The sequence below is a fragment of the Akebia trifoliata genome, chromosome 3 (genome assembly GCF_017979445.1).
Source record: "Akebia trifoliata isolate Shusen 1 chromosome 3, ASM1797944v1, whole genome shotgun sequence".
In the NCBI taxonomy this organism is placed as follows: domain Eukaryota; kingdom Viridiplantae; phylum Streptophyta; class Magnoliopsida; order Ranunculales; family Lardizabalaceae; genus Akebia; species Akebia trifoliata.
Window position 1 is genome coordinate 56531811 of NC_141377.1, and position 72089 is coordinate 56603899.

The 72089-nt window shown below is 33.5% G+C and overlaps 6 protein-coding genes and 1 long non-coding RNA gene across 11 annotated transcripts in view; 3 read left to right on the forward strand and 4 right to left on the reverse strand.

Annotated features, from left to right (window-relative positions):
- Positions 1-3140: 3140 nt before the first annotated feature.
- Positions 3141-8694, reverse strand: LOC147408223 (protein neprosin-like). Its single transcript, XM_086437129.1, has 7 exons — positions 8480-8694; positions 5984-6070; positions 5681-5890; positions 5334-5501; positions 4552-4605; positions 4316-4459; positions 3141-3689 (listed from the first exon to the last, which is right to left on the reverse strand). Exons 1-7 carry the CDS (start codon positions 8639-8641, stop codon positions 3312-3314), a joined length of 1203 nt encoding a protein of 400 aa, XP_086293255.1. The 5' UTR covers positions 8642-8694; the 3' UTR covers positions 3141-3311.
- Positions 8695-12977: 4283 nt separating this feature from the next.
- LOC147408224 (uncharacterized) lies at positions 12978-18223 on the forward strand. The gene is made up of 11 exons (XM_086432675.1): positions 12978-13337; positions 13706-13892; positions 14640-14773; positions 14883-14995; positions 15103-15260; positions 16589-16674; positions 16771-16926; positions 17591-17670; positions 17751-17800; positions 17871-17999; positions 18135-18223. Exons 1-11 carry the CDS (start codon positions 12978-12980, stop codon positions 18221-18223), a joined length of 1542 nt encoding a protein of 513 aa, XP_086288801.1.
- A 3239-nt stretch (positions 18224-21462) lies between these two features.
- On the forward strand, positions 21463-26835 carry LOC147408225 (uncharacterized). Its single transcript, XM_086432889.1, has 11 exons — positions 21463-21832; positions 24117-24294; positions 24377-24495; positions 24592-24704; positions 24831-24988; positions 25091-25182; positions 25270-25413; positions 25996-26075; positions 26162-26211; positions 26413-26541; positions 26663-26835. The coding sequence occupies exons 1-11, from the start codon at positions 21506-21508 to the stop codon at positions 26677-26679; spliced, it is 1407 nt and encodes a 468-aa protein (XP_086289015.1). The 5' UTR covers positions 21463-21505; the 3' UTR covers positions 26680-26835.
- Positions 26836-28995: 2160 nt separating this feature from the next.
- On the reverse strand, positions 28996-39611 carry LOC147408226 (uncharacterized). Of its 5 annotated transcripts, XM_086437134.1 has the most exons (13): positions 39238-39376; positions 38356-38533; positions 38157-38275; positions 37948-38060; positions 36903-37060; positions 36717-36808; positions 36481-36624; positions 35849-35928; positions 33689-33738; positions 33364-33492; positions 33226-33239; positions 32869-32911; positions 29001-30036 (listed from the first exon to the last, which is right to left on the reverse strand). In XM_086437134.1, the coding sequence occupies exons 2-13, from the start codon at positions 38423-38425 to the stop codon at positions 29942-29944; spliced, it is 1107 nt and encodes a 368-aa protein (XP_086293260.1). In that variant the 5' UTR covers positions 38426-38533; positions 39238-39376; the 3' UTR covers positions 29001-29941. The 5 variants fall into 5 exon arrangements, with proteins under 5 accessions (XP_086293258.1, XP_086293257.1, XP_086293260.1 ...); XM_086437135.1 differs by lacking the exon at positions 39238-39376 and having other exon boundaries at positions 38356-39225; XM_086437131.1 differs by lacking the exons at positions 38157-38275; positions 38356-38533 and having other exon boundaries at positions 28997-30036; positions 39238-39611.
- A 2296-nt stretch (positions 39612-41907) lies between these two features.
- Positions 41908-44485, reverse strand: LOC147408227 (uncharacterized). Its single transcript, XR_015177008.1, has 2 exons — positions 43850-44485; positions 41908-42208 (listed from the first exon to the last, which is right to left on the reverse strand). It is a non-coding gene; the product is annotated as an uncharacterized LOC147408227 (long non-coding RNA).
- A 628-nt stretch (positions 44486-45113) lies between these two features.
- Positions 45114-51154, reverse strand: LOC147408228 (protein NRT1/ PTR FAMILY 7.3-like). Its single transcript, XM_086437136.1, has 5 exons — positions 51002-51154; positions 50598-50736; positions 47339-47556; positions 46399-46961; positions 45114-46188 (listed from the first exon to the last, which is right to left on the reverse strand). The coding sequence occupies exons 1-5, from the start codon at positions 51023-51025 to the stop codon at positions 45312-45314; spliced, it is 1821 nt and encodes a 606-aa protein (XP_086293262.1). The 5' UTR covers positions 51026-51154; the 3' UTR covers positions 45114-45311.
- Positions 51155-68104: 16950 nt separating this feature from the next.
- BSK2 (BR-signaling kinase 2) overlaps positions 68105-72089 on the forward strand; it is a 7898-nt gene continuing 3913 nt past the window's right edge. The window contains exons 1-4 of the mRNA XM_086437137.1: positions 68105-68703; positions 68796-68931; positions 69597-69730; positions 70927-71032. Coding sequence (XP_086293263.1) covers positions 68404-68703; positions 68796-68931; positions 69597-69730; positions 70927-71032 — 676 coding nt within the window. The 5' untranslated portion in view covers positions 68105-68403. The remainder of the gene's footprint in view (positions 68704-68795; positions 68932-69596; positions 69731-70926; positions 71033-72089) is intronic.

A 72089-nucleotide genomic window follows, 5' to 3' on the forward strand; every position in this document is an offset into this window, starting at 1 on the left:
CTCCACCACTTTTTGCTACGGGTGTCAATGGGTATCCATTTACTCGAAACTAAACCAGAACCGCAATCTAAAATCTTGGTTTCGATTCCCTTTTTATTGGAACCGAACTGATAAGAGTTGGAATCATTAGGTTCTATTTGATGGGTACCCGCAAGTACCCGGAACCGATTTATTTTGTCATTTATTTTTACATTATTCATGATTCAAGGTAATCCTATATTTTAAAATTAACATGTTTGATATAAAGTTCTTCAAATTTCATATAAACTAAATATTTGAACTTCAGATGAGTCGTTTCTTTTTAAATTTATTACTTGTAAAAAAAATAGATTTTAATATTTGAAAATAAAAGTTATTAAATCATCTTTTTAAATTGATATTTTACAAATAATATATTATTTTTAGAAGGAATTTTTTTATTATAATGATTTTGAAATAATTTTTCTTATTCGATTCTTGAGAATTGAAACCGATAGGGACCCGTGATTTTTTATGATTCCGGTTCCACTTATTTAAAATTGGAATCGAAACCAATAAAATATAAAGGTTATGGTTCCAATATTCATAAGAACCGGCTCAATACTTTTGCAATGTGACACACTCTCTTAATGACCTTTTTTTTTTTTTTTTGTTTTTTTACTTTTAATTTGATTTGTTTTACCGCAAGAATCCTCCTATTTATTTAAAAAAACTAAACTTATTATTCACACAGTAAACTTGGACATTTACATATTTCGAATTTAGTGAAACCTAGACCGAACCCAAAAATTCAATCCAGTTCGGTTCGGGTTCACCCGAATGTACATCCCTAATCACAGGGCTTTAGACTTAAATACTCTCTTAATGGCCCACAATTTTTTTTTTTTTTAATCGCGTTAGAGTAACATTGAAATATACATCGTGAGGGACATTTTTTATCATAGATGCTTTCATCGAGAAACGAGTTTTACTTCAGTATTATCCTTTTTTTTAACTTTTAAATTGATTTATTTAACCTCAAGAGTCCTATTTATTTCAAAAAAATTAAAGTTATTATTCACAAAATAAACTTGGTACATCTACATATTTCCACCTCTTTTCCATGGAAATTGTGCGTCCTCAAATGCTTCATACAATACTTAATTTGTAATGTAAAGGTATAACCTAATAGTAATATTTGAACATTTTAATCATAAAATCAAATCAAGCATTAATTTCTTGCCTAAAGCGTGCAAGCTGTGTGTTAGTCTAAGGTTTAAAATTTTAAATTTGATTTTATCCAGACCCAACCTATTATTATTTTAGTACGAACCAGCCTGGCCTGAACCAAGCCCAACCCAATGTAGGCTCCGCCCAATTTGGTCCGTTCAACACAAATTTAGTAGGATCTAGTGTGTCCTCGATGGGTCAGTTCCAATTAGTCTCAAAAGAAGACTTATATCATATGACATATCTAAGTCATCCTCTTTTTTTTTTTTTTTTCGTGAAAGTTAAAAGATAATTTTTTTTTTTTTTTGCAAACATACCCCGTCACAGGGCTCTCCACTGTGTGACTAACGACGGTAGCTTTGTTAATTAGGAATGCCCTCGATACACACTAATGTGAATCGGTTCATCTCGAATCTGTGAGGCCTGTGATGAGAAAATCTGTTAGAATTTTGTTTTTCATTGAGATAGGTGGAAAACCACACATTTTCTAGGGATTTGTTTACAAGGGATGTCTTAAAAAGATCTTTGCATCTCTACCTTATGTTTATTGTTTTAGCCTAAGCCTTGTATTTCCCTTAACTTGGTCATAGGATATATGAACATCATATGGTAGTATGCCTTAATTTAATTAGGGAGGTAAGAAAAAAGGCCTATGGACCCATGGCCTGACTTGGCTATCAACGTGGATGGGTTCGTTCTGATTCTAGAGTTCTTGCGAAAAGAAATACACATCAAACCCAAACAGCTCTAAATTGGATAAACTAATTGGGTGAATCTAAGAGCACTATGTTTTAATCAATTTCAGAGATACCTTTGTGTTTTTTAACAGACGGCGTGCCTCTTGACTTATGTTATTGTTTTTTCATTTTTTATTTATATATTTATGATTGGGTATCTTTGTAGACTATGGATCGGTCCGAATCTGGGTTTTGCCCAATCTATAGACGATGGTCTTGTCCAAGGACTAGTCGCAGGCACGTACAACGCTCGCACATCACACATACCAGGTGGGTTTTTTTCCGAAACACATGTTGCAGGATAATTCTGCTGTAAGTATTAGAATATGCATAATACTTGATTTCTCAATTGTTCTGTCCTAATTGGTGATGTTAATTGCTTGAAACATTCAATTTTTTTTATAGGTGCTTATTGGTTTTTAGGATTTAGATTGCATAGTTTGAAATTATTTAGGTTATATTTCTGGAATTTTAAATGATTAGAGTCTGAAATTGGGATTGAATTATTCATCAACAGTAACTCAATTTAAAAAAAATTCTGCATAAACGTGCTCACTAAATCGATATTTTCGTTTTTATGTACAGAATCGATAATCTCTTAAATTCCATAATTGATATATCAATCTTCAAAACCCTTAAGAATATCTTTTTTTTTATATAAAAAGAAAATAAGTTAATAAAAAGACCCCTAAGAGTATCTATTTTGAATGATTATCTAGGTTAGATTTCTGGACTTTCGAGTGATTAGAGCCTAAATTGGGATTTAATCATTCATCAACAGTAACTGTGTTGATATATCAATCTTCAACTAAAATGAAGGTATTCCCTGCTAGGGGAACTTTTGTTAAATCTGGAGAATTTTATAGGACAAGTTAGTTGGGTCAAAAACTGATTTTTTGCGAAAGGTAAAGGCATTGGGAGCCAATGAATGGAGTTGAAGTGTCGTCCTAAATGGGTTAGAAGTTTCGAAATGGACTGATTTTTGTAAGATTTCGTCACCATAGAGATCATTCTCACAAAAAATCAGTCAATTCCAAAACTTCTAACCTCATCAAATGTGGTTTACAAGTTGAAGAATATAGACCGTCATTCTTACTATTAACTAATACACTAATTTTGATGAGGTTAGAAGATTCAGAATAGACTGACGAGAACATCCTCACAAAAAATAACACATTCTAAAACTTCTAAACCATATTAGAAGATGGCCCTTGTTAGATTCAATCATAATTTGAAAGAAATGAAGAAAGAACTGATTATTGAACTCATAGAATCAAAGGAAAAAAAAGAAAAGAAAAAAGGCATTAACTAATTTAACATTACACGGTGAGATACTTCATTTGCTTCTTATAAAATTTATTTTTCTTGAAAATTATTATCTTCATCTTACAACCCACAAATTCCTCCTGGACCTCCAAACATTAATGTACGTCCCAACATTTCTCCTCGATATCCATTATCTTTCAAGCCATAGGCTTCAGGGCAGTCTACATATATTTCAAAGGGATTATTTCGAGGATTTTTCACCCAGTGAAAAGATGCATTAACGACTTCAATTTGTTTAAACCAAGCTGAATGATCATAGTGATCATCAGGGAAGTATCCATTCCCCATTGGTGGACTAATTCCAATTGGAGGGCCCTTAATTGACCCTCCCAAAGAAACACGAGAAGCACCTCCACCTAAATTTGGGAGTAATGCCATCGGCCAATAACCCAAATGTGTTTCTTGAATGGTGAACCACCAATTACCATTAGATTCATCCTGCACAATGATAAAATAAATGTTACATTATAAGTCAATAAGATGGATTCAATTTAGTTCCAATAGGAGATAAAATAAGAAAAAATCGATTAAAATGGTTTAGACACATGCAAAGTAACCAATATAACAAGAAAAATGAACATTTTGCTGCAAAGTAGATGGTCCTCAAAGGGGAAGATCGAATAAAATGATGATGGAGACAAGAATGCTTTGACTGAAGATAAAACTTATGATAGAGCTAACTAGAGAAATAAGTCTCATGTTGTTAACTCAATCCATAGTTGGAATAAGGTATACTATTAGAAAAAAGACTTTAGACATCACTTTTTTTATAATAATAATAAAAATTCAAAATTTAAATCTAAAGTGCATTTTTTGCGAGTGGAGGGATCGTGAAAAAAATGCGGAACTCTATACATCGGTTTATGTTTGATCATAAAACATTGCTTTTGAAAAAAATCGAGTTCTAAAAACCGTTTTCTATGCGCACTTTTTCATCTGAAGAATAGACATCATTTCTTTTTTCTTATAAACATCATTAAAAAGTGATGTACCTAAAGTCTTTTTTTTTTTTTTTTCTAGTAGATAGATGACAAATAGAAAAATTAAGAACATAATGCTTTTACTCGAAATATGCTCATTCGAAGTTCAAATTGTTCTCCACCATATCGGGAGATCGGGCTTATAACGCCTCCAATCATATGGTCTTTGCTAGTTTGTATAAAGCCATTGCAAAGTAAGTTGTAGCACCCCGTCTTCCCGCCGTTCAGCTATTGATATGCAAAACAAATAATGGGTAAATCAATAAAAAAAAATTATAAAGTTGATCAAAAACATAAAAAATAAAACCTTCGAAACTTACAGTCCAAAATATAAATAATCGAGTGTTGTAGTCACCAAATAATTTGTGTGCCACCTATTAAATTACATCATGTTAGACTTTCTAATGGATACGATTACATTAGTGATGAAGAACATGTAATGTCCAATACAATGATTTAAAACTCAAATATGTTTTTAAATTAAATTTCATCTCGAAGACTCCGAATTACACTTATGGAATAAGTCCATAAAATTGAAGTTTCTCACTCATTACTTAAAAATGAGAGATGAGAAATAGAGTCCTGATAATATGACTTGCCAGGCAGCATACTTAATCGACTCCCTGACATGAACAAGTTCGAGTCCAGTCGATCTGTATGCCTTGAGATACATTTTTATATGGAAGTGCAGTCGTGTATCCCGAGGCATACAGATCTATGATTCTTGAACATGTCACGTCAGGGAGTCGATTGAGTTTGTCACCTGGTGAGTCATATTTTTACGACTGAGAAATAATATTTTTAACAAGAATAATGCTGAAGTGACCTCAAGATTGGACATCACGTCGCACACCCTGACGTGAAAGTGTATGGGAATCATAGATACTTTTCCTTGAGATAGGAGTGAAAAAGCATCTATGGTCCCTATCCACTTTCAGGATAAGATGTGCGATATGAGGTCCAATCTTGAGGTCACTTAGCACGACTCTTTTTAAAATTGATTAATTAATATCATCAAAGCAGATCCAAAATTTATAAAAATGAAATAAAGTATATGAAACAGAAAAAGTAGATCAATTTCTAGGAATAGTAGATTACATACCATCCATCCAGCTTGTAATCGATTGAGTTGATCAGCTGGACCATTTTCAATCGAGATTTCAGCTGAACTACTTTCATTTGCTCCCAATCTTGGATTATTTATGCTGACTCTTCCTTCTACTCCCTTATATCTAATTGCTGCGTCATCTTTCGATCTAAGAATTGCTATCTGAGTGACAAATAAATTTCATGAATCGGATACCTGACCAAAATGGACCTAAAGGAGGCCAAAAGATAATCGAAGAATTTTAAATTTTCACAACATTCATGGCCGGGAACATAAGAGAGAGAGAGAGAAGAATTGTAATCATATATGAATGAGCACTGATTTGATAGATGAACACTTACATGTTGACCTGGAAAATCTTTTGAATGTGGATGAATATCAGACGCATATGAGTTTGAGAAAGATTTTGCTCTTATTAGATCTTCTTTTCGAGTTCTTCTTATGGGTACCGTTCCTTGTGGACAACCATTATTTCTTTGAGGAAACCTTGAATGTTTATTAATCGATAAAGTTCCATCAATTGACCCTTGAGGACGACTAGTAGGTCTTATCTATGTACAAAATATATGGATGAAACAAATTAAGTACATAATAAATCAAACTCGCTTAATTGACAACCAAGACAAAAAGGGTAGATAAGATACCTGAATTTTGTGATTTTTGAGCAAAGGATGATCAAATGCAGGTTGTTTGTGGATGTCAATGCAGTCAACTATATCCCCTACTTCAGTCTGTGAAGCATCAAATAATGAGGACTGTCATGTCAATTTTCTGTTAAGCCATCATTTTCCATGTTCTAAACGCCAAGCCATATCCACAGTCCAACCATTTTGTAATTAAAGTAGTTCAACTAATAATGAGCTGTTTTATGTGAGAATTATCTTTTTATAAATTTAAATAAAGGTATTTTAGGAAAAATGCATACGTATTTATAGTTTTTAAAAAAACATCTCTACGTGAAAAAATGGGTAAATTCAACACCAAAATCCATTGAATTTGCTTGGATTTAGCCAATTCAATAGATTTTGGTATTGAATTTACCCCTTTTTTCATATAGTGCATGCACCTGTCCAACCAAATTAAATCGGGGTCCAACCATGGTCTGACCAATTTGACAAATTTTCGATTTGATTAATTTCCAACCCAAAAGTCATATGTAAGATAAATTTGCACCCAATTATTCCTCAAGCCAAGCCGTTGACCCATGTATGCTTAACATCCCATTTAAATTCTTCATGTGAGATGCAAGTGGTCAAAAACGTGATAAACATCATATTCTAGAGTGATGACTCACAAAACCCATAAGGCCAATGAAACCATCCTTCGACAAAAAGAAGAATAAGATTGATTGATTATGTTAGATGATTACAATGAACCTTAATAGGATTTATATAAAACATAGGATAATTATATTCATATGTAATAAGATCTAGTTATATTTAGGTTTTATCCAAATCTGGAGATGATCTGATGCATCAAGATACACCTTATTACAATGCTTTGTATCTAACACTTAACTCATGATGATTGAAATCAATGTAAATTTGACAAAATCTAAACCCTTGAAATATTTTTGTCTTCTTCATGTAAGATTAGAATCTCCTTTGCCAAATTTGTTGCGTTGAACCAAAGGGATTGTTGAAAACGCAAGAGATGATGTATAACATGCCTATTAAGTGTGGAAGAGGAGTAGATACCTCAACTCAAATGGGTCATGTGCGGTTTAAGCTAGACCGAAACCTATCTAATTATAATATATATGAAAATGAAGAGGGCTTTTATGGCCAAGATGAGCTTGATCATGTAAGATTAGAGGCTCAAAATGGATAGGGAACTTAGTCATTGGAGATTCAGGTGCTCTTGGGGCCAATAAGAGCATGATCACCGGGATTTAGGGGCTCTTGAGCAAATGAAACTTTGGATTATATAAATGACATAAGTCTTTGTATTATTTAATATAAATCAAGATTGGATTAAACTGGCTTTTGTTCAGCAGCAGATCATGACATCGTAAGCTTACATACACAATTTGAACCAAGTGATGGAGCCAGGAAGAGAATAACTAGTTTGGGCTTTAATCTAAACTTGGGTTTACAAATCACTAATGGGTTTATTAAATGCTGGAGGTGTGGGTTGGTTATGTCATAATCCAATGGGTAATGTGATGACATACAACTCACTCCCATTAGCGGTCTTCAACCAAACGAGGTAGCAGAGATGGGTTGCTTTGAAGATGGTTTTTATTGTGTGACTCATCGACGATGTTTCACTTCCAGTAGAATGTAGCGGATGTAACAAGATTGGTGTTTCAATGGAGACCTGGCTCTGCTATGACAAAGAAGAATGAGATTTGATTGATTTTGTTTGATGATTACAATAAACTCTAATTTGATTTACATATATATATATGACAAGAGAATCAGATTCATGACTAATCAAATCTAGTTAGATCTATCAAGATTTTATCTTAATCAAAGCCTAATCGTTATCATAATTTGCAAATGATACGTGGTATCAAAATACATCTTCACTATGCTCCATATGTAGCACTCGAGTACTACCTAATCATCCAAAGGTCATCTCATATTTAATTGAATCAAACTAGCCAACATGAGTGACTTGGTAAGATTTCTTTTTTGAGTCGTTGGGCCCACATGGACAATCTAACACTACAACCTACTATATTTCATGGAAAAAAATTCCGAAAAAAAACAAACAAATTTTATTAAGCTTGGTCCAAGGTGTTGAAAATGGATTACTACCAAACTCCCTAATTCACAATTAAAAATAATTTTTTTCAAAGTTTTTAGAATTTTGTTTTTTCTAAGACCCCACGACATCGGTCATATTTTTGGACGGTGTAAGGCGATGTGCTCAAGAAACTTTCCTTACCAACTTTGTTAGGATGGGAGTTTAAGGTCAACTCTGTCATACTTGAAGGGCACAATGATGGAATAGAGGAACCTTTGTGCTTCGACCCAACAAGCATAGGCCCCTGTCCAAAGGAATAAATTTCCTTCAAGCATTTTCTGTCAATTTAATTGTCTAGATTGCCCAAATATATCACTACATTATAAGAAATACATTGCAAATTTATTAAAAGAATAAATCTAGAGAGAATAAACAGAACATAATAATACCTGAAACGTCTTGACAGGGGGTTTATTGAGACTTTTAAGTTGTCTCTCAAACTCTAAATCTTCTTCTTTTGATATAACCCTCATTCCTCCTTCCACCCCATAATAGCTCAAACTCAAGTACAACGCTACTACCAACAACTTGATAGAACCTATGAAAGACATGGCTGGACTGAACTTCCTTTTTCTTTTCTTAATTGTCTTCTATTTTGGATTGAAGTAACCAAGCAATGCATCTTTATTTATATGGAGGATAATAAATTATAGTCAGCTGTTTAATAAATATGATTTAATTGCTGTCTTGTTTTATTAGTAGGGTAAAATTACATTTTCACCCCTTGTAATTTGACATTATTCAACCCCTAAAATTTTGACAATTACATTACTTACCCCCTTTATTTTTCTAAAGGACTCACTTATATACCCCGTTCAATCTAGGGTTGGCAATGATCCAAAATAATTTTGAATCAGGTCCGGATCTACCTCAATCCATTTCAAATATATTTTAATAATATTTTTATTATTCTTAATTTCATATATATACATATAGATAAACATTTTAGTCTTTTCGATCGGTATTGTTCTGGTACCGAACCAATCCTTTGCCAACCCTAATTTAATCCACTTGCCAATCATGAAACAGTTCAAAAATGATTTTTTGCTTTTTTTTATAAAGATCAATTCACTCTGTAAACAAGACAAGTAGTTTATATATATAAAGAATATTCTTATGAAAAAATTAGTAGAGTGTTGGAATGCTCAGTTTTTTAAAATTTAATCTTTTGCCATAAAAAAAGAGAAAGAAAAGGTAAAATGGTAAAATAACATCTGGACGTTAAAACCATCTGTGACAGGGAAGAAAGTGTAATTGTCAACGCAGAATTACACTAAATCATAGGGGTCAAGGCAGAATTACACCAAATAATAGGGGTCAAAATGTAATTTACCTTTATAATTATCTGTATCCCGAGGCAAATGATCTACGATTCTGTATGGGAGCGTCAGAAAATCATTATTCTCATACTTGTTAATATCCATTTGGCAACTAATATATGAGATCCTTGCGACTAACTTGCGTAGGATAAGTTCTCCAGCTCCTCCATCACCCACCGACGACCACAGCTTTTTGCCTCGTGGTACAAATACTCTTTTTCAGTTTTTCTTGCCCTTCCATGTTGAGAGCTCCTATTGGCACCCCAAATTTTACTTATTCCATCCCAATTTCTTAAATTATTTACCACACCCCAATTAAAGATCAAAACACACTCTTTAAACATTATAAAGGTTTGGCTAAACATATAATTCCAACAGTACAAAAAATTATAATTTTAATCGAGAGCTACTATTTTCACACCAATTCTAATATAAATCACCAAAAAATTACACGCATCTGGTGTGGCATTAGTAAAATTGGTGTGGCAATAACAACTCTCTTTTGAACAATTTTAGTAATTGTTTACTATTATTATTAGGCCGGCTCATGGAAAATCCTAAACTCATACTCCAACTTTTACTTATTCACATCCATTCACTTATGTTCTTTATTTTTAATTGTAGTGTAATGAGTAAAATTTGGTGTGCCAATAACAGCTCTCTTTCCTTTTTCTTCTTCTTTTCAATCTATGGGTGGCCAGCAATCTCACTTGCCCACTTACTCGTGAACGTTTGGCTCTTTCTTTTGTGGACCTCCAAATCAAACATTTCACTGATGCCTACCCATTCCATTAGTACATTTACTCAATATTTGTTTAATGTGTGTTATTTATAATATTTTTTTCCCTGATAACGGGTGGGACGAGACAACTGGCTTCTTAGAATATCATATCTTGCCCAAATTCTCTTGTAGATTATTTATAATATGTTAGAATGCTTCATTTTGATTTTTGATATTAAAAAAATCCAATTAAATTAAGCATTTACATTACAAAACGGATTTTTCTAATTCAAAAAATGTTTGATACTCTCCAAAGAAACACTCTATTAAAAGAACACATAGGGCCTGTTTGATTGCACATGAAAAATAGGTGGAATAGTTATTTCACTTGAAAAATATGATTTTAAGACATTTGATTATGTGAAGGCCCATAATCAAAGCCCAGTCCCATTTCTTTGAATTAATTCAAGCATACAGGTATTTTTGGTTTTATTATAGTTTATAAGCAAGGCATATATATAATTAAGGGTTCTAATATAGCACTTAATTGTCAATTAATAGTGATTGATATTCAAACAACTCATTTCCCCCTCAAAATAGATCAAATTAGCTTTCATAAAAATCACCAAAGAATCGCACACAGTTGGTGTGGCATTAGCAAAAGTTGGTGTGGCAATAGCATCTCTCAAAAGTATTGGCAGCTTACACATCCTTAACTGACTCTGAATTCCCTGTAAGTATTTTGTGGTAGGGTGAGTAATGACTTGACCCACAACTCAGTTTGACTTGACCCACTTGTTTTTGGCTTATATTTTATTCTACTGACTGGCTTCAATATATTTCTGATTTTTGGGATATTATATTCTATTTTGAATAATTTTTAGAGATCAATATATCTAACGTTATAATTTGATTTTCAAAAACTTGCTCCGTCAAAATCCTATCTTTTGTATATTAATTATGTTTTACGAGGTTTCTTGGAAATTCTCATATCAAGTTCATATATATTAACATGTGATTACTATTTAAATTATGTTTTTCAATGCCTTCGAGTCTAAAGGCGAAGTCCATTTCTTTTAAAAGTATAGATATTAATTATAAATTTCATCAAGATTCATGATGATCTTTTAAGGTAAGCCTAAAATGTGTTTGCTTTACAGGAATTGCATGTTGCATGTTACATATTTCCTTCTAAAATTGCATGTTACATGTTTGGTTACATGTCTTGAATTTAGGTCTAGAGATGAGTACCCTTTAACAAATTCTCAACATGGGTATGGTTACAATCTCTGATATATGTGTCATATTGGTTATCGAAACCTTTAATTAAAAAATGGGCAATAATCATTCTTTAAAAAATTGTGAAGCTCTCTAATCTCTAATCCGTGTAAGTATGCTTGACCAAATTATATAGATCTTGTGTTTTCTTGATTTAATCTATATTGAATCGAGTTCTCACATTTTATCACATTAAGGCACGATTGATCCATAATCAATCGAAATGGTTATTGGATCAGATCCTTATTAGAATCTGAATCCTTAATTCAGAACTGAAGTTATTGGATCAGAACCGATTGGATTTTTCTTCAGATCCAATCCATTGATAACACTATATGCGTTCATAAAATAGAATAACAGCCCATATGGTTTATGTGTGGGGATGCAAATCCGATGGAAGAGCTCATAGCATTGATTGGGTTGGCTTGGACTTTTCATGTTCACCTTAACTCAAGTTCCTGCACGACGTGATCTGGCCTGAACTAATTCAGATCCAAAGTCAACCCAGCCCAACTTTGGCCCATTTGCATCCCTAGTTTAGTGGGCCCAAAAATGTTCCATAAGAAATTGTGAAAAGGAACTTCTCTAGGAAAAGATTTCGTCAATCGGGGATTTCATCCAATCACAAGAAACTTCGTGTACTGAGGCATCCCAATTTACAAAAGAGAAAAACTTTCCTTACTAGCTTGGTAAGATGTCAAATCTTACTTGAGGTCAAATGAATTACCAAATCGACATCCCTATAAATTTCATGGAAAAACTCAGATCCAAGTAATGATAATAAACTTTTTTATTTGATCTAAGGTTTGGAAAATGGACTGTTACTGAACTATCATCCAAGTCCCAATTTTAAAATTAATATTTAACGGTTAAAAATAATATTTTTATTTTTTATTTTTTAATTTTATAGTATTTTTTTCCTCTCTATCCTTGGGCCATAGGATTATGTTTTTAGATGCCACAAGTAAGCTCAACGGCCCCCAGTAAGATTTGATATCTTACTAAGTTAGTAAAAACAGACTTTATCTTTACAAAATAAAGATTACGCACGTACATGGATTTTATAAAATCCAGGATTGACTTGCCGTGAGCAAAATAATTTCCTTTTCTAACCTCAAACCCATTTGAAGCTAGCTGTCCATCCAACATGCGGTTGAGATGATAGGGATTCCCAACTTCCCAATAAAATTCATCTTCAAAGTAATTATAATAATTCATAAAAATATACATAAAAAAACCTGATCTCTAAGAAAATTTTGTTTTTCCTCTTATCCTGACCGTCAATTTGATGGATCGGTTGATTTTAGAGAAGTCCTTGTTTTTAAGGGAACCACAACTACAACTACAACTCTCTTTTTAGAGACGTGATGTTTGATGGCTTCATCCAGCTTAGGTTTTGTCCAACGGTTCTAGTTTCCTAGTTACCTTCAACTACTAAAAGAAACCTTCATTGCTCTTCCAATCTGATCAACCATTTGTTGAACAAATGATACTCTCATTTGATTAGTAGAGAACAATAGAGTAAGAACGTAAGAATATCTATTCATGCAACAAGAGAGAGAGAGAGAGATGGGTTTTGTTAGATGGTTTTTATTCCTATGGTTTCTTCTTATTGTCTCTGTTAAATCTTTCTCTGTAAATCGTCCACCGCTCATACTGAAAAAAGATCCAATCCATATGCAACAATCATCAAAAGATTTAGAGACCTTTTATTATGATCAAACGCTTGATCACTTTAATTACAAACCAGAGAGTTTCACAACTTTTCGACAAAAATATGTTGTGAACTCCAAGTATTGGGGTGGATCCAATAGCAATTCTCCGATATTTGTTTATTTCGAAGGAGAACAAGAGCTAGAAGCAGCTGGTGTTCACACTATTCTTACTAATAGTGCACCACAATTTCAAGCTCTTTTGGTGTTCTTAGAGGTAAGAATTCAAATCCAAATAGTAAAGCTCCGAGCCATAATTTACTGTTCCTAGGTTGTTAATCTTAATTCGTTAAGAGCTATTCATGGAATATTGTATTCCAATATCGAAATCGATGTGGACCCATGGATGTATGTTAACATTGAGGGAATCACGTAAATCTCTTTGTTGTGTGTTTGCATCTTCAATCTCTTTTATGGGTTTTGTTAACATGTGTCCTAATGGCACATGTTAAAGTGTATTAAATACACCTTGAAAATTGATTTTTATATAAAAAATACCTTATTTAACATTTTTTTAAATATTTTTTCTTCTATTATTGCTGTATTAAAATTTTGTGATCGTTTCATAACAATATCGTTTTTCAGCATCGTTATTACGGGGAATTGATGCCATTTGGCTCAAAAGAACGAGCATTGCAAAATGCTAGTACATTGGGGTACTTAAACTCTGCTCAAGCGCTTGCTGACTTTGCCGAGATAATTGTGCATCTAAAAAGGAATTTATCAGCTGAACATTGCCCGGTGATTGTTTATGGGGGATCATACGCTGGAAGTAAGTGGTGATTTTACTTCTCAACTTCATTTGCTTTCTTAGAAAATGGTATATCATGAGAAACATTAATAACAACAAAATAAAAAGAAAATCAAAAACAAGAAGAGAACATGATACAAAATTTACCTGATTCTGCAACTTTTCCTGTGTGCACAATCGATGATGAGATACTTCTATTTTTATCAAAATTAGGATTATAACCCCTTATTTTGATTTTCTCTAAAAATCAGGTGAAAATATTAATCTATAATAAAAAACCCTAAAACGAGTAGGCTATGAATTTATAAAACATATATGTACAAAGACGAAAATTCTCTTAGGAAAAAATCATTCCAAAAATTGGAGTGGGGGCTCCGCTCCCGAAACCCCAACCTTCAAGGAGGGGATAAGCTCATATTTTAAAATATTGGAATGTATTGGAATATATTGGCCGACTAGAATGTATTGAAATGTATCAGAATATTGTATCGTTGTATCGTAGAGTATAGGAATGTATCAGCCGACACAGTATTAATTTTTAATTGACCAAATTATTGGATACAACATTTTAAACTTTGGTGTAACCTATTCAATCTCATCTACGATTAAATATTCAAAAAACCATAATCCTATAAAAGTCAGTTTAATTAGATAATAAAATATTAAATGTCAATTATGTTAACTACTTAAATTATTAATTACTAAATTTTGGTCGTAACATTCACAAAAATATTTTGATTTTTAACTTTTCTTATTGAAACTTTTTAGTGCTTGCATCATGGTTCCGTTTGAAATACCCACATCTTGCTTTGGGTGCATGGGCATCGTCTGCTCCAATTCTTTATTACTTCGACGAAAACAAGCCTGATGAGTATGATACTATCGTCACCAAAGATTTCAGAGTAAGAATTGATATTCATTTAATTTGTAGCTAATAATTCATGTTAATACCTTATTATATTATTAACAGACAATTTGAATTTGAATATATTTATTTGTGCTCCATTGCAGATTATTAGTGAGAGTTGTTATGAAACCATAAAAAAAAGTTGGGACTTAATTGATGAAATCGGATCACAACCAAATGGTTTGACATACCTAAGTCAAAAGTTCAAAACTTGCAGGTACTCATGCATACAACTACAAATGTTTTTTTTTTTTTTTTTTAACATTTTCTTTGTTAATCATAATTATGGGTGCTAATACATGTGTTGTTATTTTTCATTTCAAGTCCTTTGAATACTTTGGTAGATCTGAAGGATTTGCTAATTCAGATATTTGAGGAAGCAGCACAATATGATTCCCCTTCACATCATCAAATAAAAACAATTTGCAATGCAATTGATACAACACAGTTGGGAAGTGATCTTCTTGCTAGAATATCTGCAGGTGTTTTTCTCCCTCTCGTCGTATCATCTTTCTCAATTCTCACTCATGTTAGGTATCTTTGTATGAGTATAAATTGTATATATATATATATATATGGGCAGCGTTCTTTTGACAAAATCCTGGACAAAATTCTAGACAAAGCATTTTGTCTTATATGGGCTAAAAGTTTTGTAATGGGCTGATTTTTTATGAGGATGATCTCTATGGTGAGAAAATCATCATCACAAAAAATCAGTCAATTTTAAAATTTCTAACCCTAGTTTATAGGTTGAAGAATCGTGAACTGTCAATTTTTTACCGTTAGTTTGTAACCATTTTTCATGAGATTAGAAGTTTCAGAATTTGCTGATTTTTTGTGAGGATGATCTACTCACCATAAAGATCATCCTCACAAAAATTCAGCCCATTCCAAAACTTTTTAATCATATAAGACAAAACTTTATCGAGAATGTTGTTTAGGATTTTGTCAAAATAACCCGACCCTATATATATATACTGAATCATATTTTAGGGAAGGATGAAATAATTTTTTTTAAGGAGTACACTCGACTTGAACCCTATGATCTCAAAGTTGTTTTCCAATATGTCAAAACCAACTGGAGGGGTTTAAGTCCAATAAAATCAAATAATTAGAGATTATGATTAGATATGATTTTAACTATTTGGATATTGATCTTCTTTTTTAATATATAAATTCTAGGGGAAATTCCCAAAAAGGTAGATAAAAATAGTAGACTATTCCTTTTAGTTCCGAAAGGAGTGGGAAAGTTTTTTCCTATTCTAGAAAATAATAAGTACTTTCACCCGTTTTGATTTCATAGAACAGTTTTAAAAAACTTCCACTTTAAAAAATTATGAACTTTTTCCTCCATTTTAACCAAAATATTTTAAAACCTATAATGGTAATTTACCATTTTCAGAATTAAAATGAATAATCTACATTTTGGGAATTTTTCAATTTTCAGAGCATGTTTTGGTAAAACAACCTAAATCCTATTAGAATTCCTATAATCGATCATCCAAGAATAAATACAATCTCAATCTTTTGCATTATACGCCAAGAAGTGTGTACGTGGGTCCACCTCCTTAGGAGCCTTTTCATAATTATATGTTCTAGAGGAGACTTCATCTTTTGTATAATTTATATGTTATATGGCAAACTAGTTTTAGTGTTTGTATGAGGCATTTACAGGTTTTATTATATAGAGGAATCATGACTAAAAGATTGTAAGCCTGGCTTTCAAGGAAATGGTGAAAAGATCTCATTATTGCCGGTGGACATAGGCAATCTTGCCAGTAAATGCACTAATATTCTTTAACTTGAGCAGGTGTAGAAGCTTACGAAGAGATAGAATGTCATAATGCAACCCAACCGACTAATGCATCTTTGAAGTTGGATCCTTGGTCATGGCAGGTAGTTTAAGAGAACACTAATTTAGCTCAGTAATTCAAAAAAAAAAAAAAAATTTTGAATTTTTTCAACGTACCTATGATGTTGAATTGGTTTCAGGTTTGTGCTGATATGATCCCTCCGACTAGAAGAAGTACCAATGACACAATGTTCCAATATTACAACAATACAGATGATGGTTACGCTGGGTACTGTAAGGATATGTATGGTATCCCTCAAAGACCTCATTGGTTTGTTACTGAATATGGTGGAGAGGTAAGCATTCTCGAAATTAATGGTTTTTGAGACATTTGATTTTTGACTAGTCCAATGGTTTCATGTTGCCTTAATCATGGTTTAAAATATTGGAATGTATCAGTCGATTCCGATACGAAACATTCAATGTTTTGGGAATGTATTGTTAGAGTATTAGATATGAATCATTGTACTAAGGTCTATTGTGATACACCAACTCATTCTTTTTGGCTAAGCAAGCAAGGATATATTGATCTTAAAAAGGGTATACAAGGGATGAATCCCGAATTAGTTTACAACTCAAATAAGAGAAAGAGATAACTTATCTCCCATTAAACACTTTCTAGCAATCAATGAGAGACTTTCTTTGACTATTAAAATGCTTGAAGACTTGCAAACAATGGCATACAATGGTGTTGTTTTCCCCCCAAGCATGCCTAAAGATTTATACAGGATATTAATTAAATATTAGGATAAGATCTCATTAGGTTTGATTTGATTGTGTTAGATTAGGATTCTTTTGATTTCTATATAAACCCTATTAGGGGTCTTGTAACAGATCGTCACTAATAAATCATACCTATTATTTTTACATGTATCAGGTTTGTATTTGAGAATATCGGCTTGTATTAATATCAATTTTTTCACTTTTAAACCTTGGCCTTTATAATTTTTCTTCTTTCAGGATGTAAAATTGGTACTGAAACGATTTGGTAGCAATATCTTATTCACAAATGGATTGAGAGATCCATACAGCATCGGAGGGTAAGTAACAGAACATAAACACTAACATTTGTTACACTCACAACAAAAAGTTTTAACCGGTTTCTTATTTTTGATTTTAGGGTATTGGAGAACATTTCTGAAAGCGTTATTGCTCTTACAACAGCAGAAGGTATGTTAATCTCTTTTTTTCCCGGTTGCAAATCCCTAAAGAATTTTTATAACTTATGAATATTCCTCAGGCTCCCATTGTCTAGATATGTATCCCATATCGACAGACGACCCAGATTGGTTAGTATCACAGAAAAAGGAAGTCCTTGTGATCGTAAATAGCTGGATTAAGCAATATCATGCTGATCTACGCTTATCAGGTTTTGATCCGGCTCCCATTACTATTTATTTTCCTCGATATCTGTGTAGTAAATACCATAATGTTAATTGAGGCCGGCTTCGATAATTATCCCTAAATTCTAAACAATATTTTGTTTCATCCTCCTTTCTTGCAGATGTGATTAGAAGTGCAGTAAGCCATCATGGGAAAGGAGCATTATTAATGAGTTTAATATCAATAATTGTCCTAACTTTCTTGGTTTAATTTTGATTCATTTAACTTATAACACCATGCATATTTGTGTGCATATCTCTTCATCATACCCAATTTCACTATTCTTCATTTGGGAAAATGTAGGATATGTTTTCCAGTATTAGGAAGGTTTTTGTGAGGGTCATGGGTTTGGAGAAAGGAAGGCTTTTGGAAATTTGCTCCTTACCAAGATTCCCTAATAATCTACTCAAGTTTTTCTCAAGAAGTTCTAGAAAGTCAATTCTGATTTTGTTTTAATAGTTTACTCAATCTGGAGCCAAGTAAACCCTTGATCTTTCTTCCAAAACGAGACATCTTCAAGTTTTCATACCACCTTGCTCTTTCACTTGTTTGTGGTTTGGAAGAAAACCCTGATTTTCTATAATAATAAAAAAAATTATCTGTTTTTTTTAAATAATAAAAAAAAAAACCCAATCTTGGTTTGTGGTTTGTGGCTTGAAATTGATAGACTATCAAGCTTGAAGATTACTAAATTGATGGTTTTCAATCTTTCCCTAAATTGGTGATTTGCGGTGAAATCATATATTCTCGAATATCTGATAAGATAATTGGATTTGAATATTGTTTGAAAATATCTATTCAATTTGAATTCGGATATCTGATATTTTTTCGGATTTGGATTCAAATATACCTATATTCGAACCAATATATATATAATATATATATATATAGGGTCCCGTTCGGCACCCAACAATTTGCCCAACCATTTTTGTCTTACATGGGTTAGAAGTTTTGGAATGGGCTGATTTTTGGTGACCATGTTTACAAGTTGAAAAATCGTGGACCGTCCATTTTTTGTAAATCATTTGTGACAGGGTTAGAAGTTTTGGAATGGGCAGATTTTTTGTGAGGATGATCTCTTCACCATAAAGATCATCCTCACCAAAAATCATCTCATTCCAAAACTTCTAACCCATGTAAGACAAAAATGATTGGGTGCTGAACATTTCCCATATATATATATATATCACTTGACAGCCCTAAATGCACAATTGCACTGATTTTATGAATCTTGTTTGTCTTCAACCTGCAACTATTGCCCTTTTTGGTAGTCTTACAATTATTTCCTTCTTGTACTTGAAAACGATACATTCCTTTCATATCTTTGGCTTCCCATTTGGAATCTTGTTTCTCAAATTTCTTTTGGGGGGTTGATGGTGATAAGAAAAAAAAAAGGCATTTAGTTGCTTGGAAAAAACTTTGCAAACCTAAGATTGAGGGAGGGACGGGTTCCACAAACTTGGGATGGTGAAGCTTTGTTGGAGGATGGCAAATGACAAAGAGTTGTGGACTGAATTCATAAAAAATAATTATACAACCAATCGGGATTGGTGGTCAACTGCTTAGAATCCTGGATGCTCGAAAATGTGGCGAAGTATGAAGAAATACATGCACCATCATGGTTTCAAAACTTGTTTGAGACGGAGACGTATTGCTTGAGTCATCTCGGTATCAGGCATGGACGAGACAAATGGACAATTCAATGTATCAGATGAGATTTAAAACCTTACGATTGTTCAACTTGTAAATTGGGGTTAGAAGTTTCGAAATGGACTGCTTTGTTGTAGGGACAATCTCCTCACCATAGAGATTATCCTCACAAAAAATCAGCCCGTTCCAAAATTTCTAACCCAAAATTTTCATATATATATATGTGTGTGTAAAAAAAAAATAAAATAGTTGACCATCAAATTGTTATTAGGAAAAATTACTTAAAGGACCCTCGCAGAAGGACTTCTTTCCAAATAGTCCCTAAGTTTTCAACAGTTGTTTGGCTGGACATTTAGTAATTCTTTCTAAATGGTCCTTGGATCTCATCTCCCACATCTCTCACGATTAAATACCTTAATCGTTCGAACTCATTATTTTTCATCAAAAAATTGGATTTTTGACATCTCAACCAAGTTTGAAGACTTCATTCCATCAGAAAGGATTTAACAAAGAAGAAAAAGCCATTTTTAAGGATTGTTTCAAACATGTTGAAGATGTATGTGAAAAACTAGGGTTTTCCCACTTTTTTTTCTTAGTTTTTAGATGAAAATCGATTAATAATGTTCTTTTGGATTGAAATCATTTAAGTAAGTCATCATCTCAAGTTTTTAGTTGATCTTTCCATGTATTTTGGTCAGAAAAAGCCGAAAAATTATAAATGGGTGGGTTTTACCAATGAGTTTAACAGTAAATAATAAGTGGTGAACTCGACAATAAATAATGATGAGTTCAACAGTACAAAATGTGAACTCGACATTAAATACAATTGACAGTAAAAATTATAAACTTGATAGTACAAAGGACCATTAAGAAATAAAAAGTTTTCTAAATATCTTATCAACCTAAGGTGTTAAACTTATGGACTATTTAGAAAGAAACCCTTCAATGAGGTCCTTCTAAGTAATTTTCCCTTGTTACCATCATCAAAGAAGAGGAGAGAGAGAGAGAGAGTGTGTGTGTGGATAGGGGCTTACGTGGCATGTTTTAGTTTAAGTTTAAAGCACTTTGGACTCCTAACTAAGTTGGTGCACGCAGCCCAATGGTTTTATCCTCCAATCACAGCATACCCCGTAGACAGCGTTTCCTATGTGTAGGAACAGAACACCGTACTGGATCATGACTCTAATTAATTCCATCTCCGTAATTAAAAATACAGGAAGGTTTACCGTTTCTAAGTAATTAAAAATACAGGAAGGTTTACCGTTCCTAAGCAAGATTAGGTGGCACCCATTTTTATGCGGCATGGGATTTTTGGGACCCACTAACCGTGTGGACATGTGATCCATCCCTTGGACTTGAAAAAGAATTTTAATCTAACGTTTAAAAATCATTCTTACGACAATACTATTATCAATAGATGCACATCACCAATCAAACTGATCTTTTCGTGTGTAGATTCATCGAAGGATGGACCACATATATCCATATAGTTAGTGGGTCACCCAAAATGACATGTGGCAAAAATAAAAATAAAAAAATTGGTGGTGCGAGCTGACTGGATCCCTACTCATGCCTAACAAACAAAATCTTTATATATATAGTTGGTGTGCGTTGGACGTGACAGATGAGATGCCTCATCCTCTCTTCATGTGACGAGCTTCTGTTACGGAGATGAGGTCCCACATTGCCCCTCCTCCTCATCTCCCTATTTATATAAGTTGGTTACAGTGAAAATTCGTTAAAAGGTTGCAAACAAACAACTACTTGTCACACTAATTATATATATATTTGATTATGTAAATAACAATTCTTAGAGAGAGAGAGAGAGAGAGAGAGAAAGAGATGGATTCTCTAAGGTGTGAGATGATCCTAATTGGCCTTGTTCTGATTTTTCTTACTGGAAATTTTGCGAGAGCTGATCAGATTCTACGGGATGATGACTATGAGGTTTCCGTCTACGAACAAACGCTGGATCATTTCAATTATAGGCCCCAGAGCTACATCACTTTTCTACAACAATACATTGTGGTGTCTAAGTATTGGGGTGGACCCAAGAACAACTCTCCCATCTTTGTTTATTTAGAAGGAGAACAAGATCTTTATCCTACTATCCAAAATATTTTAACTGCCAATGCACAAGAATTTCAGGCTTTGTTGGTGTTCATAGAGGTAAGACGAATAATCCAAACCAAATTGTTACTGCTTATTCCTACATTGGCTACCAATCATGGCCAAAAACTTTGGTTCATGATTCTTCTCTTCTTCTATTAATGTTCCTTCTGTATTATTTCAGGTTGATATTTTAATTTCATTGATTTTTCATGTTAGGTTATCAAGCTTTAGTTATCCACTTAGTTGTCTTTACAAGTTTGCTTGAAGCGATGTATGAGTTTACATCCTTTACTTTACTTACATGCCATGTTGATCTCTCATTTACACTCATATATCTTCTTGATTTTTATTTTTTCTTCCTGTTTTTTTTTTTCAAAATGAGATTTTTGCACCAAGAAATTTTGATTGCATGATTAGTTACATTGCTACAAAAAGATTTTCTTCTGTTATTATAGTTAGATCGAAGTTCCAGATTACATAATTTGGATTTTGTTGTTTTTCATTAACAATGCTCCTAGTTAACTCACTGGTTGTATTGAAAATTTTAGATTATGTTATGTAATTTTGATTGAGTTGTGACCGGTTCCTATAGCAATGTTAGATATCTACGTGGCACAATTTTGTTGGAGTTCAAATACATTGGGTTGCGTGCACAGCTTGGTTAAGAGACCAAGGTGTTTCAAACTCTAATAAAAATGTGTCATGTAGACATCTTACCTTTATTATACAAACGACACACCGTATTAGATCCTAAGTCATTTTGATTTGGATGAGTCTCATTAACATAGATGGCCGAGTCAATTCACAATATATTAATGAGTTTTATTGACATGTGATAGATGAGCCTTATGTGCGTGGTGGTTGAAATTATTTTATAATCGGTTTGACATTAGTTCAGTTGCTATTCATTGGATCCGAACAATAGCTTTCCAAGTAATTTAGGATTTCATGAATATCTGAATGGGGCGGTTCCATTTATCTAAAGTTTTGAAATAACTTGTTATGCCCTATTATTATTTTGAATCGTGATAATCTGACTATCCCACATGGCAAACTCAATCGACTATCCTGACTTGACAAGTTCGAACCGTAAATCTACATTCCTCGGGATACATGACTGCACTTCCCCATAAAAAAGTGTATCTCGAGGGAATCATGTCCTGAGGAGCACAGATCTACGGTTCTCGAACTTGTTGCATGAGGTAGTCAATTGAGTATGCAACGTGGGGTAGTCTGATTATTATTTCTCTCTCTCTCTCTCTCTCTCTCTCTCTCTTTTGTTATTGTTATATTGTTAATTTTCTTTCTTTTTTTTTCTTTCTTTATTGCAATTGTAGTATTTGCTTATCTCGAAGACGGCACTAAGTACTTTTTGATTTTCTAGAACATTAAACATGAAATGATATTGTCTCCAATCTCTTTTAAAATCCTAATGACCTTAAAAAAAATCAAAAGCATTGATAAGAAAACGAAGGAATATTCTACAACTTCACTAGGATTGAAGCTAACGAAACAAAGCGGGCCCAAAAGCCTGCCAAGTGTAGGAGGTTTACTGGTTCGGTTTGGCCCATAGACTAGCCAGCCCAATGTACAAAGGATCGGATTAAATAGGACTAAGTAATTAAATAGTGGTCAGATTAATTTTCAGGACCGCGTGGGCCAGGCCTGTTAAATTGTAGGGTTCATTTCTTTCTCTCTCCATCCCACCTGCCTCTTTAGTTGTACTGTTAAATTGTAGGGTTCATTTCTTTCTCTCTCCATCCCACCTGCCTCTTTAGTTGTACTAAAAACATATCCAAGCCTGGTAGCTAAAAAATTGGCGTGAATGCATTCGGACCGAATATATATAGTCTAGTAGGGCTCGAGTTTATTCATTTTTCCAACGGCTCAGCCCAATTCAATTAAAACTTGGATCTGCATGTGCTCCGTTTTTTGGTCCAATTAATGTACGTATGGCGTAGTTCATCGACACCCTTGACCCCGTATAAGTTAAGTTAAAACTTTTCGACAAGAAGAAAAAATAATGGGCAAAAAGCTAAAAGAAAAACGACGTGAATTAGGCAAATGTGGATTTGAACGCATATTTGCTTATTATATAACGAGAGAGAACCAAATAGTAGAAGTTGATGGCACAAAACTTGGAGTGATCTTTTATATTAAAATTTTATACATTGGGGAGTCATTTTGGTAGAAACACAAGAAAATTGCAATATTGCCAAACCACATAAATCTGTATCATATTCTTTCTTTTATTCATTTGATTTGCATTTAATTTATACTGCTATATCAATTTTCTACAGTTATATATTATAGTAGTTTTGTTGGTATTATTGTCGTCCAGCATCGTTACTATGGTGTATCCCAACCCTTCATGGGAGAAGTGCGAGATGCAAATAGTTATGGGTACTTGAGTTCTGAACAAGCACTTGCAGACTTTGCAGAGATAATTATGTATCTGAAAACAAATTTTTCTGCTGAGCATTGCCCCGTGATAGTTTACGGGGGTTCATATGCTGGAAGTAAGTTGCCTTCTTTCACATATATATAGTTAATTATTTTAGTAATTCACGAAATTGGTTTGATTCCTGAACCTATTTTTAGCGTTGGCTTCGTGGTTTCGATTGAAATACCCTCACATCGCATTGGGTGCTTGGGCATCGTCTGCTCCAATTAGAATTCAAACTGATGAATATGATACCGTTGCCACCAAACTCTTTAGAGTAAGAAATTACACGTAGCTAGCTTATAGTCTATTGTATTAATGTTAATGCTTATTGGAATTTCAATATAATAAGTTATATCGTGTTCCTTTGTAGGAAACAAGTGAGAATTGCTATCAGACCATAAAACAAAGTTGGGCTCTGATAGATGAACTTGGTTCTCGTCCAGAGGGACTGGCGTTCTTAACACAAAGGTTCCACATTTGCAGGTATTCATGTCCTACATTCTCTCATAAAGATTTGAACACACACACACACACATATATATAGACAACTACATAATTATTTTTTTAATTATGATGCTAATTCTTGTTATACTATCGTTTCTTTGCAAGCCCTTTGGACAATGTGGATGGGCTGAAGAAACTCCTGAGTTTAATGTATAGGGCTGCTGCCCTACATAGTTCCCCTTGGGAGGATCAAATCAAACCTATATGCAATGGCATAGATATAGTGCCTCCAAATGCCGATATTCTGACAAAAATATTTTCAGGTAGTGTAGCTTTTTTTTTCCTCTTCAAGTGTCACCCCCTTCTCTATTTCTAGAGTACATAAGAATATACACCAACATATTGACACTAACACCTTTCTATAGGTTTAAATAGTACTAATAAAGATGGACAAAGATGTTTTCATGTATTCAATCAAACTGTCGAAGATTTGAAGAAATTCCCATGGAACTTTCAGGTAGATTAATACTATTATCGTTGGCTCTGAATATTTTTTAGGAAAAAGTCTCCAATGTACCTAATAAATTTTTTACATTGTGTGCAGACATGCACTGAGATAATCCGACCTCCCGGAAAAAGCACCAATGATACCATGTTCCAAAGTCCAGATTACTTGGATCAGGAGATGTGCGAGCGCTTATTCGATGTCCCTCAGAGACCTAGTTGGCGTGCCATAGAATTTGGTCAGGTAAATATTTTGCCTATATTATTAAGTACTACTGATCTTTCCACAACATATTCCTAATTAGAGGTATAAAGAGTTCTATATATTTATAGAACTGGTCGAGTTGACTCCAGACTAGGCTAAATCAACTCATTTGGATTTCAAGGTGGCTTGGCCCTTGAACTCAATCTCCGGGTCAACTCAGAAAATGATCAAGTCAACTTGATATATCATTGAGTCAACTCATAATATTATCTAGTCAAACTTGTCAAAAACCCATGATTTTTCTTTCAAAAATCCACCATCTTCAAGTTTTAATCTCTTGAAGAGGAGGGTACAAAATTTTGCCACTGAGGTTGAAGATGAAATGTTTTGGAATCAAGAGTTAGAGTATGAAGATGAGGGCATTTTAGGTCATTTATATTAGTCTCTCATTTAAGATTTAAGATTGAGGTGAAGTTGTCAATTTGAAAACGTGGGACAAGTCAAATATTTTTACCAAAACGTGGACATTTTGAGTTAAGTTCTAAAAGTATATATGGTTTGCATTAAAAACCTTAAGACCAAAGTCTCAATGTTACATTTGCATTTTAATTGCTATTGCAGGATCTAAACTTGTCACTAAAGCGGTTTGCGAGCAACATTATATTTACGAATGGATTGAGAGATCCATTCAGCGCGGGAGGGTAATTAATTAATAAACACAATCGCTAACACCATATTAAAAAACTCAAAACAAACAGTTGAACTTATTTCATGGCTTTTGATGTAGGGTACTGGAGAATATTTCCGAGAGTATAATTGCTCTGCCTACTGCCAATGGTATAAGTTTTAATCTCATTTTATTCAATTTTATTTATAAAAAAAAAAAAATTCCTCATCAATTAATTTATGAATTCTAATTAATCTGATTATGTTAGTCAGGCTAGATGAAGGTTTCTGAAGGCACCATGTGAGGTACCCGAATGCCTCTTAGTAGGATTATATAAACTAATATTCTATATGAAAAAAATTGTTCTTTAGGTACTCACAGCTTGGACCTGTTTATGCCGGGTTCCAATGATCCAGATTGGCTAGTAGATCAGCGAAAGACTGTTCTTAAGATTATTAAGGATTGGATCGACCGCTATAATGCTGATCTTGGTTTAACAGGTTATAATCTGATATCTATTATTATTGAAATCTTTGTCTCAAAATTCGAGTTGTTTGACTCATTATTGATCATTACCCCTGGATTCTTAACATACATAATTCATCTTTTATTTTCTTGTAGGGGACAATCGACAGTAGTAAGATCTCTCTCTCTCTCTTTGAAAGTAAATGCTTGGATAAAGGAGAGGAAGAAAGATTTTTTTTATTTTTCCGCTGATCATTATATGAGTCGTATATTTACCTATTATCATTTGAGCAACTGTTGCCAAAGTAAATACATGAGTAACTTGAGCACTTCAAGAACATATCTACTTAGAATTTATTAATATGAATGATATATATATATATATATACATTGATAATTATCAAATCCTTTGGTGTGATTGGTGACTTTTAGCCCTTGGATCAGGCCCTTTTCTTTTACTTCCCAATCCAAAGGGATGGCCCCACCAACAATTCCGCCATAAGAGCCAACGAATTACATGCACACAATCTTTCTAGATTTATAAGTGCAACCAAACATTTCCTTGTCAGCTTCAGGGATGGAGCCAGGATTTTTGTTCAGTGAGGGTTAAGTACCTGCTCTATCAAGTTCGTTATATATATATTTTTTTCATAATGTTATTAATTTATTAAAATGTTATATAATTTCATTAAAAAAAAAAATTCTTTTAAATTTGATACAAGATTTTGAAAATGGATGGCTACTGAACTCCTACCGAACTCCCAAACTTAAAACTAAAATTCAACCGTAAAAAATTTATATATTTTTCAAATTTCATATAATTTTGTCCTCTACAACTCTAAAGCATCGGATCATGTTTTTGTACGTTAAGGTGAGCCCAAAGACCCATAGTAAGGGTGAAATCCTCACTAATTTAGTAATGCAAATCGGACTCTTGAATAACCTTTTTAAATATTAAAAACCGGATCAAGTTGTTTTATCTCTTTCTTAGAATGAAAAATAAAAAGAGGACAGGTAACCACTCACAAAACACTTTGTCTTTTTTTCTTCTTTCTGTTTTGGTCTTGATTCTTTTCATACGTTGTCTATATAATATTTTTTATTCTTATATCAAGTATAATAAAATAAAAATTACTAATATTATAAATTTGTCTATCATTATTTTCTTATAAAATTAATAATTAATAATTAATAATATTATAAAGTCGAATATTCACAACAACAACAAAAAATTATAATATTATATAATATAATAATTTAAAATATTACATAATTATTTTGATATTGTATAATATAATAAGTTGTTATTTTAATATTTAATAATAATCTTATAAATATCATATTATTATATTATGTCATTGAGCATAGTAAGCTGAATCGATTTCTTCTCCATCCTCAAAAAGGTTTCTACGACTCATTCTCCCACAAAATAATTTTTTTTTTTTTTAAACCCTAAAAGCTTTAAGCAAATCATGGTGCAATGCTGGTGTAAACATTAAACAAAGCAGGCTTCTTCAACTTACTACGTGTCAAAAGATTTTTGGAATAAAAACTTGGAGCAAACGAGGTTAGTACTTAGTAAAACTTTGATGTGCACATAACAAATAAATCAAGAAGATATATGGGTGTAAATGAGAGATACAAAGTAAGGGATGTAAATCCATGCATCGCATCAAGCAAACTTGTAAAGACAAACAAGCTGATAACTAAACCTTGCAAAATCAATGAAATTTGACAACGTTCATACCTTTGATTTTACGAAGGTTTGGCTCAAAATATAGTCTCAATATTACAAAATATTTAACAACATTCGTATAAAATCCTAACCCCCCCCCCCCCCAAAAAAAAATATATATATATATATATATATATATATATATATATATATATAATATATATATATATATATATATATATATATATATATATATATAAATCTAGCAAAAATAAAACAAGAGAGCTTCTATTGGCACCCCAACTTTTATTTATTTTCAAACATTCACTTTTTTTTTCTTTAATAAGTAAAAGTTAGGATGCCAATAGTAGCTCTCAAAGTAAATATTATTATTTATTTAAAATAAAAAAAATATTTTTTAAATATTAATAAATTTTATATTTTTATTTAATTCGTTAGTTTCAACTTGGACATAAGGAGTTTCTCAATTTTAAAACATTAAAATTAATTTTTCAGGTCCTTGCGAAGGTTACAAGTAAGAATTCACACATCTAAGACAACACTTTTAATAACTGAAATAAAGAAGAAAATATAACAGAGAAATAAAAGTAACAGTTTTCAAACATTAACATTTAGAAAGAGAGTTTTTATTGCCACACCAACTTCTGCTACTGCCACCCCAAGATTGTGCTCATTTTTGGGTGAGTTACATATGAATTGGGGTGGCATTAGCAAAAGTTGGTGTAGCAATAGAATTTCTCTTTCTAAATATTAAAATTTATGTCAACTTGGACATAAGGACTTTTTCAATTTTAAAACATTAAAATTAATTTTCAGGTTCCTGTGAAATTTACTAGTAACGATTCACACATCTAAGATAGCCCTTTCAATAACTGAAATAAAGAAGATTGTTACAGAGAAATAAAGCAACAGTTTTCAAACAATCTTTTAACCCCCTCAAACCCTCTATAAGAGATCCTCACAACCCAAACCTTTGCAAATATAACTAACAACAGTGATTGTTGTATGAAAAATATGAAGAAAGTCGAGAAGATGTCAGTGATCCTCATCTTGGCATGGATAGCAATGTCGATAGTGCCTGGGTTAGCTCGGCCTGAGCCTCAGGCAGAATTAGACACATTTCTATGGCCTTGGTTCCCTATTCCAAAGCTACCTATTCACCCAGAGATCGACCAATGTTGGACATCTCTTAGGAGTATAGATGGGTGTGTACATGAAATCTTCACGTCTTTCTTCACACAGCAAATATACTTAGGTCCTGCATGTTGCAAAGCTATAGGTGAGCTTAGTGAGTATTGTGTGCCGAAGATCTTCTCGTGGGGACCCTTCAACCCTTTCTTTCTCCCCTGGTTAAGAGCTATTGTATGTCTGTTAGAGGAGTAAAGACACCGCCCCCAATTCAAGGAGGGGCACCACCACAACCACCAATCCCGATTCAAGCACAACCACCAACTGGAGTAGCACCATCTCCAAGTGAAGGAGACAAACCAAATCCTAGTCAAGGAGGAGGAGGTGTAGTAGAAGGACCTGGTCAGGAACTTGGACAATCTCCAATTGAAGGAGTTGCACCCAAAGCAGAGGAGCACGGAGTAGCACCATCTCCAAGTGAAGGAGGAATAGGAACAAGTGTAGCAGAAGGACCTGATCAGGAACTTGGACCATCCCCAGATGAAGAAGGAGATGCACCAACAGCTGATCAAGGAGATGTTACGAGCCCTGTTCAAGGAGGTGCAGTGTCTTCAAATGAAGAAAACCATCCGCACGCATAGAGATGCGCAACTACTGAATGATTTATCAGTGTAACTGTAATCATATAGCATAGTGAGCTTGGTGCCTGTGAGGAAAACATGAAAAAGGAGGAAAATAATATTTTAAAAATATATATCATGAAAGACGTCAAAGGGATTGTAACAAGAGAATTATGGATGCCAATATCCTTGATTGCCTTCATATGTAATTCTATGGAATCAAAACAACACATCAATTCAAACATGTTTTTTCTGAGCATATGTTGTTTGGCCTTAAGACGCTATCTTACAAATGCATGACCATGATGATATTACCTCATTAACCGATTTGGTAATGTTATATTCTTGATATATGAAGAGTTGTCATGAATTTAACCCAGATCTTTTAATGATCTGCGAACAACATGTATGACTTGTTTAATTGGTAATGTATGATTTGGATTTAGATCCGACCCGTTTACCCTCTTTGTAACCCTAAATATATAAAGGGTAAAAAATAAAATCCTAAGATAGTTAGAGATATATACGAGAGGCAGAGAAATTGTAATCCTGTTCTTCTTTGATTATCATAGTGAAATCGTCATTTTCATCTGTGAACATAAGTCGATGTTTTGACCAAACCACATATATTTTGTGTTTTGTGAGATTATTTGTGTTCTTATTGATTTATAGTTTGGATCTAAGGGTATGTTTAATTGCATGGAAAGTAATTTTCCATAGAATTTGAAATCCATGAAAAAATAGTGGTGGAAAATAGATAAAGTTGGAATATCAAATTCCATTGTTTGATTTTGCTTGGATAAAATCATGGAAAAAACATGAGAAAAAAGAAGAAGAAGGAGAGGAGGAGAAGGACGAAGAAGATAAGAGGAGGGGGAGAGGAAGAAAAATATGAGGAGGAAGAGGGAGAGGAAGAAAAATATGAGGAGGAAGAGGGAGAGGGGAGGATGTGGTGGCGATGGTGACGGTGGTAAATGAGAAAGAAGAAGAGAAAACTTGGTGATGATTGTGGCGACGGCGAAGGTGTGGTGGTGGTGACGACGGAGATGAGAGAGAAGGTGGCCGAAGATGATGGTGACGGTGACGACAGTGATAACGACGATGAGGTTAGTGTGATGGTGGTGATAGTAGGGAAGAAGAAGATATGAGTGAGGATGAATTGAAGATGGAAAATATGGGTGGATTTCACTTTCCCACCTATATAGGTGAGAAAGTGAAATTTATGTTTTGGTGGACTTTTTGATTGGGGTGGAAAATGAATTTTCATTTCCATGTGCAATCAAACATTTGAAAAATGTCATTTTTCATGGAAATTAATTTTCCACCCTATTTTCCATGTACAATCAAACAAAAACTAAAGGTTTTTTTCTAACATATACAAATTGGTGTACTCTCAACCTAAATAGTTAGAATGTGAAGTTGGAGTGGAATAAATTTAACCATAAACTTAAGATTGCACATGCAAATTTAGTAAAATATGACGGCTTTGTGTTTTTCCATGTGGGGATGGATGAATTTTTTTATTGAACGTTTCAATCTACCTAGATTAATATGTTTTTTTTTATTTATAGAAAATTGTTGTTCTAGTAATTCTTTATCCCAAATGTCTAGAAATTAATATATTTGTAGGAGTAGGCTTTGGGTCATGGATTGAGTAGGTGGAGAAATAACACATGACTCACGAAATATATATGGGTGGAGAAATAACACATGATCCTGATTATATATGTATTGGTAGGATACGTATAAGTAGAGAGAGAGAGAGAGATTGGCTACTTAATTAGAATTTAAAAGAACTTTTCAGCTAATGTAACAAGGAAAATTCTTAGTTGCACTTATTCATCTAGATATATATAGATTGTGTGCATGTAATTCGTTGGTCCTCATGACCATTGAAATTGTTGGTGGGACCAGTCCACTCCTTAGGGTTGGGAAGTCATGCAATAGATCATGATCCTATCAAAAAGATCGGTATTGCTGAAAATATCGGACCTGCATTTCCTAGTGAAGTAAACCTACAACATGTTGAGCTGAGGTTGGGTTGCGCCAAGGCTGAAAAAAGCACCTCATCCATACATACACCACCATTGGAATTCAAAGAATTCCAACATTTACGGACCTCTGCATCCTTTAATGGGATTTTAGATTTAAAGACCGTTTTTTCTATGGGTGTCAGAATGTTCAGAGGACCTAACCACAACATAAGGATGATCAACATCTCCCTGGCCCACTTCATTCTACCAATCAATTCTATTTGCTGATGCTATGTTTTATGTTCTAGTTCTGGATGGAATTGGGCATTATTAACTCTCTGATCCAATGGTAAAAAATCACCAATCAGGCCAAAGGATTTGATAAGTATCAATGCGAATAATGTAACATTCATATTAATAAATTCTGAGGAGAATATATGTTCCTCATCGAAGAGTTTCAGTTACTCATATAATTACATTGGAAAGAGTTTCTAAAATGACAAATGGTAAATATATAATATAAAAAAAAAATGTTTCTTTTTGTTAGACTTAACCCTATGATCCGAAGTATAAAATCAAGCAAGAACACAAGAATCTCACACGACACAAAATATACGTGGTTCGGTCAAAGAATTGACCTACGTCCACGGGCGAAAACGGCAATTTCACTATATCAACCAAAGAAGAACGTGATTACAATTTCTCTCTGTTTCTCGTATCTTTCACCCACCCTTTAGGGTTTCATCTCTTACCCTTTATATACTTAGGGTTACAAAGAGGTTAAACGGGTCGGATCCAAAACCAAACCAAATGGGGAAACCCCACACATTACCAATTAAACGGGTCATGCGGATCGTTAACGGATCTCAAAAGATCCGGGTTGAATCCACGACAACCCTCCACATACAAGAATAGAAGACATAACCAACACTTTTTTTCCCTTACCCCAATCCCCCACACAGTCCCAAAAGAAGCGCCATTCAAGTATCTGGTTTCAAAGAGAGATGGGTTAGATTCCTTGTACTACTGAAAAAAGAATAAAACAAGCCGTCCTAAATCCAATGATCAGGTATGAAGATAAATCATATATCCATCCCTAAGATAATTTTTTTGATTATTGGATTTCATATTTTAATGGTCAGGATTGCATATTTCTTTTGTTTTGTTCATCAGCTAGCCTATGGACCCCCCCAACCTATTATTATTACCTCACTGTAGGAGTCAATAGGCCAAGTTGGAACAGGAACGGATTACAATGACAATTACAATTACAAGAGAAAGAGAGAGAGAGATCTTACTCACTCGTCGATTCTCGTCTGCAAGAAAATAAGAAGAATTATGCATGTTAAGAATCAAGGGGTATTAATCAATGATGACTCAAGCAACTTAAATTTTGAGACAAAGATTTCAATAATAATAATAGATATCATCTGATCATACCTGTTAAATGAAGATCAGCACGATAGCGCTTGATCCATTTCTTAATAATCCTTAGAACGGCCTTACGTTGATCTACTAGCCAATCTGGATCATTGGGGCCCGGCATAGTCATGTCCAAGCCGTGAGAACCTAAAGAACCAAAAAAAAAAAATATATATATATATATATATATATATATATATTGTAGATCAGTTTATATAATCCTAGTAAGGTGAGGTTTTTGGGTGCCTCACATGCTGCCTTCAAAAACCTTCATCTAGATGACTAATATAATCAGATTTTTTTTTTTTATATGAAAAAAGAAAATGGGAATAAAACTTTATACCGTTAGCAGTAATTAGAGCAATGATACTCTTGGAAATATTCTCCAGTACCCTACAACAAAAATCATGAAATAAGTTCATCTGATTCTGTCGGAGTTTTGTAGTTGTAGACACCCCAATTTGCACGAACCCATAGGAAAATCCAAATTTTCTCGAATTAATTTCGATTTAGAACTCAAGTTCTTCGACGGACCCACATTGCTATTTTGCATCATTTTCATGCATACATGCATCATCTCATATCATTGCATGCCCATGCCTTGTCCCTAATCCACTTAAACCTATGCCCATCACCCAAACCCAAATCCAAATCCATATCCCAAATCCAAATCCAAGTCCATGTCCTAACCCAAAACCAAGTCCATCCTAAGCCCAAACCCAAGTCCACATCCCTAACCCAAAACCAAGTCCATCCTAAGCCCAAATCCAAGTCCATATCCCAAACTCAAACCCAAGTCCATTCTCTCACCCCTTATATGATGACACATGTTGATACCTCATAAGCCCCCAATACCCAATGCATCATCTAATTGGAGGGTCAACTTTCCCTTTGTGAAAACTCAAGAATGCCCTTCTCAAAAGGTTTAGTCAAACCAAAAAGGTTGTTTGGTCTTTGGTAATAATCCATAAAGGTGAGGGAACTTCCCATTATACCCTCAAAAGGTGGGAATCTTCAAGTACATACATGGAGTTCTCCCATTGGTCCATTTCAAAATTATACTTCTACCCTTACTTTATTTGTTATTTACAAATGAACCAAAGTCTACTTTTCACCTACCACTTCACCTTTACACATGTCATCCTCCTATTCACCCTCCCAAATGTGCTTTTGTTTTCCCATTGGTCCATTTCAAAACTACACTTCCACCCTTGCTTTATGAGTTATTTACAAATAAACCAAGATCTACTTTTTACCTACCACTCCACCTTTACACATGTCACTCCCTCATTCACCCTCCCAAAAGTACTTTTGTTCTCTCACCTCTATTTACCAAAAAACCAAGGATCAAAGCATGCTTTTAGGGTTTCTTCACAAATGTCATCTTTACCCCCATACAAATGAAAAATTCAAAAAGAAATAACCTAAATCTCATGTCCATTTTCTTCATTTTTAGGGTTGGACCACTTTATCCCCAAAAGTCTTCCAAAAACTCTATAAATACCTTCAATTTCCATGAACAACTCATGCTCTCAAAGCCCCATCTCTCAACCTAAAACTCTACAAAAATTCCTACTCATTCTCTCATCTTCTAAACATCAACTCAACCCTTAACCATCTCATTCATCTCTCAAGCCTACTCTTCAAGGTCCAAGTTCACCATCAAGGGACAAGGTAGGGTTTAAGATGTAGTTTACTTATTTCAAAGTTTGCATTCTCTTCTTCTAACCCTCTCTTTATTTTATTTTTAGAAAGCCTTAGGATGTAATGTATACCCTCTCCCATCCCCGGTAGATTGGACTAAGGTTCGATCGAAAGGATGGGGGTTGAAGCCCTTTTCACCTCAATCTCATGCATCATATTGTACACAATGCACACACTCACCTATGCATGGCAATGATGAAGAAATGTGTCACCCTCTTGAGGGGGTGAAACACTAAGTTTCTAGCCATGCATACATGCATCATGGTTGTGGCCTTAAGGGAACTTCATCATGGAGTCTCTCTAAAAGTTCAAACCTACATTCATATTCATAAATTTAATGTGGCTACATGGGTCATTCTTTTCCATAGAATGCCCCTAATGTCATGTTAAAAATAAAAAACCCTTTGTTAAGGGAATATTCCACTTAATGCACACACTACTCTTACCATACATTCTCATGCATTTTAATATTTGTTTTCTTGAATTTTTTACAAAATAAAATGGCCAAGCAAGGTAACCACCTTTGGTGGAGAGGATGGGGTGCCTAACACCTTCCCCATCCTCTAATCGGACCTCCTTACCTAGATCTTAGGTAGACCTTGCCCTTTCCAACAAATGAGAGTCACTACAATGCCATGGAAAAAATGGTTTTCAAAAAATCAATTCGGGTGTCCATTCACACCCATTTCCAAAAAAGAATGGTGGCGACTCCAAACAATGTAGTATTGAGGTTCATTGTGAACATTTCATGTCTACAGTAGTATGGTGTAATTAGCAATCGTGTTTATTAATTAATTACCCTCCTGCACTGAATGGATCTTTCAATCCATTCGTAAATATAATGTTGCTTGCAAACCGCTTTAGTGCAAAGTTTAGATCCTGCAATAACAATTAAAATGCAAATGTAACATTGAGAGTTTGTTCTTAAGGTTTTTAATGCAAACCATATATACTTTTAAAACTTAACTCAATATGTCCACGTTTTGGTGAAAATATTTGACTTGTCCCTACGTTTTCAAATTGACTCAATCTTAAATGAGAGACTAGTATAAATGACCTAAAATGCCCTCATCTTCATACTCTAGCCAGGTACCCTTGATTCCAAAACATTTCATCTTCAACCTCAGTGGCAAAATTTTGTACCCCTCCTCTTCAAGAGATTAAAACTTGAAGATGGTGGATTTTTTACAAGTTGACTAGATAATATTATGAGTTGACTCAATGATATATCCAGTTGACTTGATCATTTTCTGAGTTGACCCAGAGATCGAGTTCAAGGGCCAAGCCACCTTGAAATCCAAATGAGTCGATTTGGCCTAGTTTTGAGTCAACTCGACCAGTTCTATAAATATATAGAACTCTTTGCACCTCTAATTAGGAATATGTTGTGGAAAGATCAATAGTACTAAATAATATATGCAAAATATTTACCTGACCAAATTCTATGGCACGCCAACTAGGTCTCTGAGGGATATCAAATAAGCGCTCGCACATCTCCTGATCCAAGTAATCTGGACTTTGGAACATGGTATCATTGTTGCTTTTTCCTGGAGGTCGGATTATCTCAGTGCATGTCTGCACACAATGTAAAAAAAACTTTTAGGTACATTGGAGACTTTTTCCTAAAAAATATTCAGAGCCAACGATGGATAACAGTATTAATCTACCTGAAAGTTCCATGGGAAGTTCTTCAAATCTTCAATAGTTTGATTGAATACATGAAAACATCTTTGCCCATCTTTATTAGTACTATTTAAACCTATAGAAGAGTGTTAGTGTCAATAGGTTGGTGTGTCAATATTCTTATGTACTCCAGAAATAGAGAAGGGGGGGGGGGGGGGGAACAAAGCTACCTGAAAATATTTTTGTTGGAATATCGGCTTTTGGAGGCACTATATCTATGCCATTGCATATAGGTTTGATTTGATCATCCCAAGGGGAACTATGTAGGGCAGCAGCCCTATACATTAAACTCAGGAGTTTCTTCAGACCATCCACATTGTCCAAAGGGCTTGCAAAGAAGCAATAGTATAACAAGAATTAGCATCATATAATTAAAAAGAAGAATAATGTCGTTGTATATATATTTATATACATACGTGTTTTGTCTTATATGGGCAAAAATGTTTGGAATGGACTGATTTTTTGTGAGGATGATCTCTATGGTGAGGAGATCATCCTTGCCAAAACTAAGCCCATTATGAAACTTCTAACCCCATGTTTATAAGTTGAAAAATTTTAGACCATCCAATTTTTGTAAATCACTTTTGATGGGGTTAGAAGTTTTAGAATGGAATGATTTTTTGCAAGGATGATCTCCTCACCATAGAGATCATCCTCACAAAAAAATCAGCCCATTCCAAACCTTTTTAACCATATAAGACAAAAATGTTGTAGTTTTATAAGTAATTTTACGTGTCTACGGAACCCACCCTATATATATATATATATATATATATATATATATATATATATAGGGAGCGGTTCATGGGATACAAGTAAAATCATATGTCAAGAGAATGGTTTTTAAAAATATGGGTTAGAAGTTTTGGATTGAGCTGATTTTTTGTAAGGATGATCTCTATGATGAGAAGATCATCCTCACAAAAAATCAGCCTAATCTGAAACTTCAAAATCCATTAAAAGTGATTACTAATTATTGGTAAAAAATCGATGATCCACATTCTAAATCACTTTTGATAGGATTAGAAGGTTCAGACTGGGCTGATTTTTTGTGAGGATAATCTTCTCATCATAGAGATCATACTCATAAAATATTAACTCAATCCGAAATTTCTAACCCATATTTTGAAAAACCATTATTTTTACATATGTCCCATGAACAGTCCCCATATATATGTGTTCAAATCTCTATGAGAGAATGCAGGACATGAATACCTGCAAAGGTGGAACCTATGCGTTAAGAACGCCAGTCCCTCTGGACGAGAACCAAGTTCATCTATCAGGGTCCAACTATGTTTTATGGTCTGATAGCAATTCTCACTAGTTTCCTACAAAGGAATACGATATAACTTATTATATTGAAATTCCAATAAGCATTAACATTAATACAATAGACTATAAGCTAGCTACATGTAATTTCTTACTCTAAAGAGTTTGGTGGCAACGGTATCATATTCATCGGTTTGAATTCTAATTGGAGCAGATGATGCCCAAGCACCCAATGCGATGTGAGGGTATTTCAATCGAAACCACGAAGCCAACGCTAAAAATAGGTTCAGGAATCAAACCAATTTCGTGAATTACTAAAATAATTAACTATAGATGTAAAAGAAGGCAACTTACTTCCAGCATATGAACCCCCGTAAACTATCACGGGGCAATGCTCAGCAGAAAATTTTGTTTTCAGATACATAATTATCTTTGCAAAGTCTGCAAGTGCTTGTTAAGAACTCAAGTACCCATAACTATTTGCATCTAGCACTTCTCCAATGAAGGGTCGAGATACACCATAGTAACGATGCTGGACGACAATAATACCAACAAAACTACAATCAATTGTAGAAAATCGTTTGCACGAAATAAAAATTAAAATGCAAATCAAATGTATCTCTTTTTACTTTTTTCTTTTTGAAAAGTTTCATCTTATATCGGGTGTGCCGATGAGCTAGGCCAGACTTGCATTAATTAAACCTAAAAACGTAGCCCATGCTATAATCTAATTTTTAATTGAATTGGGCTGAGCCGTTGGAAAAATCAATAAACTGGAGCCCTAGTAGACTATAGTCACAGTCCGAATGCATTCAGGCAAATTTTTGGGTTAGGTTGGATTGGACCAGGCTTTGATATGTTCTTAGTAAAATAAAAGAGGCAGGTGGGGTGGAGAGAGAGAGAGAGAGCTGGCCTTTTAATTTAACAGGTCGGGCCCACTCAGTCCAAATTAATCCGGTCCTTTGTATATTGGGCTGATCCGAACCACTAACCTGAAGTCCAAGGCCTGTTTATTTCATTGGACCCAATCCAAGTAAAGTAATAGAAAAGAAAAAATGGTGTTTTCTAATTATGTTGAGATTGAGGTCCCACCGACCAATGAAAATCATTATTCAAAATTACGGAAATAGTGAGGATACAGAACGGTGTCCCGTTTGTATAGAATTCATTTCAAAACTTTAAATTTTATATCATCTACAATTGGTAATGAGTGTAGGAATAAGGAGTGTAAAGTACCTCTATGAACACCAACAACGATTGAAATTGTTGTGCATTTGCGGTTAAAATGTTGTGGATTGTAGGATAAAGATCCCCTTCTCCTTCCAAATAAACGAAGATGGGAGAATTGTTCTTGGGTCCACCCCAATACTTGGACACCACGATGTACTTTTGTGTAAAAGTAAGGAAGCTCTGGGGCCTATAGGTGAAATGATCCAGCGTTTGATCATAGTAGAAATCTTCGTATTCATCATCTCGTGGAATTAGATCACCTCTCACAAAATTTCCAATAACAAAACACACAACAAGGCTCACTAGGAGTATCTCCCACCTCATCGAACCCATCTGTCTCACTCTCTCTCTCTCTCTCTGTTAAAATTTCTCTGAGACTAAGAATTGTAGTCTTGTGTGTGTTCTTCCTTCCTCCTGCTCTCCCTAGTTAGTTAAGATGAAAATTAGTCAAACGTCACATACTTGTCTCCATATAATGCCGAAAAAGGGAAAAGTTTTCCACTTGGAACAATGGAGGAAAAATCTCTCATGTGACGAGTTTTAATTTGTAACAAAGATAGAGGTCCAACATTGCCCTTCAAGCCCACCAACTCAGCTTCCATATGTACGGAAAACTTGTTTATTAAAGAACCTATCCACATCTATATATATATCATACATTTAGATTAGTTAGGTGATCTATCACACCGTTTCTGGGTCTGATCATCTTTATAAGATTATTCTCTATTGCAAACTACTATAATCAGAAAAAGTCTCAATTCCTGCTCTCATCAAGTTACTGATCTCATTGAAAATTGGACTAACCCCATGATAATAGATGTCCTATCATATTCATAACCTAACATTCCTTGATTACCACAATATCGTTTCATCCATATACATCTCATCAATATCTATATAATAATCTAATAATCTCCGATATATAAATCGATGTGCGTACCACCCAAGGAACAAGTTTTTTCAATTGGACGAGCTCATTTAATTTAAGGTCTGGTTAACGTGTGCCCTAAGGCACATCTAAATACACTTTGGGTCTAAACATGTGGGGGTATTTTGGAAAAAAATTAAGGGCATTTTCAATATAAAATTCAATTTCCTTGATGTAATTAATGCACTTTAACGTGTGCGCCATTCAGGGCAAATGCTAACAAAATCCTTTCAATTTCGTTTGAAAATGAAAGAAAAGTAGCATTGGCTGCTTTGAAGGCTAGCATGCTTCTTGAAATGTATACTTCGTCGCATTGAAAGTTAGTTCCAGTTTTGTGTTTTGTTATGATTATTGATATGGTCCGATGGAGATCGAGATGGATTATTTCCTAAAGCGTATTATTCTGACTTTTTAAAGATGGTTAGGTAGAGGCTTCGATGCAGGGATGTTGACCTCTTAAGATTTTGGTTATACATAGTTAGTGTCCACAAGCCACTCTCTCTCCTCGGTATCTCTCCGCCATAATTACAACTTAATAAATGCTTTGATGCTAATTTTCTGAGAGAGGAGACCTGTAAGAAGACATCATCACATCAAAAGATATGGCCTAGGATATGGATTTTATCAATGGATCAGAGCAGACCCAAAGCCTAATCCATTCTGATCCAATTACCTTGGGTATGGATTGAGTAGTTGGTTTTCATAACTGACAAGATCTAACCACCTATTAGATTGGTTGTCAATCAACAATACTTTAATAGTTTAAATATATAAACTATTTTATTTTTTCAAATATGCATATATCAATTAAATTTTCTTTGATTCTTTTTGCACATTATACATACATGATTGATTTCAAACCCTAAGATGATAATATTATCAAATTGACGCTAATCCAAAATCAGCATAATTCATTAACAACCCTAAGGATATGCGACTCTTTATCAAATTAACTTTCAGTGGATTGACTCACCCTTATAAGAGAATGTCAAGGAAAACCAATACCAAGTGTTCAATTTAAGAATTAATAAAGAAACCTAATTGTGTAAAGCTAGATCTTCTTTTAATTCTTTTGTGTTTATATATTAGCTTTTTTAGTAACTCAGATTCACATATTTTATTTTATCTTATCTTAATCTTGTCCCTATTAGAACCTTCAACCTGCATCTTCTTTCTAATTAGAACTGTTAGATAAAAATATATTACAAAGAAGGACTAAATATATTAAAAACTTAGGAAGAAATATAATCAATGTCTCAAGTAATTAAATTTTTTTATTTAAGGTGTTAGCTAACTTATTTGGTAAAGTTAATGGATGATTATATCACCGTGTTACTGATCACTTTAAAAATCGGAATCACACCCATGATCATATGATTAATAGATGACCTATCATTAATATAATATTCCTTGATCACCACAATATCATTTCATCCATATATCTTTTCATGATCTAGATAATAATATCAAGTTCTCTTCGATATAAATCGATGAGTGCCCAAGGAACAAGTTTTATCAAATGGAGGAGCTCATTTAATTTAGAGAGCTTCTATTGCCACAACTTTTTACCAATGCCACACCAAGATGTGCGCTAATTATTTGGTGACTTACTTATGAATTGCGGTGGAATTAGCAAAAGTTGGTGTGGCAGTAGAATCACTCTTTAAGAGTTATTATGCTTCTTGAGATGTATGGTTTATTTACTTATCCAAGAGGTAATGAGAACATATTTGAAAACACTCCAGCAATAGCCAAAGGGGTCTCAGTTATTTGACCTGCAAAATGCTGATTAATTAACATTCGGATACAAAATCAGAAACAATCCTACCATATTATTATCGTAAATACCAAAGCAATATACAGTCTCAAGTATTGGAAGGCAATAGTTGCAGGTTGAAGACGAACAAGATCCATCAAACCAGGGCATTGATTCATTCTTGTTCTTGTATATAAAATCTATTGAAGTCGACTCACACCCATTGGCACCACCGTGGGACAAGTAGCCCGACATTGCCTTCTTACAACAACAATAGACACAAAAACAAAGAACTAAAAAACAAAAATAGTTCTCAGAATCAGAATTAATTGACCAAGTAACTGAATGTATTTTACAAATCCATATAGCCAAAGAGACATTGCAGCTTTAAGTCACTAATAATGATGATGAAGGAAAAAAACTGAGTATCAATTACCCCATGAAATTTGATATGAAATTTCCAAGCTAAGCACAACATTGTGGTTTGATAGACTGGCAAACCTCTAGAGGCAAATAACTCATTTTAAGAATAATATATTTTGTTAAAGCCATGATAAGATTTTTCAGCCTGTAACGCTGTTCTTAGTTTAATTATTTTGGTCAATTAAAATATAAGTGCATTACAAGATGCTTGCAGAACATCAAGAGCATAAATATGATATATCTAATATGGCATTGTAGTCCTTAGTTAAATCATATATCAACCAAATAAGGTGAATCTGGTTACGAACAGGTAACGAATATAATTCAAAATCATAATGTTGATACCCAAAATCATAATGGAAGTAAGTTTTGGCCAAGATCAGAATGAAACATTAACTCCAAAACGCTTAAACATTCCAGTTCTCAAGATGTTTCAAATTCTTTTGAAATGATTCAACCAAGACTCTTTTGGTTTTTCTACCAATTGAAACAATGCCTCAAGATTTTAAACCTTAAACAAATAGTAGAAATGCAAATTAACCATACACACCAAATGTGACCAACTAAGTGACCCAAATTGCCTGATGGGTATTCTTGAACTTGTCTTAAAGGGCATATTTATTCGAGCGTTAACTGCTACATTCATATTTTATTTGTGCATTATCACAACATCATTGAAGAAGAAAGAATCTTGATACTGAATGGGGGTATGAGGGGAATTAATCAACGAATTGCCCATTGAATCAGCTGAGTCCATTATTTGGAGAATTTTTTCTGAAATGTGTAGCAGTGGCATATGCAATTCGTTAACCCTCAATTGCCCCGAGTAAATAAAAAAAAAGATATGTATGCAAGGTAATATATTTATCCATCCATTTTTTTTATTTTTATTTTTTGCGCAATATAAATAACTTCGCAATAAGTTGATCAAGAGCACAGTTAATGATAAATGTGAACTTTTATATAGACTAACACCAATGCCTTCAAAAAATAGAGTCGTCCTAGACCGGCTTCCTTGGACACTGCCTTGACATGGCAGTGTGCAGAAAACCATAGATTTGTTTCCTTGAGATACAAAGAGAAAAATATATGGTTCTCCATACACTGCCATGTCAGTGCAGTGTTGAACGCAGTGACAAGGATAGTTGTGTTTTCTTCAAATTATGAACATAGAATTTTAACAACCATAGGCCCATGACCATTCCATGATTCTCTCATCCACTCGATTATAACTGTTTGTTACAATGCGAAGAAGATACCAATTTTTATTTTTTTCTTGAAGATTTAGCTCAAGCTTCTCTTATTATTTAAAGATGTGACTGGTGACCGTTACTTCAATAGAAAAATCAGATTTGATATAGAATTTTTTTGGATAATTTCGAAGAACGCGAAGCAACGTGGATCGAAACAACTTTGAACCAGGTAACAAACTATATGCATTCTGATTCATCTTAGAAGGAAAATTAATCATCTTTGCAACAATTACAAATTAAAATTTTGAGATTTCTAACCTGAGTCCAGCTTTTGAAAACTCACAATAATACGGAATCGTAATTCGTAATTCCAAATAGCCTCGATAACAACTATAGCCTTCGATACGGATGCAGAAGCCAAAGTTGAGGGGATCGAGAACCGTAGCCGAAGAGGCGAACCTTCGAAACCTCTTTCTCTCCCGGATTTATCGAACCCTAAATTCAATAATTTGTTCGGGGAAGATAATCCTCTGTTTGATGAGTGGAGACGAGTATTAAACACTCCTCTGTGGACAGCATAGACTGCAAAAATGGTTGCAGAACGAAGAGGATTTGGAGAAGGATTGAGTTAGGGTTAGGGTTTGATGGTGAGACGAATTTGAAAGAGAGACGAGTAGAGTTTATTAACATGGTGATCTTTGGAGATAGAGATACTGAAGAAGGTTTGATCAGCGAGAACGAACTTCGCATCGATTGGAATTTTGATCTCTGTAAACTCAATAGCATAGATACAGTTATGTTTGTTTCAAGGTTCGCATCGATTGGAATTTTCATCTCTGTAAACTCAATAGCATAGATACAGTTATGTTTGTTTCAAGGTTCGCATCGATTGGAATTTTGACCTCTGTAAACTCAGTGGCAAATTTTATTGCCACACCAACTTTAACTAATAGCACCCCAATTCATATGATATATGAGATTCACTTAAGAATTAACACATATCTTGGGGTGGTCCTTGTAAAATTTGGTGTGACAATAGATTTTCTTTTTTAAAAAAAGATTTGATGAGGTCAGTAAGTCAGTGCTAGCGGGAATTTGAACCATGATTTTTAAACTCGGTATCGCGTCTTGTCTCGTTCAGCTCTAATACCAAGTCGTCTCGGACGAGTTTTCCGATACGTTTGAGACATCTCGTGAGATAACTCAAAAAATTGAACGTGAGACATAAAATTTGGTCAAAAAATGACTTTGTGAGTTGGTCTCGTTCAACTCTGATGCCGAGTTAACTAGGACGATACATCTCGGTCTCGGACGAGTTTATAAATCATGATTTGAACACAATTCTCTGGTATCATCACCCAAAGACTTTGCCAACTAAGCTAGTTGACACCTGCAATTCTATCTATTTATACTGTAACGAGAAAACATGAGAAGTATTTAAATTGCAATGGAGGTGTGCTTAGAGCCTTAGAGACTTTTATTCAAGATACGAGTGAAAACTGAAAAGCATCTATAGCTATAAGCACACCTCCATGTCAGATCAGTATCAAATGCATTGTCACATGAAACAACAAATGAGAAATTACAAATAAAAACTAGAATACCTTAATCACTGACCCCACCTTTTGAATTACAACATACAAGTAAAGCACAATGGAAGAAATATTGTGCAAAAGAGTTGTATAAAAATGGGGCAGCCAATATCCCCTGTTTATTTCTTCATCTAACATGTACTTAATATGAAAAATTATGAAGAAAAAAAAACCAAATAATAATATACTTAGACTCTGAAATTCTCGAGCTCATTGAGGTTGATATCTTGCCATTTTCCCTCGAACTTGATACACTTATACCACTTTGCACACAAAATGTAAACAACTAAGTCGGCCGTGGTCAACGCTGCTAAGAGGAAGTAAAACCTGTCTAGATGACCCATGTTGAGGTTCCCAGGGATCCATCCTGGCATATTATCTTTCGTAGATATCTTTATGACAACGCTCACAAGCAAGCTACTCACATAGTTCCCGAGTGAAATAGACGTCATGCAAAGAGCGCTTCCGAAGCTCTTCAATCCGTCCGGTGTCTGTCCATTAAAGAATTCCAACTGACCCACATACATGAATACCTCAGAAGCTCCTATTAATGCATACTGAGGTACTTGCCAAAATATGCTCAAAGAACTCGAACCATCACAATTGATGCACTCATCCTTGGCAAATTTTATCCTATAACATTCCACAACTCCAGCTGAAACCATCGCCACTATCGCTATAACAAGCCCAATTCCCATCCTTTGAAGCTCAGTAAGTCCTTTAGAGTTTCGATTTCTTAGCTTACTAACAAGAGGGTCTAGAACTCGTCTGTAAATGAAAACGAAAGCCGCTACACTTAGAATGTCAAAGCTAGACATGCTAGCCGGTGGAATGTTAAAGTTCCCAACAGTAGTCTTCATTGCGGCGCCTTGTTCCACAAAGAGGGAGGCCATCTGAGTAAAGACTACTGAGTATAGTATTGTGCAGAGCCAAATTGGGAGAAGTCTTAATATACATTTCACTTCTTCAACTTGTGTTATCGTGCAAAGACGCCATGGGCTGTTAGCACTTGTTTCTTGTAAGAAGAAGTCCTTCGGTGTGATAGTCGCCGCTCTATCCAAGAACCTAGTATAACAAGTACAAACATCAATTAGCCATCACTAGGTTATTGGACCTAATTCATATGGTATGAATCTCGAGTACTATCGAATGGTCTGGACCTTGGGACGATGGTCAGTTCTAGCTGATGACAACTTTTCTATCACCATTTACATGCCATATGCTATTGTCTATGGATTAATAAATATGAAATTATAACCCAAGCTATTTACTTACTTGAATCCTTGGGTGTGGAGTATCTTTCTGCCCCCCTTGTTGGCACATTCCTTTCCATCAACTTCATATAGATCTTCTCCACTTGGCGGCATCTTGACCCTCCATTTCTTCACTGCGGCGATAACCACTTGGCAAAACCTCGAGAGTGGGTTGCCACTTGGCTTGAAATGTCTATACCTTGGGGTCCCAACAAGAAACAAGACCAGTGCTAGAATGGCAGATGCACTGGAGGCCCAAAATCCTAGGGTCCACAACCCTTCATCCTCAAAATACACAAGTATGGTATTTGAAAAGAGGGACCCAAAGTTTAAAGCCAAATAAAAGTAGCTAAAGAAGGATACCTTTGAGTGTCCTTCCTTGGGGTCCTCTTCATCAAACTGATCTGCCCCTAGTGTAGCAATGGTTGGTTGGTACCCTCCATTTCCTAGGGCAACCAAGTAGATAGATAGGTAAAACAATCCGACATGGAACGAAGAATGGCGCTTACATGGAATTTTCCCATCCCCACAATCATTTGGTTTAAGTAAAAATAGATAAGATGATAATGATAATGATACCAAACCCTGCCATCAAACATATAGACAAGTTCAATTAGTGAAGCAAAACCTCTAATTTGAATCTAATAAGATTCTAGATGAACGTTCTTAAGCACGATGAGAATTAGGAACTGGTCCCACCTAAGCCAAGAAGGCCAAAAATCAACATGATAGGTTGACTTCAACCTTTCAAAATCCAGCGATTAAGATTTATCATTAGGATAAGTATCTTTGAGATGTATGCTATCGAGATACATATAAATCCCGTGTGTGTATGTGTGTGTGTGTGTTGCACCTATCTTAAGGAACCAAGAAGTGACAATGGATTGAATCAACCAAGTCATGAATTGATTGATCAAGATTTCTGAAAAGAAATGAGACCATTCGAACATGTTTTTACTTACAATGACGAAGATTACTTGAAAGATAGCACAAGTCTTATATCTTCCCCAGTAGGAATCGCTAAGGAATGCACCAACAAGTGAGAAGATATAAACAGTTCCTGTCCATTTGCTCACATTATTCGCCGCCTCAGCATTATCCTGTTGTAGAACCCTCGTCAAGAAAAGCACCAAGTTTACCCCAACTCCGAAGAAAGCCAATGTTGCCAAACCTTGATTCACTGATTAACAATAACCAAGTGCACCCTCTTAGAAAAAGAAAAAACAAAGAACAAAGAATAAAACAGAAATCCAAACTAAAGTAATTAAACCCACGTATCTTATCTGAATCTAATATGGATCATAATATTATATAAAGATGATCCCGAATATGATTAATATCGTAGTGACAAAAATCTGCAATCTTTTGACAAAATCACAATTTTAATAATTTTCAATTAAATAAAATAATAATAATAATAATCTTCAAGTTTTTTCAAAAAATCACAATGGATTCTATAGTCAACTTCTCCCCATGTGGCCTTTCTAGGAATGTTAGTTACAAAGGGAGCCTGATTAACATAGTTGACTTAGAGTTACGCTTGTGTATCAATCATTCGATATATACTTTATCACAATAGATCAAATTCTAATACTCAAGCAAAATACAATTGGACTTAGAAGTTTGAATTGGCATTGGTGTTGAAGGTTAAGAATAGCAATGCTACCAAAGATGTTGTAAGGGATGTTGTAGATATTCTCATGGCACACACGAGGAAATGCACCACTCGATTTGATGAATTTGATTCAGAATAGATAAGAAAATAGGAATTGTTTAGTAACGCACGCATGTTATGGTAAATTGGTAATTCACTGTAAATACAAAGTTTTATACTATTGATATTGATAGTTTTGGGATGCAAGTTCAAACAGAATGTTAAAAACCGGACCGGTTTTATCTAAGATCGGATCTAGCTAAGTTGATTTTTTAATGAAATTGATTAGGTTCAACTGAGGAAGTGATTGAAACCCAATCATTGCAAAATTGTTTTAAAATATAAAATTTTGGAATATTTTCCTTTCAGCATAAGATCTTCCTAATTTCTAGTTCGAAAAGATTCTTTAATATTAAAATATATAGTACACATATATAGCATCCAAACATATATATAAAGGGAAACGTTCGGAGGCCCTAAAGAGAGCCAAACATTTTTCAAAATAGGAGTTAAAAGTTTCAGAATGAGATGATTTTTTGTGAGGATGATCTCTATGGTGAGGAGATTATCCTCGCCAAAAATCAGCTCATTCCAAAACTTCTAACCTTAGTTTACAAGTAGAAGAATCGTGAACCGTCCAATTTTTGTAAATCAATTTTGATGGGGTTAAAAGTTTTGGAATTAGCTGATTCTTTGTGAGGGTGATCTCCTCATCATAGAGATCATCCTTTCAAAAAATCAACCCATTCCGAAACTTCTAACCCATACATTGAAAAAATATTTGGCACAATTTTGGACTCTGCCTCCGAACACCACCCAAATATAAAAGTTATATATATGAAAATTTGAAAATATTTTCCTCCAACTTTAAATTTTCTATCACAAAAAATATCTTTAACATTTAAATGTATAATACATTGCGAGTTGTTATTGGCACCCCAATTTTTATTTATTACAATCCGATTTCTTAAATTATTTATCACCACCCGATTAAAGATTAAAAACACACTCTTCAAACATTACAAAGGTTTGGTTCAAATTATTATCTCAACTTTACAAAACATTAAATTACTAGTTCAAACACTTTCAATAGTTGTTTACAATTATGATTAGGCTCATATAAAATCCTAAACCCAAAAATAGATATGTAGCAAAGAAAAAAAAAAGAGGGATTTTATTGGCACCCCAACTTTTCTTATTCTCAACCATTTACTTATTTTCTTTATTTTTAATTGGTGTGTAATAAGTAAAGGTTGGGACCCCAATAGTAGCTCTCAAAATATATTATATAATAGTTTTTTAATTGAAATAAACTTTCTCTAAAAACATGACGTGAAATGAAGAAACAAGATTCATTTAGCAAACTCCAAATCTTTGAGATAAGGCTATGTTGTAACAGATATCAATTGATCAAACCAATTTGGACGAGTCTGACAATATATTAGTGCAAAAAATTTATGGCCCAAGCATGATCCATTTCTTAAAACATGGGTTATAATTTTAAAGGAAAATGTCTAAAGAGACAGATTTTGAAACTATAAAAGAAGCCAATAGGTATATTGATCAGTGGAATCTGACTAGTTAGTCCAAGGGATAGAATATAAGGCCCTAAACAGGGTTAGGTCTAACTTAACTCTGCAACCAAACACTCCTTAAGTATTTGTTGATTAATATTGTATTTTTTGTAAAAAATTAAAGTGCTTTATGCACAAGCACAAATCTTGGACTTTCCTTGGTTCCAGAAATGTCCAACGAACGGCTGAGAAGAGAAGAGAAGGGAAAACAAATGAGTAATTCTGGGGTGACATTAAGATTTACTACCATTCTCACATTTCTTACGTGGAGGTGCGCATATAACCATAGATGGTTTTTACTCGTAGCTCGAGAAAACACATCTATGGCTATGACATCAACGCGGTGAAAAACAAAGTCCCCTTAGGATTTTTCAAAAGCAGATTCCCTGGGAATCCTTATAAGTTTTGAGGGATCAGATTCCTTTGAGGATCCCTAGATAACGTCTTTTCATCTTAATCATTTGATTGGGTGTTTTTTTTTAAATCAGATATCCCTAAGGACAGCTTCGCCTGGTTCATAGATCATGGTCTTGCCCAAAGATTAGTCCTGAGACACGTGCAAGGCCCGCACATCACACGTGAAGGTGCGCCCTCAAAAGTGGCCCATGATTTGATAGGTATAGTTGATGCGTCTCGGACACTAGAATTTTCTAACCAAGATAATATTACACGTGTTATTAGGTATACTCAAGCATCAAAGTCCTCTCTAGATCAACACCATTAGATTTTCCTAGAGATTCCCTACAAAAATGAGGACAATCTCCAGACCTTAAGAAGAACGTTGCCATCCTCAGATACGCCTATCTATCATCACACACCAAACCTATATCACAGACCAAACCAAAGTGGACAAAACTCTATCGCACATTAGAAATTCAGTGGGGATCACTGAAAAAAATATATATAATTTAATATAAAATAAAGTAAAGAAAGTAACAAAAAAACAAAAAAAAAAAATTTGATTTTGTTTTTGTTTTTTTTTTTGAAGATTACCTAATATTAGAATTCCAGCAGACCATCTACCAGTTTTTCTTCTAATTGCAGGTTGGCCATGTCTATCAACAGTCCCATCAGTAGTGCAGTCTTCTTTCATCGTCTTCCCTTCAACATCTCTTATTTCATTGATCTTGACCTATAAAATTACACTTCATATCTTTAAAATTTAATTAAAAGAAAACTATAATTAACACTTGCACCCATGCATGCAACAATATCCTTAAAACTGTGTTAGAAGAAAGAGAGAGACGAAGCAAATTCTGCTTCTATAACATCAAAGATATGATCCATAAATGGTGTAATTAATGTTTTATAAGAATTTAAATGAATAAAAAGAGAAGAAAGAACAGATTAGAAAGAAATTATTATGTTGGGTCAAGAAACTTAAAGCCATCACTTACCATGGATGCATCAATGCCTGCCATTGATATGCTCTCAAGCAAAGATGAGAGAAGAAAACGTGGTGGAGAGAGAGAGAGAGAGAGAGAGAGGTTGGCAAAAGAAGAAGAAGGAGGAGAGAGGGAGAGAGAGGTTGCAAAAGAAGAAGAGAGGGAGAGAATATATAGACTGAGAATATTGAACGGACGGTGGAGATTCGAGATGAAATATGTAGGACCCAGATTATGAATTTGCTATCACCAACTGACGATGTTATGGTGTCAAACAAACACTTAAAGTACCACAAATGATGGTTAAGATTTATAACATTATCTCTATTGGACACATCAGGAGGATAAATCTTAACCATTACATTATATCTTTAACGGTTGGGATCACGTGTTTTTAATACAAGTCATTCTTCGTGAATCACGGGATCTTCACAAGTAGTATTCAAAAGACACTTAACCACCTTATCCACGTTTTTTCGATTATTTTCTCTCAGTCTCTCTCTCTCTCTCTGGCAACTAATAAAAACTGTTACTTTTAAGATAGACACATGGCTGTCTGTTGTCCATTTAGCAGCATAACAGCCTCAATATTTAACAGCAAATTAACATGCATAGACATGTTTGATTTTTATACATGGATCAAAGCTAAAATGGGTCCCTTTTGTCGGATCCACATACATTGTCCCTCATTGGGGTGGGTTTATATGAAAGATTCAAAACATCCCTTTAAAGCGTTCTTAGTATGTGATCTTATTCATTTTAAATAGACACTTTGGGGTCCAAGTGATCAATCCCATCATAATAATCAAATATATATTCCAAAAAATGTGCGTCGGCTGAATAATATATGTTCCAACATTTAATGTTGTCTGAAATCACATTTTCTTTTGATTCAAGAGTCTTCATTAATCTTGTTGGAAAACCCTAACTTTTAAGTTAATCTAATTTTATAAGATTTCAAATGTAATTTGAATTATAGTTGTTCATCATCCTCATGACCATCTTGAATTTTTCATACTCATACCACAATTTTTTTGTGATCTTATTTTAGTGCATGCCCTGAAATGGGAAAATGGTCATCTCATCTTATTTTATATCTCTAGGAATAAAATAATTAATAATCCCAACTCATGCAACATCTTAACTTTTATTCAATTATTATTAGGTAGCGCATGATTCCATGTATCATTATTATATGCCATTTGAGTTTTCTCCTTTATCATGTGGTAAGGTTTAGAGCAAATGATACTAGCTTTTGTATTCCTCAAGTTGTCTAACACATTCCCTTTCATGTAATATGCTAATTAACTTACCTTCAACCTCGAAGATATTTCTGTACATGAATTTTTCAAAAAATAAAATAAAATATCATAAAAAATAATAATGATTTTTGTGACGGGAATATTTATGAAAACTCATTTTAAGCTTTGGGAGTGGTGATACTTGATCTTGAGACTTAAAAAAAAAATGTAGAAGTGACACTAAAATTTACATTGTTTCACACAGTACTGAACTGGATGTGCATACCAAATCATAGATGTTTTTCATCAAGATAAGAGTGAAAAGCATCAATGATTATGTAAACACCTCCACGTCAGTAATGTGTGAAACGATGTAAATTTCAATGTCACTCTAGCATGGCTCAAAAAAACAAAGCTACCCAGTCCAATATTATATATAATGTGGTTCTTTAGATCTTATATAAATAGCAAATATTATTAGCTTTGTCAAAAAATTTATAAAATTTTGAAAAAATAATTACCAAGAAGAGAATAAGAAAAATGGTGATTGTTTGTCCTACTCAATATTTTTTTACTTAACTCTCCACTCAAAAAATTTCCAATTAGTTAATCAAATTTGCCTCTTGTTGAATCTAAACTCTACTACTACGATTATTAGCATGTGGACAAGAACAAGACTTATATGCTTAAAATCAATATTATCTCCTCCACAGGCTAAATTCAGTGCGATGTGCTTCTCTAAGAAAAATATCCCCTTTTCAAAGATACAATAAAAGGTATTTTAGAAACATCCCCCTTAAAAATTTGTGATATTAGATTTGTCCCTCGCAAAATATAAGATTAGGCTTGTCCCTCTTGATTATAAGTCAACATCACGATTTATTGATGATTAAGAGGTGAAACTTTGATATATATATTTTTTTCTTTTCAAAAGGCTCTTTAAACACTAAAATTAATAAGTAAAAATTTAGAAAATATTAAAATTTCAAATTAAATCATAGAGGAAAAAAAACATTGACTTAAGGTTAATGAGAGTAAATCTAATCTTGCATTTTGCAAGGGAGTAAATCTAATATCACCAATTTTATAAGGGGTGTTTATAAAATACCCTAGAATCAATGATCAACATTTATTTCCCTTCTATTGATCCAAGTTGATTATATGATAAGCTATTTTTATCCCAGATTTAATCTATTCAGGACATACATATACCTACTCCCAAACACCCTACATCTCTAGCCATCTACATCATCCAGCTAATTACCACTATCCTAGTTTCCATCCACACCATACTTCCCTTTGATGGAAAACTTTAAAATCCAAAAAGAAAAGACACTCACGTTCTCTTTTCCATATTATAAAAACACAAAAGATTAGATTCTCAAAAAAAAACAAGCGCAGAATAAATCATACGTGATTGACGTTGCAAGGGCAGAGAACCATAGATCTCTTTCTTCGGGATACACAAGAAAAAAGATATGTATCATGTGCACAGAATCATAGATCAAGTGTAACTGACGTGACAAGGGCAAAGAAACATAGATCTTTTTCTTTGGATACACAAGAAAAAAGATATGTGCTTAACCGTGCATTCATCATTAGTCTTCTTAAAATCAATATTTAAAGTCTTTTCTATGAATTTCATAACTATGATATTTTGTTGAGAGTTATGAAACTCAATGAGTCAAGTTAAAATATGACCGAGTCAACTCATATCAAACAGAGTCTGCCCCGGGCCCATGCCTACTGGACCCAAAAAGTCCTCCTCCACCTAGCATTACTGATCAAGACATGTAATTAAGAATCTTTGTTGCTGTTCCAAGGAATCATCTATGTAAGGTAAGGGTGGCTAACCTAATTCCTGTTGCCCAACGTTGGGGCTGTGTTCCTGTAATGTCCACAAAATCAAAAGTGCCCTATGAAATCTTAGGATCATACCTTTAGATATTTCTTGAGATTAATAAGAAACAAATCCTAAAGATTATCATATAGTACAAAAATCAGCAGAGCTAATAGTTTAATATCTTAAATATAATATTTTCATGCAAACACTTAAATGTAGAAATCAGAAAGAAAATACAAATACTTACAAGATTATTAGGTGAGATCTCAATGTCAACATTTCACTCTCATTAAGTGTTGTTTTGAAAAGCAACAGCTCATATTCAATTGATGCTTGACTTATCAACAACAACCCGTGTAACCACTTTAGATTTATCAGATAAGAACGATCTTAATTATATATATGTAAAGGTCTCTTATCAATCCAACCAAGTTCCCATTTAAGAAATTGAATTGCGATTATTAAGTCAAATGTCCTAATCGACATTGAGATTCGACTAATCCAAAAAAACAAATATAAAAATAAATAGAAACAAAATATCGATGTCAATTTTTATTAGACGCCACTAGAGACTCCAATTGTTCAGCTGGCATCGATTTTGATTGACAAGGACCTTTGTCTAGGCGGCCATGGTCACAAGAATACTTGAAGATCCTATATGTTGTGGCCGCCTCTTTGGTTCCCCAACTAATTGAACAACTATCTTGTATGTCAATTCTTAGATCACCCTTAATAGTTGATTAGCTTGAATTCTTCAAGTCCTAGACGTTCTCTAAGCAAAACTGCATTTTGTCACCTTAGTTTTTGTTTCCGAATTAACTTATGTACGAAGAATTTGCTACCCATGATTTAAAAAGAACATTTTTGAAAGTCATGAAGAAAATATCTTAACAAAAAATCAATTCATTCCGTAACTGCTAATCATATATAACAACAATTGTCAAAATAATCATTACCTTAAGAAAGTGAAGAAAGATGGTAAAGTTAAACGGGTATTATTGAAAAAGTGGGAAGAGGAAAGTGGGTTGTGCGGACCGTACCCATTCCCTAATCTCAATCTTGAATGGGATCTACGATTGTGTTTTATTATTATTATTATTATTTCAAGACCTAAAAATAAAAATGTAATGAAAGGAAATGAGACAGGTATAATGGTACTCCAGCCTTATTCTAAAGCACTCACTTTTTTTTGTTTTTTTTTTTTTTTAATTAGAATGTATTAAGTAAAAGTTGGGGTGTTTATAGTGCATCTCAAACTAAAATGTTCATCCTTCCTTACAAAATGACAAAACATTAAATGCAATTCAAGAATATTTTTGAAAAGAGTTTATGACTACCCTCATGTGGCACATTCAATCGACTATCTGACTTGACAACTTCGGAAATTGTAGATCTGCATTTCTCGGGATACATAATTCTCTCGAGATATATTTCTTTATGAGGAAGTGTAACTGTGCATTCCAAGGAACACATTTCTACGATTCTTGAAATTGTCACATCAGGATAGTCGATTGAATTTGCCACGTGGAGTGGTCCGAATATCACGATTCTTTTGAAAAATGAAAGTTGGGAAAGATGCAAATTTCCGCATCTCTCTCTCTCTCTCTCACTCTCTGTATTCCTCAGGTCTACTTTCCCTCTTTTCAATTAATAACTTTCGCTTTCTCTTATTTAGACTTGAAGATAGCCGAATTTTAGTGAATATTTTGGTTACTCCTAGTTTTCTACTGTAATTGGCTCCCCAACCTCCACTTATTTCACCCAATTAAACATTACAAAGATTTTGCTTAAATAATAATCTTAATATTACAAAATAATATAACATTCGTTCAAACAATTTCAATAGTTATTTACTAATCACAATTATGATTAGGCTCATATAAAATCTTAAACCCAAAAAATATAAATCTAACAAAATAAAAATAAAAAAAATAAAGAGAATTTTTATAATTGGCACTCTAATTGTTACTTATTTTCATGTTAGCTCACGATTTTGGTGTTGCCCATATGGCCTCACGGTTTTAAGTATTTTAATAAAATTGGATTCTTTAATAAAAGAATATCAATAATTGGGAAACCTCAATTAGTTGAAAATAGAAATTTATTCTCTGAAGTCTTATTAAGAAAGTTTGATGAAAGAAATTATAATGAGAGAGAAACTTTAGGACCTCTATTCTCATTTATAAAAGAAAAGATGGGCACCGTATAAGGCATTCAACCACAACATTAAGGACATCAATCTCTAGCAAATTTGGGTTGTTAACCATCGATTAAAGCATAGCTTAAGTGACCTTGAAAATAGAAAAAGAGGAGAAGGTGAGTCTAGAAATCGTGGAGCACAAATCAACTTGGTACGTGTGAAAAAGGGGAAACAATTTAGGTATTCCGTAAGATTCGTCATCAAATCAAGTTTTGATATCAATGGCTCAAAAAGGTTAGTACCCAATAATCTTAAGAATCGGACAAACCATTTAACTTAGTAAGAATTTCACCCTCACTAAAGATCTTGGGCTCAACTTGCGGCATTCAAAAATATGATCCAATGCTTAAGGGGTAAAGGATAAAAAAATTTGAACTATGAAAAGTAAAATCCTAAAAAAGAATTTTTTTTCACTATTGAATTCCAATTTTAAGTTTGGGGTAATGTGGAAGTTTGGTTAGCTGTACATTTTCAAAACCTTAGATCAAGTATAAAAAAAAATTGTTTTTTCAATTTATTTATTTATTATTATTATTATTTTATATATATGAGTTTTTTTAAGCAACTTAGATGGTTGTGTTGTTGGATTGGTAAGGTGGCAATCCATTTGAACAAAACGACCCTTGGTAAGGTTCAAATCTTTATTACGTTAGTTAGAAAAATATTTTTTCTAATATTAATTAAATTCTAACATGATAGGTTATTGAGTTGTAGTTGATTTTGAACAATGGGCATGATTATGGATAATATTGTCGAATCCCATGAAGTTTACATTTCAACCATTCACCTCTTAACCTTTATAATTGGGTGTAATAAATAAAAAAACTGGTGTGCCAATTGCAACTCTCTTTTATAAGCATTTACCATCCGTTGACTTGGGCGAGTTTTCATAATTCGGCCGATAATTTAAAAACATCACGTGTCAAAATTTATAATTAGTATGAACCAAGTGATAAGGATCAAGATTTTAAAACCCAGTATCATGTCTGATTTCATCCTTATCAATACCAATTTATTTGTCCGATTAAGTCATCTTATTTTGGACAAATTGTATCACTTAAATTATTTTTTAAATTATTAAGTAATAAGTATATAAGATTTGGGATAAAATAATGAATACTAAAGACAATTCATTTGGCATTCGTAAATCAAATTTTGCAACTAAAGTATAAGATATATGAGCAAAGAAAACGATAGATTGAAGATAGAGTTCAATAGTTGCAGAGAGACCGAAGGACGACCTATCTATATGGAACACAGTCAACATGGTACCCAATGTATATTATGAATATTAATGTCCAATGTTCCATTAGACCAATACACTTTTTTTTATAATCGGATATGGTTGTAAATAGTGGATCGGGCTTAGATATGGGCTTTACCCACTCCATAGATTATGATCTTGTCCAAGGATTAGTTTCGGGGTACATGTAACGCCCTTACATCACACGTGCCAAGTAAGCCAAGTGCACCATAACGGGTGGTCCTTGAATTAATACTCGTACTAGGTATTGAATGCACGACCTATGACATTAACCGCTTATCGGTCAAAAATCGCCATTGAGCCAACCCCTCGCCGTTGGACCAATACACTTATACTTAGTTATTTGGACTTTTAGTAAAATAGGTCATAGTATTTTGGTCATTGATATTAAATGGTAAATGCTTGAGTATGTATTAATGAAATTTTTATATTGATAAAAGTTTCATTGCATAAATGCTAAAATAACTAAAAAAAATGTTGGCTTATAGACACAAAAAAAAATTAAGGGATATTATTAAAAAATAAAAATGTATTACCGTCTCAATGAATTAAGCATTGGACATAAACATTTCAGATAAATATAGAGATCGGATTGGATCGAACGGACTAAGGGTAACCTATTTATATGGACCACTTGTCCATGTATGGCACCTAAAAATCATTATCGGGTGTGCAGACCTAAAAATTCTGAAAATTAAAAAATAATAATTTAAAATACATTTTTTTTCTCCTGATCAACACATTTTTAATTTGTGAGTTAGTGGTTGTATGTTTTAGAAGCCTTTGATCAGGCAAAACAAAACCAAAAATTAAAGCCTAGAGGGTTGTTGGAAAACTAGGCTCCAGATCCTTGAGATCTGAGGGAGGTATTGGAAGAAATGTCACCTGTAATTTCTTTCTTGCTAGAGTTAGGTCGTGTTTGAATTGAGAGAAATGGAGAGAATAGAAAATAATTAGAGAGAAGAGAATGTAAGTTTTCTTTCTCTCCAAAAGTGAAGAGAAATCCTTTTAAAATATTTTATATTTTCAACTCTGCCCCAAGATCTCTTTCAAGATATCTTAAAATTTCAAAGTTGTCCTAAGTTCTCTCCCGTCAATTCAAACATGATGGAAAGAAATTGAGTTTCTCTTCCCTTCTTTTCTTTCCACTTCTCTCAATCCAAACATAGCATTAGTGATCAATTGCAATCATCTCATCCGTGGACATTTCATTACTTAAAAATTGGAAAATTCGATAAGAAATTAAATTTGTCAAGCCAAGGCCCACAAATTTTAGAAATTTCCAATGGTCTTGGGCCATTGAAAATTTGTATGTTCCATAAATTCGACTACTTAGAGTTGTTGAATTTTTCTCATCCTCCATTAATTTGATGGTTTTAACCTGTTGAAAATAAATAAAAATATTTGACAATGAAAATATTGATGTCTTAATCCATCAAATTTTATGAAATTCAACGGTCTTGGGCCGTCAAATATAAGTTTTTTTCAAGTTGTGTTTGGTGCTACCATGTATTTTCTTTAGTGTTTGAGCTGCAATGGTTTGGTTTTATGCCCATGTTCAGTTATCAAGTAAAGTTAAGAAACGTCACAAATTCAATCGGTCCTTAGTCGTATATAGTGTTTCTAAACCCACTAACAAATTGTTGCCTCGTTTACTAATGGTGGACTATGTCATCAACCATTATGGAAATATTATAAAGAAAATTAGCCAATAATGGTATCGTTAACCAATCTAGAAGAAATAAAATAGTGTCAGTAATGGAAAAAACAAGGCAAATTTAATGACATAAAAAGCACTAAATACAATTATCTATACGATCTCAGACTCTTTTTGTCAAAGTTAGGTGGTCTACAAGGTAAATTTGATGAAGCAATAATACCAAATGTGGTAGGGTCATTTTGTACAATTTCAGAAGAATATCTTGTCCTTCCATTTGTGGTTACTTTATTAAGAAGAGTGTTTGCTAATGGATTAGGACACGACGTGTTTGTGCATTTGTGGCATTACTTTATGTATTGGGATATAGTTTGAACTTTGAATCAGAGAATTGGGGGAGTCCGGATTTTGAACCATAATTTTAAATGAAATAACATTAAAATGTACATCGATTGTACATTTTGTTGTGGTGGTGCACACATAATCATAGATACTTTTCATCGAGTTACAAGTGTGAAATGCTTCTATGGTTATGTGTGTACCACCACATCAGAATGTCATAATTGATGTACATTTCAATGTTACTCCAGTATGACTCTTTTATAAATCGTAGAGAATGAGATGATTATGACTCATCCAAGATCCAAACTTATTATGATATTTTGAAAACATTGATCAAATTAACAAAAAACATGACCAAGTAACCTAAGTTTTTTTTTATATATTTTAATAAAAATAATTAATTATTTAAATAGAAAAATGATATTGCGACTAATCATCTATTGATCCACCTTATTTTATTAAAAAATAATTATACTAAAACATTTTTTGAACTATTCTTAATGACTAAGAATCCAATACGGTGTCTCGTTCCTATAATAAAGGTCAGGTGTCTACTGGCACGTTTTTGTTGGAGTTTGAATCACCTAGGGATCTTAACCAAATTGTGCAACAGCCCGATGTGTTTGAACTCCAACAAAAATGTATCACATAAACACCTAACGTTATTATAGGAACGGGACACGATCTGGATCGCGACTCGTTCTTAATAAGCTTGTAACAGATTTAGACATATCTTCAGGTACTAGTTCTTAGCTACCATGGGCTTTTCTTTTATTTATAGTTTGGCTAAGTTTAGGTTCCCTTAGACGTAGTCAAGGGTGATTTAATCTAGGTGAAGATTCACCAGGGGTGGAGCCAGGATATTATTTTAGTGAGGGCAAACTATAATTAATGGTATAGTCAAACTATAATTAATGGTACAGTTGAGAAGCTTGAATATAAATAGTTTTGGTGAAAAATTCAAAGATTTTTTTGTTGGAAGTTGAAGAAAAGACTACTTAAATCTTTTCCAATTAGTCTAAGAAAAAGCCCAATCAAAAGACAATGTCATCTTCAAAAACTGCAAGGGGGCTAGGAAAAAAAATTGGAGGGATAATACAAAACTGTCTCAAAGTTCTAGGGGGTAATTGTCCCCACGAGCTCCTTACTAGCTCCGCCCACGAGGTTCACTATGCTTTCTCCTTAGGAGTGCTAGTAGTGTAGTTCATAACCACAGAGAAAATGTTTTCTGCAGAAAAACATTTCTTTACAAAAATATTATGAGAAAAGTGATTCTTCTTTGAAACGATCATTTGTCCTAGGAATTGTCAAAAGGAAAGCTGATTTTCAATTTTCTGAGTGGGGATAAGGGTGAGAGGACAAATAACAGCATTCGGAATTTTCATTTTGGGTTGGAGAACACTTTCCAACCGAGAAAAAATAAAAAATAAAAAATAGTATTAATTGTGAAAACTGATTTTCTTTGAAAATGATGCGATCATTCACCTACAAATTGTCTTTAAGAGAAAGCAAATTCCCTACAGATTTCCCGATACAATAATATGTACCCCTGTAGTAATAAATATTAGACAAATGTTGGTAGAGTTAAAGACATGTGGCTGCCCTTGAACCCTATCAATTATAGTTTATTAATGTTTTTATGTGGGTGTATTGCAATCATGGTTTCAAAACTCGTCCGAGACCGAGACGTATCGCCCGAATCATCTTAATATCGCTCAGCAATGAGCCGGACAGGCAAGTCAATGTATCGGACGAGATTTAAAACCCACGTTCATTTTTCTTATTATTGAACGAGACGTCTCAAACGTATCGAAAAACTCATCCGAGACGACTCGGTCTCATTCATAGTCGAGACATCAAAACGAGTTTTAAAATCATGATTGCAATTAATTTTTTCTTAATTCAATAGATTAATTAGAACATTTCTATAGTTATGTTTTTGTATTTTTGGATAAAAATAAATAATTATTTAAATATTTATTGATATGATTTAAACAAGTTATCTCGTTGGAGATGGGATGACTCAAGCGAGTGAACTTGGTAATATGTAAGAAGACTTATGTTGAAAAAACCTACCCATTACAGCATTTATGATTGGATGATTCATGAAAAATGACTTAAGGGAAAAATACATGAATCAGGCCGTATACATGTGTATTATTGGGATATCTGTAATTAATTGAGATACCCATAATTTTCAAGAGTTGGATTTCACGTATGTTTTAACGGTTGGGTTCATGTGTTGTTTTTTATGAGTCACTCGATCCAAAGATTATTTGAAAATAATATAATTGTCTTCTATTATCAGATTATTTTAATATATATATATATATATATAATTAATAATGATTTTTGTGGAAAGAAAAAGATTTTTAAATTGAATTTTGGACCAATATTTACCACAGACTACCAATGAGTGTTGGGCATAGTAGTCAGGGCCTTCCAAAAAGGGAGAGGTCTTGAGTTCAGACCCACTTGTTGGATGCCCATAGGTATTTATCCCGACTTTCTTGGTACCTGTGATTTATAGGGAATTACATTTATCCAAGGGATTTGGATGAGATATGATGCATTAAGAGGTCAGTTACCTCGCCCCTGCTTAGTCAATCTTACATGTCCAAATACCAACGGTTTCTTTCTTTTAAAGGAAAAATTCCTTAATCAGTAAACCCTCTAGAAAAGACGTTTTTCTAAATGCACCTTGAGTTTTGGGCCATTAGTAAAAGTTAGCTTTCTAAATCCTCCCCCCACCTGATAATCGACAAACTCAAATTATAGAAATCAAACTACAAGTTGTTGAGATCAATCATTCAAATAGTCAATCTCGACAATTTAAATTATTGATGTTGGTTATTCATGTTGAAATGCTGATTTCATTAAGTTTTGAATATTAATCTCAAAATTTCTTGATTAAAGTTGAGATCAATGATTTATTACCATTGATATAGATAATTGCTGGTGATCTTGACGATTATTACAAAGGTCAATCTCAATGACTTGAATCATTGATCTCACCACTAGATAGGGGGATTAAGGGGGAAACAAATATTAGGGTGGATTTGGCAAAAAAGTCCCTCCTACCGGATGCATTAAGTAATTTTCTCTATTTTAAATCATAGCAATACGTAGCTTACCCCCATAAATCATATTCTCTGCCATCATGCGTTGTTTGAAGGAAGCTTTTCGTCTTTTATTCCCAACTTTCCTACATTTCGTAATGACTTTCTCAATTATTGAAGCAATAGATGCTTAATTTGCAAGGGAGACATCCTTTCCTATTTTTACTGTTTAGAATATGGAATTTGGATTGAAACATTTGTGATTCAAAATAGAAGAGAATTGTCGTTTCTTAGCATGATTTTAAATCTTATCTGAGATCAAGCTGACTCATCCGAGTTGCCTCAATATTATCCACCAACGAGACAAGTTGTTTCAAAGATATTATTTGTTTTAAGCATTTTTTAAAATCTTGTCCAAGACGACTCAAATAAATTAAATCTCTCATCTGAGATGACTCGATCTTATTCATAGACGAGACCAAATGTCAAAGCGAGTTTTAAAACTATGTTTCTTTGAAGGTTCTAAAGAATATAAAGTACTTTTTATATCAAATAAATTATCAATGAGTTGATGGATGGAATGGAATTCATGATGCAAAGTGTGGCCCACCATGTATTATAAACCGGGATCTGATTTACCCACACTAGCATAGTTACTGTTGGATTAGTGGGTTTAAATAATACCAAGAAGTCAGGAATAACATTAGGCATTCTAACCTAACTTCCTACCACATCAGTGCAATGTTGAATGCAATGTCGTAGGAAGTCAGTTTAACATTTTTCATAAATAGAAAAGCAACAAATCTAAAGAGTGGACCTCTACTTACAAAAATCAATCTCATTGGGAATTTTTAAACATTACGTTTTTTTTTTTTAATTACTAAAAGGATATTATATAATTTTAAAAATTAATCAATGTGATTATATATAAAATTGTGGAATACGATTTTATAAATTTTTAATTAAAATGATTACTAATTATATTATATTAAGTTTAAATGTACAGCTGGGGACATTCGTGCAATCAAACTTTTGGTGTCGAACTACTTCTAATCTACCTTCTCTCATTATAATGGTAAAAATAATATTTAAAAATACAACCTACATTGAAAGAAAATAAGAGTTCAAGGTGTTAATATAGTGAGAAAAAAACCTTTAAGAACTTGGATTGAGTGAATATCTATCATACTATAAGAAATGACTTTTGACAAAATTGAGTGCAAGAACAGGATTCACTTAGCCAATAAAAACTCTTTGGATTAAGGTTTTAACGATGAAATCATGACTAAATCTAAGTCTTAAATCAGTCTAACATTGGGCTCATAGTCCAACAAAGAGGTGGATCATGCTCATAGTCCTACGTCATGACCCACTAATTGGCTCGGAGAGTCTCATTTGATATTTTTTAGGTCAGATGAAGAGTTTATAGAACGATTTATTGGGTAGACCATATTAAAAAACAAAACTCATTCAAATTCTAAATTTATTGTCAGTTTGGATCCTTAAAGCTGGATCCAATTGAAAATGGGTTAGGGTACCGATTCATGTAACGGTCATTTACCAAGTTGATCCTTACTGTTCATTGATAAGCGACCACGTCCTTTTTGTTGGAAAAATATCTATCTTGGTGGTGTGCCTCATAAGCTTCTAAAACACCGAATTAATTATATTTTTGTCTTTTTGTAATCCTTCTGCACATATAATTCAATAATGTGACCAGTAAGTTTAACGTCCTAATAGTTAGCTCTCTATCACATAAGTTGAATAACTTACAATCTTTTTATATTTTACACATATTCCTATTCTTGTATATATGTGTGATTTGATCTTCAATGTTTCTCTTACTTATAATAATTCTCACATAATAATTTATCATTGAAGTTAATTGCTTCAAAATGATAAATTTTAATAATTTAAAAAAAAAAATCAAGAATTTTGACAAGATATAAAATATTAATATATTTAAGTAATTTTGTGTTAGTCTATCTTACAAAATCTTAGTTAAAGGAGTGCATGGCATTGGTTTAAAAACACATGATACCTTTAATAGTGATTAAAACGTGGAAGACTATTTTTGAATTACCCTATCAAAAATTTGGTTGGTCGTGTTTCATACACTTGTCTTGTGAGGATAAGAATTGATTGGTGATTCTAGAAAGAATTTTTTTGATTGATTGAGAGGGCCATCTCTGTTTTTACATGTAAATCAAGTTAATGACTGTTTGGCCATTGTTAAAATTATAAGGTGGCATGACGCCCCCCTCTAACATATGCCCCCATCGCAGAACCATAGATCATTTGCCTTAGGATACGTAAAATCATAAATCTTTTTCTTGTGTATCCCAATTCAAATGATTTACGGTTATGTGATGATGGCATCAGATAATCACGACTCTTACCAAAAGGGTGCTTTTGGTTTGCACTTCTATTAAAAGGGTCTTTTTATAATTTAACATGTTGATTAAAACAATTTTAAATATTATACCGTAAAAATAACATTTAAGTACTTTCAGAAAGTAAGTAATATGTGATTGCAATTTTCTTGATTTTTGACCAAAATAACTTAGATTATATTGAGTTTAAATATAAAAGTGAGGGTATTTATGACCTTTCAAATTGTGGTCTCAAACCACTTCCAACTTCATCTTCTCTGATTATAATAGTAAAGATATTAAGTTCATGGAACTTACTCAATGAAGTGAATGGTTATGCACCTAATGTGCGTGTCAAACTAAGAATGCTCGATAATGTCTCCCCTCATATTCTCCAACCCTAAGTTTTGTGTGAAATCCCCTTCTGGTAATAATTCTAACATATATATTTTATCAAGATTAGTGGATTTGTTACAAAATAGGTTACGTGGCAGTGGAGTATGATGTTTCCCTCCCTATTGATGTTAACATTTTTATTTGTCTTGAATTTAATTCAAGTTGAGATCAAGTCAAGCCTGACTTGTTAATGATTTCAAAATCAAACAAGACTTGAGGCGAATTACATTGAATCAAGACTCAATCAGATCAAGTCTTGGCCCTTTAATCATATTTAGTGCCATCAAATCATTGATATAAATTCATATAATATTATATAGCAGATTCACTCATCAATATGAACCCATATAATATTAGGTAGCTTTGATTGTAACACGTTCACATTTATCTTGGCTCATCAGATTATAATATACATGTAGAATTTTTTTGTCATTTGCACGTGCCACTCACATGTGGCGGAAAGGCCAAACACATGTAGACTAGAGACACAATTAACAATCCACCAAACAAATGAAGTAGTAGGTGCATGTATATATTAATGCACATGGATCCTCCAATACGCTAAGCACTACCATATCAAATGGGTCCCACAATCTTTTCTACATGATCATGATGCACTAAGATTTCATAAAGTGGGCCCAGACACTAAAATATAGGGCCCAAATCATCACCTATTATTAATCAATCATATTATATATTTTACAAAGATGTAAGAAAAAAAGGAGAAAAAAAAAAAAGTTATAAAGTATATGAAGCTTTGTGTTCCCTTTGACCTGCCCTTCTTTTACGCTATGAAAAGAGAGTCTAAAAAAATTATTTCCACTTTTTCTCCATATTTTCCACACTTTGGTCCTAAAGTCTTCGCTTTGCAATATCTTTATTTAGATTAGGCCGTGTGGACCACATCAATCCTCGAGATTCGCATAAACAGTAGAGTTTCGAAGGACGATATTGGTATTGTGTTGTATCAGTCACTTGCGTATGGTACACGAGTGCCTCACCTAAATAAATGGGGGACACGTGGTGCATGCCTAAGGGTGTAAGTGGCAAACATGGAGTGGGTCCCACTTAGGACATCAGTGGAGGGTGATTTAGACGTACTTCTACATGTTTTGTTGAAATTTTGATCCCTATATTTTCAGAATGATTCCCTTGACCTCAGTCCTCCCTAATAGATTAATAGAAAATTACTTTAATAACTTCAATTTTAATATTTAGTAAAATAAAATCTTTAATTTTTCTCCTTAGAGTAGGTCGTCATTGATCTCGTGGATACTTTTCTCTCCCTGTTTGACTTTCAAACCTCAATAAGGATGATAAGATTTTTATCTTGAGAATTTTAATAATATTCTCCTCCGAATTTGATCATATACAATAAATTTTGAAACTAATAACACGAAACCAAGTACAATGAAAAATCAAGAGTAACTCATTATTAAAGAAAGATTTTGAATGCTTTTTATTTTACTTGTTTTTTTCAATACATGTGACCCTTGTTATTTGTTCATCAACTTAACATATGAATTTTTTAACAATAAATTTTTATTTCAAAGAGTCGCAATCGAGAACACTATCCCGTTCCTATACCTATGTTAGGTGTCTAAGTGACATTTTTATTGAAATTCAAACACATCATGTCACGACTGTATTAAGAGCACTAGATTTTTTTATAGGAATGGAAACGCTAGTCCAAAACATAAATTTAGGTTTATCTGGCTTAAATAAAAGTCAACATCCTTTTTTTCTTTGAATGGTATCAATATTTTTTTTTCTTTCTTATTGATGAATTAATGGAACGATTTTAATTTAATACAAAATATCATTCAATAATACTAAATCAAAATTTGAATAAAATTATAATTTCATTATTAATTTAACAAAATTTCATTATAATTTTATAAGTGCTAAATCTAATTTTGTATTTTACAGGGACAAACCTAATATCACCAATTTTAAAAGGGGTTACGTTTACAAGTCGAATAGCTTGAAGTTGATAATATAAATATATTTTTTTTCCTTTTGTGAATCAGTTAGGTAAAAAGACCCGATCAAGAAAAACATGTAGGTGAAAGGTTAAGATTTTCAACAAATTTTGACTGTTAACTAAACAGATTAATATAAGTGGGCTTCCCATATGGTGGGGAATCAACTGTTACGCGTACATGTCATGCAAACGTTGCAGCTACCGAGACCTAGGTCATGTTTTTATCTTCTACTTACGGTCCCACTGTGACCCCATCATCAATGTTATCACTCCTTATTACACTACATTAGCACTTTCAATGGATCTGACAAGATCCCAAAATTACACTTCATTAGGGCAGTCAATGAATTGGATCAGATTCGAAATCCAATCCAATACTTTTGATCCAAAATTTGAGGTTCTCCACTGTGGCTTCTCAGACTGCACTGTATTCGAATACCAAGATTCAGATATTGATATATGCTTCATCTGATTCAAACCTGGACCATTGCCAAACCAATATGAAGCTTTGTTTGATCGAATCTGGGTCAAATATGATCCGATCTTCATTCTGTCCCATATCCACCCTGATCCGGACCAGATCTATTGACAGCCCTAAAATACACAACAAAAGCACGTTAAATTTAATAACTGACAGCCGTGTGCTAAAGAACATGTTAAGTGGCGAGCAAAATGATCTGGAGTGATTTTAGATATACAACATTCGAAACACAAGATACTTTCTCGTATTTAATTTTATTTTTTCGTGATTTTAGAAGTTGCAGCAGTAAAGCTGCAAGTATCATGGAGTGTTGCAGAGTTAAAAAACTACTTCTCAGTTCTCACTCTTCTCGAAACGCTACAAAACACACCCAAACAGCAAACTAAAAGTCTCTCCGTTAGTGTTACCGTTTAATCTCACGTGCTCCATAATCTCCTTATCATGTGACCTGCTCTTCCCTTCCTTCTGCTATCATCATCATCCCTCTCCCCTCTCTTCTGCAACCGAAATCCATTTCAGCTACAACCTTCGTTCATTAATGGTGGACTTGGGTTTTTTAGATTAAAAAAAAAAACATGGGTTGCTTACAGTCCAAAACCAGTAACGTTCAATCACCAGACGAAGAATCTTTACAAGCTGAAAAACCAGATCTCGCTAATGGAGATCAGTCGGATCAAGATCAAGTTCCGGTTTTCAAGGAATACGGTTTATTGGAGCTCAGAAACGCCACAAACGGATTCAACTCAGAATACATAGTTTCAGAGAGTGGAGAGAAAGCTCCTAATGTAGTTTACAAAGGAAAGCTCGAGAACAATCGATTAGTCGCCATTAAACGTTTTTCGAAACAATCTTGGCCAGATTCGCAGCAGTTTGTGGTAAGTATCCGATTTGGTATATGGTTTGGTTAATTATGTTTAGGTTTTGGATTAATCGTGGATTGGATAACTTTGTTCTTGGATTATTTTAGGCGGAAGCAGCAGGAGTTGGGAAAGTTCGGCACAAAAGATTGGTGAATCTGATTGGATGTTGTGCCGAAGGAGACGAACGGCTGTTAGTGGCCGAGTTCATGCCGAACGACACTCTTTCAAAGCATCTTTTCCATTGTATCACTCTCAAATCTTGATCTTCTCTTTTAATTGTAGTTGATGTCGAGTGGAAATTAGGGTTTTAAAAGTTTGGTGTGACTCAGCTGAGTTGATTGTGTGTCACTGAGTAATGGTGGAATCTATGTCGGCAGCGTTTTGTTGATGGATCACATTACAACAAAATCCGACAAAGAAGATTGGGTTTTATCTCTGTTTTAAGAACCAAATCAATAATTGGACCAAATGTTTCTCAATTTGGTCAGACACTCGGACCGATTTGTTTTATTTGTGGAACAATAATTTTAGGTTACTTATTTATTTAATTACTTTATACATCTCTAGAAAGTAAAGATAATTTCTATAATCTTTTTAATAAACTGCTAAATGGTCATCTGTTTGATTATATGTTGAAATTAGGTATTTTTTATAATTAAAATTAATGATTTTATTTAATCTTATTTGATTTTCCTAAAATAATTATAATAAGTTTGTATTATTAAGTTTTGATTATCAAATATCCGTCCCTTTGAGGAAATTTTGTATTTTAGGTTCGGTAGGTTTGAGGGTTGATCCATTTGAACCGGACCAACATTCTTACAGAATTGGGTCGGGCCTCCGGTTTGATTTTTAAAATCTGGGTTTTGTTCTGTATTGTTGAATTGAGTTTAATTTGTTTGTTATAGGGGACAAGCAGCCATTGCCATGGGAAATGCGTTTGAGGGTCACCCACTACATTGCACAGGCACTTGACCATTGCAATTCTGAAAATAGGAGAATTTATCATGATTTGAATGCATATAGAGTTCTTTTTGATGAGGTATAAAATCTAGTATTGTTTATAAATTTGGAGAATTTATCATGATTTGAATGCAGTAGAGTTCTTTTTGATGAGGTATAAAATTTAGTATTGTTTATGCCCTGTAAAATGTAGTTCATTTGTTTCTCTTCATTATGTTTATTTTGAATGCATTTCAAATCTTGATTGCCCGTACCATATTGTTGATTTCATGACTCACACATGCAACATCGAAAGTTATTTTTTTGAACAAGGTAGCTTGAGTGTACATTTTGACTTTCTTAACATTGTTGATTTTTCCGTATTATTTAAGACCTTTTTTTTATCGCCCCCCTATATTATTGAATTAATGAGAATAATTACAAGATAGATCATCTTACTTAATTCTCGAGAGCTCTTGAGGAATGGAAAGAATGTCCTTGATCAAAATAAAATCTCTACCCATCCCACCCAAACGAGCTAAGAAATCTGTTGCTTTGTTAATTTCCCTCCAATGATATTCGAAATTGCGAGAAGCAAACAATGTAGAGCTCTTGGATTTCTCTAACTAATGATATTATTGATGACTTTTGATTGAGCTTTCACGCTTATATAACAAAATTGTGAGATTTTTGATAAATAAATTTTTATTTGACTTTATGCATCTAATTTCAATTTTAACTGGCTTGAAAGAGAAGTATTATAAGCAGAGATTGTCCTTCTTATTTGTGGATTTTCTATGTACGCATGATTTAGAAGGATCTCCAACTTGCTCTGTTCACTATTCTAAAATAATATAGAAGTTACATAAAGGAATTTTTTATTGATTTGGGGAATTTTATGTCTTTTATTAAACTTAAAGTCAATCTTTTATCTTCTACTGGGTTGTTCCTTTGATGATCCTATTTCTTGTCTAATTTGATTTCTTGTAAATTGGATGCCACCAGTGTAATTTATGAGGAGTGAAAAATTGACTTCTTCTCTAGTACTGTACAAGATCAAATTTGGGAATTATTTGTTATCGTGTGCTTCATTGTCGTCTTTGAATTTTTGTAGACAACATTTGAATGCTGAATTGGCCTAATCCATCTGTTGAGATCGAATCATCGGTTGAATTTTTATTTTTTATTTTTTATTGATCGCAAGGACTATTCTTTGCTCTCAAATTATGTGGTATTGCACGTTCAGTGACAGTGAACTTCTCCATTATCTAACTTACTTGTTTGCATTTGTGCTAGGATGGTGACCCTCGATTATCTAGTTTTGGCCTTATGAAAAATAGTCGAGATGGGAAGAGCTATAGTACAAACCTGGCTTATACTCCGCCAGAATTTTTGCGCACAGGTAAGATTCAGTTGCCTCCTTTATTTGTTTATGGGATGTTCTTATCCCTGCTCCACTTGCACTTTTTTTTTCCTTCATTTTTCTTTTAAATGAATTTTAGATCTTTTTTTATGAACGATACTCTCTTGTGGAAAGAACAATATTTAACGTGTATACGATATTGGAAATCAATAAAGCGTGTTAGATATTTATGACAGGATGGCTATCTTTTAACAAGTGCTATTTGCTTAATTGGGGGCTGTTTTGGCCTCCTTTTTAGTATTGTTATCTTTTTTATTTTATAAAATCTTATACTTACCAAATTTTTTTTTACTACCCAGACTTTGACATTAGCCATTAGGTGGGTGATGGTCTTTATATCTAAAGCATCAAAAAGGAACTTCAAATGCAGAAGTCTTGTATGTCCTGTTGACATTAGAGATTATATTTGACGATTCAAGTTAGTTTTTAGGATATAAAGTTTTAGTGTGTTTTTTTCCTTGTTTTTTGAAGGATAGGGGCCACAGCATGAGATAGTATAGAAATGGTAAGCATATGTTCTCAGTTTCTTCTGAACCCATAGTTTCATGGTGGAAAGCTGGCTTTTTAACTATGCTTGATTAATAATCCCCTACCAAAAAATAAATATTACATTTACCTTTATATTTCCAGAGCTATTGTTCTGTTTTATATTTCATTATTTCCATCTTTTTTATGCTCTGCCCTATGCAGTAATCAGGTAATATCTTGTAAGTCAAGAATACTGGCCCATTAAATGATCATCGGTTAGAGATTCATGGTTCCTGATATTATACTCCTTTCATTGATTAGTTCTTTTGTAATGCTCTTGTTCTATGTCGTTGTTTGGGACATAAATAATGTAGTTCTCCATTATGGGTTGCTTTGCTTGTTAGATATTGTCTTCTTTGTGTATCCATGAAGTTTCTGTTCAATAGCATATCTTGTAGCACACTTCATATGCATTCATTTATCAAAATGTGTGCATGCAAGCATCCAAATGTACGTGTCCCTATTTTCTTGGACTTCCTTTTGTATAAATGTGGAATTTTGGCTATCC

What these genes read in the sequence shown, in the direction of transcription:
- LOC147408223 (XM_086437129.1), bottom strand. Translation starts at nt 8,641, where the DNA reads ATGTCTTTCATAGGTTCTATCAAGTTGTTGGTAGTAGCGTTGTACTTG. An exon ending in CCCCTGTCAAGACGTTTCAG is followed by an intron (nt 6,071 to 8,479) that starts GTATTATTATGT and finishes GATGCTTCACAG; the next exon opens with ACTGAAGTAGGGGATATAGT. An exon ending in GATTACAAGCTGGATGGATG is followed by an intron (nt 4,606 to 5,333) that starts GTATGTAATCTA and finishes GTAATTTAATAG; the next exon opens with GTGGCACACAAATTATTTGG.
- LOC147408224 (XM_086432675.1), top strand. Translation starts at nt 12,978, where the DNA reads ATGGGTTTTGTTAGATGGTTTTTATTCCTATGGTTTCTTCTTATTGTC. An exon ending in TCTTGCTAGAATATCTGCAG is followed by an intron (nt 15,261 to 16,588) that starts GTGTTTTTCTCC and finishes TAACTTGAGCAG; the next exon opens with GTGTAGAAGCTTACGAAGAG. An exon ending in TGCTCTTACAACAGCAGAAG is followed by an intron (nt 17,801 to 17,870) that starts GTATGTTAATCT and finishes AATATTCCTCAG; the next exon opens with GCTCCCATTGTCTAGATATG.
- LOC147408226 (XM_086437131.1), bottom strand. Translation starts at nt 39,564, where the DNA reads ATGGGTTCGATGAGGTGGGAGATACTCCTAGTGAGCCTTGTTGTGTGT. An exon ending in CGTTGTTGGTGTTCATAGAG is followed by an intron (nt 38,061 to 39,237) that starts GTACTTTACACT and finishes ATTCCTTTGTAG; the next exon opens with GAAACTAGTGAGAATTGCTA. An exon ending in GATCCATTCAGTGCAGGAGG is followed by an intron (nt 33,739 to 35,848) that starts GTAATTAATTAA and finishes TTTTTGTTGTAG; the next exon opens with GGTACTGGAGAATATTTCCA.
- LOC147408228 (XM_086437136.1), bottom strand. Translation starts at nt 51,025, where the DNA reads ATGGCAGGCATTGATGCATCCATG. An exon ending in CAGGCATTGATGCATCCATG is followed by an intron (nt 50,737 to 51,001) that starts GTAAGTGATGGC and finishes GTAATTTTATAG; the next exon opens with GTCAAGATCAATGAAATAAG. An exon ending in TGCTGGAATTCTAATATTAG is followed by an intron (nt 47,557 to 50,597) that starts GTAATCTTCAAA and finishes ATTGTTAATCAG; the next exon opens with TGAATCAAGGTTTGGCAACA.
- LOC147408225 (XM_086432889.1), top strand. Translation starts at nt 21,506, where the DNA reads ATGGATTCTCTAAGGTGTGAGATGATCCTAATTGGCCTTGTTCTGATT. An exon ending in TTGCCACCAAACTCTTTAGA is followed by an intron (nt 24,496 to 24,591) that starts GTAAGAAATTAC and finishes GTTCCTTTGTAG; the next exon opens with GAAACAAGTGAGAATTGCTA. An exon ending in TCTGACAAAAATATTTTCAG is followed by an intron (nt 24,989 to 25,090) that starts GTAGTGTAGCTT and finishes ACCTTTCTATAG; the next exon opens with GTTTAAATAGTACTAATAAA.